The sequence below is a fragment of the Pristiophorus japonicus genome, chromosome 2, assembly GCF_044704955.1.
Source record: "Pristiophorus japonicus isolate sPriJap1 chromosome 2, sPriJap1.hap1, whole genome shotgun sequence".
Classification (NCBI taxonomy): Eukaryota; Metazoa; Chordata; class Chondrichthyes; family Pristiophoridae; genus Pristiophorus; species Pristiophorus japonicus.
Window position 1 is genome coordinate 125,474,858 of NC_091978.1, and position 72,089 is coordinate 125,546,946.

Sequence of the window (72,089 nt, forward strand, 5' to 3'; positions counted from 1 at the left end):
GGGGCCAAAAAGTGTTAAAAGTAAATAATAAATACAATCTTATCATTGGTTCTGGTTTTCTAGCGCTGAATTAGTTCCCTGCAAAATTTAATTTTAACTGCAAAGATAAAATCAGGAACGCATAGTTAGATAAGAACAAAGCACTATAGTGATTTTTTTTAAGGCTTTTTAATTCCAGTGGCATTGGCATTTCATGTACCTTGCTTACACTGAAATGGTGCATTAAAGGAAACAAGTGTTGAGATATGGCAAACATCTCTGAACATTAGGTAAGCAGTAAGCAAATCTGCAATATAAAAGCATTAGTCTGAAAATTATTACTCAACATCACAACCAGCTTGACAAAGTTGTGTTTGGTTTAATGAAAGTATAAAGTTCATCAGTGTTGCATTTTATTAAGAATACATTTTCATATACTTCTAAGTCATGCAAAAATATTTTTTAATATATTAAAAACATGCGTAATTCATGACCACTCATAGGGAAAACTCCTTTACCCAGAATGAAATGGATCACATGCTGAAACTTATCAAAATCATTATGCTGTCAAACTAATTTTGATCTCTTAACCACAGTTGCAGTATTACTCTTTTGTTGCATCGAATCTCAAGTAGAAATACATTTCGTACGCCTTCAGTCAATTCCTACAGTTCATGGAACCCTGAGCAATTTAAACATAGGACTTCTGGGCCTCTTCTGGCAATGCTGCTGCCTCCCGCCAGGTTTGACTGGTGGGTTTAGCATGATGCTGGCCACATGAATTTGAAGTAGAAATCGTCATCGCTGCATTGATGATATCATTGGGCCACGACCTTTGCATGTAAAGTAGGCCCCTGTCTGCTGGGGCAGGCTGCCCTCCCAGGCAAGTTTTATGCTGAGTTAAAATGGCATTGGGCAGGAAAACCAGCCCAAATCCCTCCCTTCCAACCACCATTTTAACTACCTGTCCGCACATGGTGGGCTACGTTAAAATTGGGGCTGTAGAGTGGGTACCTACGCTCATTTTAAACCTCATTAGTGCAGGATACTGATGCATTTTGCAGCATCTCTAACACCCTCTCAGTTGAGATCAACTAACTCAACACAAACCAAGGGACTGAATCTGGGGTCTTCCTGCTGTTTGTGTGTGTTTATGCCTCACTTTATCCACCAACTGAACCATCAAGAGGGTAGAACAGTAATATTTCTTTTAATCGGTGTGCTAACATTACAGGAGTGAGATGAGTGTGTTTTAATTTTATGTAACTAATTTATTTTTAAATAATATAATGCATCCTCATTCCACACAAGAGAACCTCACTTAAAATCAACCACGCACTGACCACTAAACCGCATCTCTCTGGATATGGAAGGGTGTCGATAGCTGCTGCCTCTGTACTTCAGTCATCAGGAGCAGATGGAATCCCCGCCGAAGCACTAAAACATGGCAGAGAAGAACTACTGGCGTGGATCCATGACCTCATCTTACTTATCTGGAAGGACGAAATCATGCCAGGAGATCTCAGACGCTGTAATTATGACCATCTTCAAGAAAGGTGACGTCCGACTGCAGTAACTACAGATGAATCTCCCTGCTGTCGACTACTGGGAAAGTCATCACAAGAATCCTCCTGAATCGCCGCCTTCCTGTGGCTGAAGAACTCCTCCCAGAGTCGCATTGCGGATTCCACCACTAAGGGGCACAATGCACAGGATCTTCACCGCGCGGCAGTTACAAGAGAAATGCAGGGAACAGCACCAACCCCTGTACATGGCCTTCTTCGACCTCACAAAACCCTTCGACACTTGTCAACCATGAGGGATTACGGAGCGTCCTCCTCAGATTCGGCTGCCCTCAAAAGTTTGTCCCCATTCTTTGCCTGCTCCATGATGACATGCAAGCCGTGATCCTGACCAACGGATTCACCACAGACCCATTCCATGTTCGGACTGGGGTCAATCAAAGCTGTATCATCGCACCAACGTTCTTCTCGATCTTCCTTGCTGCATTGCTCCATCTCACCCTCAGCAAGCTCCCCACTGGAGTGGAGCTAAATTACAGGACAAACGGGAATCTGTTCAACCTCCGCCGCCTCCAGGCCAGATCCAAGGTCGTCCCATCCTCTGTCATTGAATTACAGTATGCAGATGGCGCCTGCATTTCCGCATACTCGGAGACCGAACTCCAAGCCATCGTCAACACCTTCACTGAGCATACGAGAGCATGGTCCTTACACTAAACATCTATAAAACAAAGGTCCTCTACCAACCTGCCCCCACCACACAGCACTGTCTCCATCCCGGTTATCAAAACTCACAACAAGGCCTTGGACAACATGGACCATTTTCCATACCTCAAGAGCCTACAGTCATCAAGGGCAGATATTGACGACGATGTCGAACACTGCCTTCAGTGTGCCAGTGCAGCCTTCGGTCGCCTGAGGAAGCGTGTGTTTGAAGACCAGGACATCAAACCCGGTACCAAGCTCATGGTCGACAGAGCAGTGGTGATATCTGCCCTCCTATATGACTCAGAGACATGGACTATGTACAGCAGGCACCTCAAAACACTGGAGAAGTACCACCAATGCTGCCTCCACAAGATCCTGCAAATCCACTGGCAGGATAGGTGCACTAATGTCAGTATCTCGGTCAGGCCAATATCCCCAGTATCGAAGCATTGATCATGCTCGATCAGCTCTGCTGGACGGGCCACATCATCCGCATGCCTGACATGAGACTCCCAAAACAAGCGCTCTACTCTGAGCTCCGACACGGCAAGCGAGCCCCAGGTGGGCAGAGGAAACGCTTCAAGGACACCCTCAAAGCCTCCTTGAAAAAAATGTAACATCCCCACTGACACCTGGAAATCTCTGGCGCAAGACCGCCCAAAGTAGAGGAACAGCATCCGGGAAGGCGCTGAACACCTCGAGTCTCTTTGTCGAGAGCAAGCTGAAGCCAAGCATCGACAGCAGAAGGAGCGCGCGGCAACCCAGGCAACCCGTCCACCTGTTCCTTCAACCACTGTTTGCCCCACCTGTGACAGAGACTGTAGGTCCCGTATTGGGCTCTTCAGGCACCTGAGAACTCCGTTCCAGTGTGGAAGCAAGTCATCCTCGACTCGAAGGGACTGCGTATGATGATGATGACTTGCTGCCGCCTGTGGAATTCATTCAGATTATAGGTGGGGTGAGGGGGGGGGGTGATTGGAGGAAGCAAGGCTGTCAACATGGAGGAAATGGTAGATGTGAGATTTGTGATCACAAGGAGTGACAAAGTTTGCAAGGCCATTTAAACAAGTAAAGATGTGATTGTTTTAACATAAATAAAAATGGTTTACACTTAGAACAAAATATTTCAATCGCTTCTGGTATTTGAAACTGATAGTTGAGACCAAGTGTCATCATCATAGGCAGTCCCTTGAAGCGATGATGACTTGCTTCCATGCCAAAAAGGGATGAGTTCACCGGTGTTTCAATGTTCCAGATCCCGAATTAATATTCCAGATCCCGAACTACATCCTCAAGATTGTAATATGCCTGTCCGTGGATTTTTTAATGTGTGGTGGCCGTTGCACACCAGCCACCACACGGGCTTGACAGTGCTAGGTCTTGGTTCAGTGGCAAGGATTACCCAGGATGACTGGAGACTAGCTCTGCTGCATGGACCTAGCATGCGCGCACACATCGCACTGTGGGCTGGCCCATGCTGCCCCTGGGCCCTCGCTTCGTCAGGGCCCCAGACTCACTCCTCTCCTGGACCCCAGTCACTTCTATCTACAAACTCTTGCTGTTTCTTCACCCTACTGCTGTGCCTGCCTGCACTGCAATCAGCGACCTGGCTTCGCAGCCGTTGCCTTCCTGCAGCAGCACGCGCTGCTCCCTGCAGTGGTATGCCGTCACACACTGCTCCCTGTAATGGTCCCGGCCTGCTGATGGTCTTGCAGGATGGGACCACACCGATTTCCAGGCTGGGCCGCCGACCGCTGCTCCCTCCAATGGCCCCAGCCTGCTGATGGTTTTGCAGGCTGGGACTGCCAAGTGTAATCTTCAGGCGAAGCACGTTTAGTGGTCGGAAATGATTGGACCATACGTCCATATGATGGATGGGTGGGAGTGGGGATAGCAATAGGGATGTCTTGAAACCAAGAGCTTGAAACAGGAAACAATTTAGTAAAGTAGGAATTTTCTCACCAGAACAGAGTGGCTGAGAAACTGGCCATCTTGGAACTGCTGACAGTTGAGCCAAAGGGAAACCACTTACCTGCGGCCATCAACAGCGGAATGCAAAGCTGCTGGTAATGGGATGGGATGTGGGGTAATGGTGGAGGAGATTGGCAGTAAAGCTTTTCTGTGAAAGGAAGTTTGGAGATTAGAGGTGGAGTGAGGGCTAAAGAGTCCAGCCATACAATATTGATGGTTGTAGATGTGCCATTAAGTGTATCTCCGAGCTAACCAGAAGAGGAAAGTGAGATGAATTTAGGGAGCTAGGAGTTAAATTAAAAAGTAGGATCTCAGGATTGCTACCAGTGCCATGTGCTAGTCAGAGTAGGAATCGCAGAATAGCTCAGATGAATACGTGGCTCGAGGAGTGGTGCAGAAGGGAGGGATTCAAATTCCTGGGACATTGGAACCGGTTCTGGGGGAGGTGGGACCAGTACAAACCGGACGGTCTGCACCTGGGCAGGAGCGGAACCAATGTCCTGGGAGGAGTGTTTGTTAGTGCTGTTGGGGAGGAGTTAAACTAATATGGCAGGGGGATGGGAACCTATGCAGGGAGACAGAGGGAAATAAAATGGAGTCAGAAGCAAAATATAGAAAGGAGAATAGTAAAAGTTGAGGGCAGAGAAACCGAAGGCAAAAATCAAAAAGGGCCACATTACAGCAAAATTCTAAAGGGACAAAGTGTGTTTAAAAAAAAAAGACAAGCCTGAAGGCTCTGTGCCTCAATGCAAGGAGTATTTGGAATAAGGTGGATGAATTAACTGCGCAGGTAGCAGTTAATGGATACGATGTGATTGGCATCATGGAGACATGGCTCCAGGGTGAGCAAGGCTGGGAACTCAACATCCAAAGGTATTCAGCATTTAGGAAGGATAGACAGAAAGGAAAAGGAGGCGGGGTGGCGATGCTGGTTAAAGAAGAAATCAATGCAATTGTAAGGAAGAACATTACCCTCGATGATGTGGAATCGGTATGGGTGGAGCTGTGGAATTCCAAAGGGCAGAAAACGCTAGTGGGAGCTGTGTATAGACCACCAAATAGTAGTAGTGAGGTTGGAGACAGCATCAAACAAGAAATAAGGGATGTGTGCAATAAAGGTACAGCAGTAATCATGGGCGACTTTAATCTACATATTGATTGGGCTAACCTAACTGGTAGCAATGCGGTGGAGGAGGATTTCCTGGAGTGTATTATGGATGGTTTTCAAGACCAATATGTCGAGGAACCAACCAGGGAGCTGGCCATCCTCGACTGGGTGATGTGTAATGAGAAGGGACTAATTAGCAATCTTGTGCAAGGCCTCTTGGGGAAAAGTGACCATAATATGGTAGAATTCCTTATTAAGATGGAGTGATAAAGTTAATTCGGAAACTAGGGTCCTGAACTTAAGGAAAGGTAACTTCGACGGTATGAGGCGTGAATTGGCTAGAATCGACTGGCAAAGGATACTCAAAGGATTGATGGTGGATAGGCAGTGGCAAACATTTAAAGATCACATGGATGAACTTCTGCAATTGTTCATCCCTGTCTGGAGTAAAAATAAAACGGGGAAGGTGGCTCAACCATGGCTAACAAAGGAAATTAAGGATAGTGTTAAAGCCAAGGAAGAGGCATATAAATTGGCTAGAAAAAGCAACAAACCTGAGGACTGGGAGAAATTTAGAATTCAACAGAGGAGGACAAAGGGTTTAATTAGGAGGTGGAAAATAGAGTATGAGAGGAAGCTTGCAGGGAATATAAAAACTGACTGCAAAAGCTTCTATAAATATGTGAAGAGAAAAAGAATAGTAAAGACAAACGTAGGTCCCTTGCAGTCGGATTCAGGTGAATTTATAATGGGGAACAAAGAAATGGCAGACCAATTGAACCAATACTTCGGTACTGTCTTCGTGAAGGAAGATACAAATAACCTTCCGAAGGTACTAGGACAGTGGGTCTAGTGAGCAGGAGGAACTGAAGGATATCCTTATTAGATGGGAAATTGTGTTAGGGAAATTGATGGGATTAAAGGCTGATAGTCTGCATCCCAGAGTACTCAAGGAAGTGGCCCTAGAAATAGTGGATGCATTGGTGATCATTTTCCAACAGTCTATCGACTCTGGATCAGTTCCTATGGACTGGAGGGTAGCTAATGTAACACCACTTTTTTAAAAAGGAGGGAGAGAGAAAACGAGTAATTATAGACCGGTTAGCCTGACATCAGTAGTGGGGAAAATGTTGGAATCAGTCATTAAGGATGAAATAGCAGCGCATTTGGAAAACGGATCGGACCAAGTCCGCATGGATTTATGAAAGGGAAATCATGCTTGACGAGTCTTCTGGAATTTTTTGAGCATGTAACAAGCAGAGTGGACAAGGGAGAACCAGTGGATGTGGTGTATTTGGACTTTCAAAAGGCTTTTGACAAGGTCCCGCATAAGAGATTGGTGTGCAAAATTAAAGCACATGGTATTGGGGGTAATATACTGACGTGGATAGGGAACTGGTTGGCAGACAGGAAGCAGAGAGCCGGGATAAACGGGTCCTTTTCAGAATGGCAGGCAGTGACTAGTGAAGTGCCGCAGGGCTCAGTGCTGGGACCCCAGTTCTTTACAATGTACATTAATGTTAATGATTTAGATAAAAGAATAGAGTGTAATATCTCCAAGTTTGCGGATGACACTAAACTGGGTGGCGGTGAGAGCTGTGAGGAGGATGCTAAGAGGCTGTAGGGTGACTTGGACAGGTTAGGTGAGTGGGCAAATACATGGCAGATGCAGTACAATGTGGATAAATGTGAGATTATCCATTTTGGGGGCAAAAACACGAAGGCAGAATATTATCTGAATGGCGGCAGACTAGGAAAAGAGGAGGTGCAACGAGACCTGGGTGTCATTGTCCATCAGTCACTGAAAGTGGGCACGCAGGTGCAGCAGGCAGTAAAGAAGGCAAATGATATGTTGGCCTTCATAGCTAGGGGATTTGAATATAGAAGCAGGGAGATCTTAATGCAGCTGTACAGGGCCTTGGTGAGGCCTCACCTGGAATAGTGTGTTCAGTTTTGGTCTCCTAGTCTGAGGAAGGACGTTCTTGCTATTGAGGGAGTGCAGTGAAGGTTCACCAGAATGATTCCAGGGATGGCTGGGCTGTCATATGAGGAGAGACTGGATCAACTGGGTCTTTACTCACTGGAGTTTAGAAGAATGAGAGGGGATCTCATAGAAACATATAAGATTCTGACGGGACTGGACAGGATAGATGCGGGAAGAATGTTCCCGATGTTGGGAAAGTCCAGAACCAGGGGACATAGTCTTAGGATAATGTGTAGGCCATTTAGGACCGAGAGGAGGAGAAACTTCTTCACTCAGAGTTGTTAACCTGTGGAATTCCCTGCCACAGAGAATTGTTGATGCCAGTTCACTAGATATATTCAAGAAGGAGTTAGATATGGCCCTTACGGTTAAGGGGATCAAGGGGTATGGAGGGAAAGCAGGAAAGGGGTACTGAAGGAACGATCAGCCATGATCTTATTGAATGGCGGTGCAGGCTCAAAGGGCCGAATGGCCTACTCCTGCACCTATTTTCTATGTTTCTATCCTTACCAACAGGTCCATTACTCAGTAGTTACAATGCTACCACTGGCGGGAGGATTACAGCATGGCTTTTTTTTTTACAACGGTATTTTCCATTATAAATATTGAGTGATTTTAAATTGGAAAAAGTAAAAAAAAAATTAAAAATATGACAAGTAGTACATGTAAATGTAAGAATTAAGATAAAGATAAAGAGCTTTGAAAAACACCCAGCCTACAATTATAGATTTTATCCAACGAAATTTGGGTTGTAGCAAAGCAAACAAAATGCTGAAGCATATTTCTGCATCAGTAACATCAGCAGAAATGATAAATCATTGCGACCCTGAGCTTCTGGTCGCTTGTCACTTTAATTCTCCACTCCACTCCAATATCTCCGTCCTCGGACTCCTCCACTGTTCCAATGAAGCCCAACGCAAGCTCGAGGAACAGCAACTCAACATTGAATTCAACAATTTCAGAGCATAACATCTGGCCATCTTTGGCTCCCATTTGCCCCCACCCCCCCACCAAATTATGTTTTTTTGCTTCTTTCTTTTTTTCCCCCCTCTCTGTTTCTAATGTTAGCTGGTCATTATTCCACCATTCACACCCTATCCAGATTAACCTTTTTCTAACTTCTGTCATTATCATTGCAATTCGACCCATCATCCCTTTTGTCTCTTTAATCTCTCCTGCCTTCCACCTTATCAGAGCTTCCCGTTTGTTCTTTCTTCCCCTCCCCTTTCAGTGCTTAAGAATGTGCTCTTTTTGAACTTTCAGCAATTCTGACGAAGGGTCATTGACCCGAAATGTTAACTTTGTTTTTCTCTCCACAGAAGCTGCCTGACCTGCTGAGATTTCCAGCACTCAGTTTTTATTTCAGATTCCAGCATCCACAATATTTTGTTTTTGTATATATAAAAAATCATCTGTTGTCCAGTTCAGTAGGTGTGCCCTTGCATGGTCCCATTCTTCACTATCCAATCGTAGTCAGAGCACCTTAAGCAATAGCTTCTATCCCCACCCCATTGCCTCTGGAGTAACCCAAGGATCTATCATTGGACTCCTCTCCTACATGCTGCCACTCGGCGACATTATCCAAAGACATTAGGTTCCACATGTAGGCAGATCTACCTCTCCATCTCTTTTGACCCCTGCACTGTCCCTGTTGTCAGACTGCTCGTCTGATATCCAGCTAACTATTGGGAAGATTGAAGCCATGATCTTTGGTCCCCCACCATAAACACCGTGCCCAGAGCACCGATTCCATCCCTCTCTCCAGCTGCCTCAGCTAAGCTTCCAACCCAATATAATACTTCATCACAAAGACAGCCCACTTTTACCTCAATCATCCACCCCAGCCTCAACCCAACTGCTGCTGAAACCCTCAACCATTTATTGCCTCTGGCCTCAATTATTCCAAGAGTCTTCTAGCCAGCCTCCCATCTTCTAAAACAATAGCTCCTCCAAAATTCTGTTGCCCATATGCTAGCCCACACCAAGTCTCACTCAGCTGTCACATCCCTCCTAACCATTTGTCAACCGGCACATTGGGGTACTGGGAGCCAATACCCCAGTCAATGCTTCCTGTAAACTGTGAGGCGCTCCAGGAAGCCCGCCCGCATAGCCAGCTTGATGGATTTTCAATTCAAAAACTGTGCATGTGTGGTATTTTGAATAGTCTGCACAGCCCCTTAAAGGGGCCATGCAAGGCCAAACAAAATTAGATGGAACATTGACCTCAACCCCTCAAGTTTAAAATTGCCATCCTTAAATCCTTTCATAGCCTTGTCGTTCCTATTTCTGTAAGCCCCCCTCCCCCAATTGGAGACACAACAAAAATTTGCCTAAATCCTACTATTCAATTCCCTCGCTAAACCTCTCCTTTAAAAATGTTCCTAACATTCATCTTTTCAACCAGTATCATCCTTCTGGCTTAGCACTCATTTTCCTGGGATTTGGGGTTTAAAAAAATATTAAAGACACTGGGGCAGAAATTCCAAGGAGGGCTTTCCACGGGCAAATCAATAAAGACTAAAAATAAAATGTGCACTTACCTGAAGCTGCTGCGTCGCTTGAACTCGCGATCCACAGGCTTCCTCTCCCTGCGACGCGCAGCGCATGCTCTTAGGGATGTCCGCAGGAGTCAAGTGTGCCTGGACACCCAATCACAGGTAAGTATTTTCTCATTCATTATAATAGGAGTTTTGTAAGTTACAAAACTCCTATTACAATGAATGAGAAAAACCCCAAAACTCAAAAAAAATACGTAACATTTAAAAAACACCTCACACAATAAACTAATAGAAATTAAAAATGTTACATGTTTTTTTAAAGAAAAAAAAATTGCCGATTTAAAAAAAAAGGTTAGGGTTTAAAATAACATTATCTGAGTGGGCAAGGTTTTGACATAAGTATGTTTTTAAAATGTTTAATTTAATCATGTTTTTTCTATGTTTTTAAACTCTGTAAAAGTAGGCTATGTGCCTGCTTTTTCAGGTGCAAGAGTTTTGAGGACATTGGCTGGGCACATAAGAACATAAGAATTAGGAACAGGAGTAGGCCATCTAGCCCCTCGAGCCTGCTCTGCCATTCAATAAAATCATGGCTGATCTGGCCGTGGACTCAGCTCCACTTACCCGCCCGCTCCCCGTAACCCTTAATTCCCTTATTGGTTAAAAATCTATCTATCTGTGATTTGAATACATTCAATGAGCTAGCCTCAACTGCTTCCTTGGGCAGAGAATTCCACAGATTCACACCCCTCTGGGAGAAGAAATTCCCTCTCAACTCGGTTTTAAATTGGCTCCCCCGTATTTTGAGGCTGTGCCCCCTAGTTCTAGTCTCCCCGACCAGTGGAAACAACCTCTCTGCCTCTATCTTTTCTATCCCTTTCATTATCTTAAATGTTTCTATAAGATCACCCCTCATCCTTCTGAACTCCAACGAGTAAAGACCCAGTCTACTCAATCTATCATCATAAGGTAACCCCCTCATCTCCGGAATCAGCCTAGTGAATCGTCTCTGTACCCCCTCCAAAGCTAGTATATCCTTCCTTAAGTAAGGTGACCAAAACTGCACGCAGTACTCCAGGTGCGGCCTCACCATTACCCTATACAGTTGCAGCAGGACCTCCCTGCTTTTGTACTCCATCCCTCTTACAATGAAGGCCAACATTCCATTCGCCTTCCTGATTACCTGCTGCACCTGCAAACTAACTTTTTGGGATTCATGCACAAGGACCCCCAGGTCCCTCTGCACCTCAGCATGTTGTAATTTCTCGCCATATGGGTAAATAGCCCAAACTTCCATGGACAACTGTCCTCGCTCCCTATCTGGCTACGATCTGTCAAGCTCCAGCTTTCAGTTTTCAGTACATATGCATTGCGCGCTGAAAACTGGCTTTTCCGATGCCTTCCCGGGTCCGTAGAAACTTTGTACGGGCCCGCGGACGTCGGAATTTCTACCCCATTAAATGAATGCAAGTTGCTGCTTCTGGATGAGCACTTCACTGGTCATAAGACAAAATATACAATCTGGATTTAATGGTAAGTATTTATTAAGGATGCACATATAAAGGATTTGAAGACATCATTGCAAGTATTACCATTTACAACAGAAATTAATTCATTTGGAAACACTTGCTAAAATTGGAATAAAACACGGTTATTTTCTGCTGTGACACAGCAAAACCAACATTTGAGAAACTTCAAGGTACAACTTTCTGTACCCAAATTTTCTGTACCCAAAATATTTCACTTCATGTACTTGTGGTAATCTCAAACAAGCACCTGCATTAATCGTTTTCCACCATCTATGGTTTCATATACAATTTTGCAAGAAAAAATGCATTCCATCAAGTTGTAATGTCTTTAGAGCAGTACATCAGTTTTAACATGGTAAAGCAAAAATTCAACCCTCTTTAGAAAGATAAACATTTCCAATTTACTGAAGGTCACATTATTTGGTACATCATTACACCACAGTGTTTGTATTGTGAATATCCAGTTCATGATCAAATATTCCTTATTAAAAATACAAAACAAATGGCCTTCAGCTCCTTCCTTGCAATATCTGGGTTAGATAATTGTGCAGTTATCCCCTCTGAAAATGAATAACATTCTACATAATGGGCTCACAAAAAGTCAAAGTTAATTTTGAAATACTGTAGTCTGTTGAGAATAAAGTTTTTTGCGGCATTTCTTCCCTTTTGGCACCTTAAGCATTTTAAAAAAAAAGACACAAGGGAAGCCTGGTGCTGGATATATACATTTTTCCAGCATAGGCACTGAAGTTTCTTCAAATGCATCTCCACATATGTTTTTATCCAAATCTCAAAAAACACTCCATTATTAGAACCCTGACATTTCTATTTCCTGTACCAGCCACCCTAATGTCCTCTTTGAATGCCATCGTCAATTCAGTACTAGTCTGTGAAATTCTCAGTTTTGTGGCCCTGCCAACCAGACAAAGACTTCCCAAACATATATATTTCAGTTGTAACCATTACATGCAGGCAAGGTGTTTTTGATCTTGGTTTGGACTCAAAACAGCTCCAGGAGGTAAAAGGAATTTGCTGTGCATTTCAAAAAAGTGTTTTAGAAAATTTTGTTCAGTTTAGTTAAGAATTTTAAAGTATAGGTGAGAGACCTGTCCATTGTCTGTGAATAGGGCTTGCATCTTATCTAGAATATAAAAATAACTACCAACTATTCAGTGACCAAACATTTTCCCCTAATAACCATACAAAGAACATTTGACCAGGGAAGGGATACAAAAATAAAATTAAATTGCAATAATAGGAACTGACCTCACATAGAAAGACAAGTCGCCAAAAACATCATAGAATTTGGGGAAAAAACTGCAGCATTCAACTATGAACATGAAGCTGGAACATCCAAACATTCCTTTAATCATATTTTTTCTTGAAGATTACCAAACATTTGAAAGTTTACTATTTCTAAACCTAAAGCACCTCAAAAATAATCATTCACATTTTAAAACTGTTGCAGCATGAAATTTCAGAAGAAAGCGAAAACCTAAGTTACCACAACTTCCTACTATTATCCCCAAACACCATCTCCTGTTCTTCACAAAACATTCTATAATAGAACATTTACAAGCATCGAGGGGGAGAGAAAGAGAAAGGGGGAACTTGTATAAAAAATACTTCTTGCAAGTTTAAAAACACACAAAGGCAGAATTACATTCAATAATGAAGACAGTTGCATAAATATAGACAGAGATTAGAGCCCTGCATTCTTACAATGAAATACTTTGCATGCAAGGCTCTCCAGCTGTTTACTGTAAGTTCTTTAAATTAAAAAGCCATCAGAACAAAATCAAAATATTTTAAACTTATTTATATTACGAGTTTTTTTTCCTTTCTAAAAATAAGTGATTTACAGAAATGTGCACCAAGAATGTGGAAAGTTCATACTATTTCCCTCAAAAAAGGCCAGCATCATGATCCAAGAGAAATAATTATGTATTTTCCTAAACAGGGAAAGACAGAGCCTCATTGTGTGCTGAAACAGAGTGAGATTTAACCATCTTACGACTGTTTTTCAATTTTAATTAAAAAGGACACAAGCTGGCCTGCCAGTTTCCACCCTGTACCTTTAAGTATTTATAAAACAAGAGGCTTCGTACCAACCTCAATTACATTGTGGCCATGCAAAGCAAAACCGATGAGGGATCAGAGTTGCCCAACTGCATCACTGCAGCAATACTATATTGCACGTCTGCTACTGACAGGAAAAATAACTTGGCACCGCAACAAAGTCAAACATGCAGTGCAACAGCACACATGGCTCATTTTATACAGAATTAGCAAAGCAGGAAGAAGGAAGGGATGGAAGCACGAATATTATAGGCTGGACTAATACACAATACAGCAGATGTGTTAACACAGGGCAAAGGATCAAGTCAGTGAGGGAGACAACAGAATCTAAAGAGGTTGGATTTATTTTACAAATTTAGCAGCTACATGGTAGCATGCTTTTATAAATCAACTTTAGAGACATTAATTACAAAGTGTACTTTAAAAAAAAACTGTATGTGGGTCTATGCATTATATTATGTAATACAGGTTCTTCATTATTGTCTAAAGCGTGAAGTCATTTGTATTCCAGTTTGCATAATTTTTACTGCTCTTTCTTAGATTTGTTCATAGTGCTCTTTGGCAATCTTTGACCCTTTGTGTATGCGTAGTACCAGAAGTTAAGAAATAAAATCATAAAGCTAACTCCATAAAGCCATATTACGTAAAGGAAGACTGGATACTGGTACTGGCAGTTTTTCATGAAGAAGAACTGCCCAATATGGACAGTAATCACCACAAACTGGATCTGAAAATCGAGGGGAAAAACAAGCCAGTTAATTAGTTGTAACTCCATCTCCGTGCATTTTTAGTTAACTTGTCCCAAAGTAGATCTTTTAAAATAGATATAGCAATACAATTTCAGCAACGCTTGGTCTGCCCTCCAGGCCTCCAAACCAGTGCCTGCGAAGAGACACTCGGTCACTCAACCAGGAAACACCAGGACTGGTTTGATGAGAATGATCAGGAGATCCAAGAGTTAATAGATCGCAAGCGCAGGGCATTTCTGAACCTTAAACAACAACCCAATTTGGGAGCAGCAAGGCAGCATTACAGACAGCTGAGGTCCAACAAAAAACCCAGGACTTAAAGAACAGGTGGTGGATGGAGAAAGCACAGGAGATACAACAGCTGGCTGACAGTCATGATGTGCGAGGATTCTTCATTGCAGTCAAGGCCACTACGGTCCAAACTCCCAAAGCCCCACCCCACTGCTGGCCAAGGACGGGGAAACACTCATTAAGGACACCAGGCAGTCAGGGCCCGCTGGAAGGAGCATTTCGAAGATCTCAATCGAGATTCTGTCTTTGACTCGAGTGTTCTTGACTCCATCCCGTAGCATGCTACCCACCACCATGTCAGTAAAACCCCAGCACTGCACGAGGTAGAAAAAGCCATTAAGCCAGCTTAAGAACAACAAGGCTACAGGAGCGGATGGAATGAGAGTAGTGCCAAGGAAACACTCAGCTACAGAGAACTAAACTAAATTTGAAAGAGCAACTTGTAATGAGCAAACACTGAGATATGGTTTGGAGAGGGGAATGAAAACAGACAGTATCTTCATTCATTTCTACATCAGCAACATCTTCAACCTGTTACAAATTACAGGAGCAGGGATTCCCCTCAAATGTCTGACTTCTGGGAAATATGTTGAAAAAAATGCACATCTTGTAATATACTCTGCTGAAGCATCATTGTCCCTTTACACAATTGAAAGAGTTAGGCTGCTTTGAGATCAGTGAAGCCGCTGTAACATAAACCAGTCCAACTGCCCGTGTATTGTTTTTGCTCCCTTTATAAAATGCTACCTTTAAGTTAATTCCTTGATTGTAAAATGTTCCAACATATGTGTTAAGGGAAGTATCATATCTTGTCATGGTGTCAAGTAATTGCACTAGCACAATAAACCAAATCACAAAGGTCTCCTTAAGTGGAGGCAGAGGTTTGTTGTAGGTCATAGTCCCATGATATATACTATTAGTACAGTCTACTTCTGTTAATTCCAAGTTGTTTTTTGTTCAAAACATTGAATTTTGCAATAAAAATTAAGCTCACACCACAATGCCGATTCATATTAAACAAATTTAATTCAGAGTAGACTGTACTTAAGTCTAAGAAAACCACTGAATTGGTTTTGTTCTATCCAGGAAACAGTCCCACAATTTCTCATTACAAACATTACAACAAAAAGCACTAGCTATTATATAAAAAAAAGTCACAAACTTTCATCAGATATGGTGCATATTGCAGGTTTGCACCTCATCTTGTAAAAGAGGAAAACCAGGACACCAAACACTAGGTTACAGTAGTCTTACTGTAAGAAGGATGGGATAGTTCAAATCCCACCATGGCATGTTCTGAAATTAAACTTTTTTTAATCTGTTAATTTGTGGGCTAGCTATTGGACAGTTATTGGACTGCTGCAAAAACCCAACTGGATTACTAATGTCATTCAGGGAAGCGAACCGGCCACCCCTATCTGGACTTGTCTACACCACTCCAGTCCATAATATGGCTGACTCTAAATGCCCTTGGGACAACTATAGATGGCCAATAAATGCAATCTTTCCAGTGTCATCCACAACCAAAAACAGAAGAAAACTTACCAATTGAATTGTGGTCATGTACTTTTTCCACCATAAATACTTCTGGTATGTTTGTCCCAATGCAGATAAACCATAGTATGTGTACATGATAACATGTATAACACAGTTCACAAGAGCATGAAATGTTCCTAGACCACCTGTATGGGGGTGTGGCGGAGAAGAAAGAGAGAAAGGAAAAATCCGTTAGAAAAATCTTGCAATTAGCTACAATAGTTCAACTGTTCCCAGTCTGAGATGATCAAGTTATAAAAAATGTTTTCCAACAATAATTAAAATCTAAATGAGTTTCAAAGTTAATTTTCATAGCTAGAGAAGTAATTTGGTAGTAATTAAGACACATCACACTGTTAAGTGTACTTACACTGGAATGGACAAGCCCTAACGTTTTCTGCCACGGTTAGTGGGTATCTATCACTCAATTACAGCAACTTCACGTCATTCCATATATTTCAGTGGCAAGTCTCTCCACAAGGTACTGTTATTGCAGAGCTTCTGGAGGAGCAGAACATCTTGGACAGCAACTTCACGATTTCCATGTTTAATCGCGCATGTGCGGGTGCTGGAAGTTGCTACCCAATTTATACTTTAATAATGGGGAGTGTCATTAGCTTCACTGTTATTTCTACTGCAAAATCCAGCCCTGTGCTTCTTCAACTATACAGTATTTAATTTTTATCAAATCATTTTTTTTTAAAGACAATATACTGGAAGATGGTAGATAATGTAGCAGAATGGAGGTAGGTATAACCAGTTTAGCAGCAGTGGGGAGGGAAGCTTGTGGGATTTAATAGCAGTTACAAGGTTGCTCTGGTTTGATAGTGGGGAGTGTTCTGCAAGATGTTATTACTGCAGATGGAATGGGGAGGGGTGCTTTACAGCAGTGGGTGGGGCAGTGATCTCAGAATAGCACTGTGCAGGAGGGAGAAGTGTTAGCAGGGTGTGTTAGCACTTGTTGGGAGAAGGTGTTAGGATACACCATATCTGGGGAGGGACTCCCAGGAGGTTATAGAATCATAGAAATTTACAGCGTGGAAGGAGGCCATTTCGGCCCATCGTGTCCGCGTCGGCTGACCAAGAGCTATCCAGCCTAATCCCAATTTCCAGCTCTTGGTCTGTCGCCCTGTAGGTTATGGCACTTTAAGTTCACATCCAAGTATTTTTTTAAAATGTGGTGAGGGTTTCTGCCTCTACCACCCTTTCAGGCAGTGAGTTCCAGACTCCCACCACCCTCTGGATGAAGAAATTTGCCCTCATATCTCCTCTAAACCTCCCCCCAATTACTTTAAATCTATGCCCCCTGGTTGTTGGCCCCTCTGCCAAGGGAAACAGGTCCTCCCTATCGACTCTATCCAGGCCCCTCATAATTTTATACACTTCAATCAGGTCTCCCCTCAGCCTCCTCTGTTCCAAAGAAAACAAAGACCCAGTATCTCCAATCTTTCCTCATAGCCACAATTCTCCAGTCCAGGCAACATTTTTGTAAATCTCCTCTGCACCCTTTCCAATGCAATCACATCTTTCCTGTAATGTGGTGACCAAAACTGCACACAGTACTCCAGCTGCGGCCTAACCAGTGTTTTATACAGTTCGAGCATAATGTTCTTTGCTCTTATATTCCATGTCTCAACTAATAAAGGCAAGTATTCTTAACCACCTTATCTACCTGTCCCATTACCTTTAGGGATCTGTGGACTGCACTTCAAGGTCCCTTTGTTCCTCTAGGGGGATAGATAAGGTTCACTGCAGCTGAGAGTGTGAGTCCCAAAGGCTGTATTGCCTTTAACCTTCGTATTGATTGGATAAAGCAAATTGGCCAGGGTAGCCTTGAGGAAGAGATCATAGAGTGTATCCGGTGTTTCCTTGAACATTATGTTGCGGAACCAACCAGGGAGTAGGCTATCTTAGATCTGTACTGTGTAATGAGACAGTATTAATAAATGATCTCGTAGTAAAGGATGCTCCAGGAATGGGTGACCATAGCATGGTTGAATTTCAAATTCAGTTGGAGGGAGAGAAAGTTGGTTCTCAAACCAGTGTCCTAATTTTAAATAAAGGAGACTACCAAGGTATGAGGGCAGAGTTGGCTAAATTGGACTGGGAAAATAGATTAAAGTATGGGATGGTTGATGAGCAGTGGCAGACATTTAAGAAGACATTTCATAACTCGCAACAAAAATATATCCCAATGAGAAGGAAAGACTAAGAGAAGGGATAACGATCTATGGCTAACTGAGGAAATAAGGGATGTTATCAAATTGAAAACAAGGGCATACAATGTGCCTAAGACAATGTGGGAGACCAAAGGATTGGAAAACTTTTAAAAGCCAGCAAAGAACGACCCAAAAAATTATAGAGGGGGAAGATAGATTATGAAAGTAAACTGGCACGAAATATTTTAAAAAAGATAGTAAGTGTTTCTACTGGTACATAAAAAGGAAAAGAATGATTAAAATAAATGTTGGGTCCCCTAGAGGATGAGACTGGGGAATTAATAATGGAGAACAGGAAAATGGCAGAGACATTGAACAAATATTTTGTATCGGTCTTCACGGTACAAGACACTAAAAACATCTCAATAGTGGATAATCAAGGGGCTATAGGGAGGGAGGAACTTAATACAATCACTAATGAAGTAGTACTCAGTAAAATAATGGGACTAAAGGCAGACAAGTCCCTTGGATCTGATGGCTTACATCCTAGGGTCTTAAAAGTGGCTGCAGAGATAGTTGTAATCTATCAAATGCATTGGTTGTAATCTACCAAAATTCCCTAAATTCTGGGGTAGTCCAAGTGAATTGGAAGACTGCAAATGTAACGGCCCTATTTAAAAAAAGGAGTCAGACAAAAAGCAGGAAACTATAGACCAGTCAACCTAACATCTGTCGTTGGGAAAATACTGGAGTCCATTATTAAGGAGCAGTAGCGGGAAAATTGGAAAAGCATAATTCAATCAAGCAGAATCAGCATGGTTTTATGAAAGGGACATCATGTTTAACAAATTTGCTGGAGTTCTTTAAGGATGTAACAAGCAGGGGGAACCAGTGAATGTGGTGTATTTGGATTTCCAAAAGGCATTCGATAGGATGTCACATAAAAGATTACTGCACAAGATAAAAGTTCATGGGGTTGGGGTAATATATTAGCATGGATAGAGGATTGGCTAACAGAAAACAGAGAATTTGAATAAATGGGTCATTTTCCGGTTGGCAAACAGTGACTTGTGGGGTGCCGCAGGGATCGGTGCTGGGCCCTCAACTATTCACAATCTATATTAATGACTTGTACGTGGTGCATATAGATACCAACGATATAGGTAAAAACAGGATGAGGTCCTACGAGACGAATTTAGGGAGCTAGGAGCTCAATTAAAAAGTAGGACCTCAAAAGTAGTAATCTCAGGATTGCTACCAGTGCCATGTGCTAGTCAGAGTAGGAATTGCAGGATAGCTCAGATGAATACGTGGCTTGAGGAGTGGTGCAGAAGGGAGGGATTCAAATTCCTGGGACATTGGAACCGGTTCTGGGGGAAGTGGGACCAGTACAAAACGGACGGTCTGCACCTGGGCAGGACCAGAACCAATATCCTAGGGGGAGTGTTTGCTAGTGCTGTTGGGGAGGAGTTAAACTAACATGGCAGGGGGATGGGAACCTATGCAGGGAGACAGAGGGAAATAAAATGGAGGCAGAAGCAAAAGATAGAAAGGAGAATAGTAAAAGTGGAGGGCAGAGAAACCCAAGGCAAAAAACAAAAAGGGCCACATTACAGCAACATTCTAAAGGGGCAAAGTGTGTTAAAAAGACAAGCCTGAAGGCTCTGTGCCTCAATGCATGGAGTATTCGGAATAAGGTGGACGAATTAACTGCGCAGATAGCAGTTAACGGATATGATGCAATTGGCATCACGGAGACATGACTCCAGGGTGACCCTGGGAACTCAACATCCAGGGGTATTCAACATTTAGGAAGGACAGAGAAGAAAAGGAGATGGGGTGGCGTTGCTGGTTAAAGAGGAAATTAATGCAACAATAAGGAGGGACATTAGTCTGGATGATGTGGAATCGATATGGGAGGAGCTGCGGAATACCAAAGGGCAAAAAACGCTAGTGCGAGTTGTGTACAGAACACCAAACATTAGGAGTGAGGTTGGGACAGCATCAAACAAGAAATTAGGGATGTGTGCAATAAAGGTACAGCAGTTATCATGGGCAACTTTAATCTACATATTGATTGGGCTAACCAAACTGGTAGCAATGCGGTGGAGGAGGATTTCCTGGAGTGCATTAGGGATGGTTTTCTAGACCAATATGTCGAGGAACCAACTCGAGAGCTGGCCATTCTAGACTGGGTGATGTGTAATGAGAAAGGACTAATTAGCAATCTTGTTGTGCGGGGCCCTTGGGGAAGAGTGACCATAATATGGTAGAATTCTTTATTAACATGGAGAGTGACAGTTAATTCGGAAATTGGGTCCTGAACTTAAGGAAAGGTAACTTCGACGGTATGAGGCGTGAATTGGCTAGAATACACCGGCAAAGGATACTTAAAGGGTTGACGGTGGATAAGCAATGGCAAACATTTAAGGATCACATGGATGAACTTCAGCAATTGTACATCCCTGCCTGGAGTAAAAATAAAACGGGGAAGGTGGCTCAACCGTGGCTAACAACGAAAATTAAGGATAGTCTTAAAACCAAGGAAGAGACATATAAATTGGCAATAAAAAGCAACAAACCTGAGGACTGGGAGAAATTTAGAATTCAACAGATGAGGAGTAAGGGTTTAATTAAGAGGGGGAAAATAGAGTATGAGAGGAAGCTTGCAGGGAACATAAAAACTGACTGCAAAAGCTTCTATAAATATGTGAAGAGAAAAAGATTAGTGGACAAACGTAGGTCCCTTGCATTCGGATTCAGGTGAATTTATAATGGGATCAAAGAAATGGCAGAACAATTGAACAAATACTTCGGTTCTGTCTTCACGAAAAAAGACACAAATAACCTTCCGGATGTACTAGGGGACAGTGGGTCTAGTGAGAAGGAGGAACTGAAGGATATCCTTGTTAGACGGGAAATTGTGTTCGGGAGATTGAAGGCCGATAAATCCCCGGGGCCTGATAGTCTGCATCCCAGAGTACTTAAGGAAGTGGCCCTAGAAATAGTCGAAGCATTGGTGATCATTTTCCAACAGTCTATCGACTCTGGATCAGTTCCTATGGACTGGAGGGTAGCTAATGTAACACCACTTTTTAAAAAAGGAGGGCGAGAGAAAATGGGTAATTATAGATCGGTTAGCCTGACATCAGTAGTGGAGAAAATGTTGGAATCAATCATTAAGGATGAAATAGCAGCACATTTGGAAAGCAATGACAGGATCGGTTTAAGTCAGCATGGATTTATGAAGGGGAAATCATGCCTGACGAATCTTCTGGAATTTTTTGAGGATGTAACTAGCAGAGTGGACAAGGGAGAACCAGTGGATGTGGTGTATTTGGACTTTCAAAAGGCTTTTGACAAGGTCCCGCACAAGAGATTGGTGTGCAAAATCAAAGCACATGGTATTGGGGGTAATGTACTGACATGGATAGAGAACTGGTTGACAGACAGGAAGCAGAGAGTCGGGATAAACGGGTCCTTTTCAGAATGGCAGGCAGTGACTAGTGGAGTGCCGCAAGGCTCAGTGCTGGGATCCCAGCTCTTTACAATATACATTAACGATTTAGATGAAGGAATTGAGTGTAATAACTCCACGTTTGCAGATGACACTAAACTGGGTGGCGGTGTGAGCTGTGAGGAGGATGCTAAGAGGCTGCAGGGTGACTTGGACAGGTTAGGTGAGTGGGCAAATACATGCAGATGCAGTATAATGTGGATAAATGTGAGGGTATCCATTTTGGGGGCAAAAACACGAAGGCAAAATATTATCTGAATGGCGGCAGATTAGGAAAAGGGGAGGTGCAAAGAGATCTGGGTGTCATGGTTCATCAGTCATTGAAAGTTGGCATGCAGGTACAGCAGGCGGTGAAGAAGGCAAATGGTATGTTGGGCTTCATAGCTAGGGGATTTGAGTATAGGAGCAGGGAGGTCTTACTGCAGTTGTACAGGGCCTTGGTGAGGCCTCACCTGGAATATTGTGTTCAGTTTTGGTCTCCTAATCTGAGGAAGGACGTTCTTGCTATAGAGGGAGTGCAGCGAAGGTTCACCAGACTGATTCCAGGGATGGCTGGACTAACATATGAGGAAAGACTGATCAACTGGGCCTTTATTCACTAGAGCTTAGAAGGATAAGAGGGGATCTCATAGAAACGTATAAGATTCTGACAGGACTGGACAGGTTAGATGCGGGAAGAATGTTCCCGATGTTGGGGAAGTCCAGAACCAAGGGACATAGTCTTAGGATAAGGGGTCGGCCATTTAGGACTGAGATGAGGAGAAACTTCTTCCCTCAGAGAGTTGTTAACCTGTGGAATTCCCTGCCGCAGAGAGTTGTTGATGCCAGTTCATTGGATATATTCAAGAGGGAGTTAGATATGGCCCTTATGGCTAAAGAGATCAAGGGGTATGGAGAGAAAGCAGGAAAGGGGTACTGAGGGAATGATCAGCCACGATCTCATTGAATGGTGGTGCAGGCTCGAAGGGCCGAATGGTCTACTCCTGCACCTATTTTCTATGTTTCTATGAAGGGACCGAGTGTAATGTAGCCAAGTTTGCTGATGATACAAAGATGGGTGGGGAAGCAAATTGTGAGGAGGACACAAAAAATCTGCAAAGGGATATAGACAGGCTAAGTGAGTGGGCAAAAATTTGGCAGATTGAGTATAATGTGGGAAAATGTCGAGGTTATCCACTTTGGCAGAAAAAAATAGAAAAGCCAATTATAATTTAAATGTAGAAAATTGCATAGTGCTGCAGTACAGAGAGACCTGGGAGTCCTTGTGCATGAAACAAAAAGTTAGTATGCAGGTACAGCAAGTAATCAGGAAGACAAATGGAAAGTGGGGATAAGAGTATAAAAGCAGAGAAGTCCTGCTACAATTGTACAGGGTATTGGTGAGGCCACACCTAGAGTACTGCGTAGTTTTGGTCTCCGTATTTAAGGAAGGATATATTTGCATTGGAGGCTGTTCAGAGAAGGTTCACTGTTGATTCCGGTGATGAGGGGGTTTGATTTATGAAGATAGGTTGGGTCTATACGCATTGGAGTTCAGAAGAATGAGAGGTGATCTTATCGAAACACAAGATAATGAGGGGGCTTGACAAGATGGATGCAGAGAGGATATTTCTACTCGTAGGGGAAACTAAAACTAGGGGACATAGTCTCAGTATAAGGGGCCGCCCATTTAAAACAGAGATGAGGAGAAATTTCTTCTCTCAGAGGTTTGTGAATCTATGGAATTATCTGCCCCAGAGAGTTGTGGAGGCTGAGTCATTGAATATATTTGGCGGAGATAGGCAAATTTTTGTGATAAGGGAGTAAAGGGTTATGGGGAGTGGGCAGGGAAGTGGAGCTGAGTCCAACGGTGGAGCAGGCTCAAGGGGTCAGGTGGCCTACTCCTGCTCTTATTTCTTATGTTCTGATGTGGGTCAGTTTGCAGTATTTTCCATGTTTTGGACGAACAGGAGATGCAGTGAGACAACAATTAAAATCCCCAGCATGCACTGTTTCATTGTTAGACAGCTTCACAAACCAAGACATACTTTCACAGATTACCAGAGGTAGAGTGACCCACTTGCTGAAAATTCTATCTTAAGAATAAAAGCTGTCATAGTTGATGTGAGTTGAACATCCTACTGGTCAATAACTTTACCTGGAGCAAATTTGACTCCAAACCACCATGTGAAAGACATGATGCTATGGTGATAGACATGAAGGAATGTCACTTGGCTGTTCTTCTTTCGAAGTACAAAGAAGATCTATGTGGGAAAACAAGAAATATCATAATTTATTAGTGTCTTTAATCATCTGAAAATTGTATTACCAAGTTAGAAGGCATTCTTATTAAAAAAACTAAAGTTTTGCTCATCAATCGGAGGTCAAGATCAAGATAATTTCAGTTCAAAAAATTGTTCAATACATTTACAGGTTTGGCGGGGGGGACAGTGGTAAAGAGTTTCCAATTATATACACAACAGTGACTGAATATATTTTAATGATAAAAATGTATTATTTGTCACATGGTTAACTGCTTCCACTAACTATGCATTTCTTTTTATTTTATTAATTCTTGGGTTACGTCGCTTTTGCTTACCTTTGAGAAGGTGGCAGTGAGCCATTCTTAAAGAAGTGATTTTGGGCTCAAAAAAAAATTCAAATATCATGACCTTTGCAGTTAAAGCTATGTATTTTTGCTACATTTTATTTTGTTTTTATTTATATTCCTGCCCGTGCTTCTCTCTGCTATATATATATATATATAAAAAAACAACCTCAAAACTCACTTTCCCCTCGCGATCCGGACTCTCACAGTTAGCCGGGCCTTGCCAGAATGGAGAGTTAGCCGGCTTCAAGAGTGTAGGGCAAAGAGTAGCTATTCACAGTTGCAGAAGGTCGGTAGTGGTGTTCCACAAGGATCAATGCTGGGATTACTGTGGTTCACAATTTACATTAACAATTTCGACTTTGGAATCAAAAACAATTTCTAAATTTGCAGATGACACCAAATTGGTGGTGGTGCGGGGGGGAGGGGGGAAGGGATAGTCAATACTGAGGAGGACTGCAACAAATTACAGGAGGACATTAATAAACCTGTAGAATGGGCATATAATTGGCAAATGAAGTTCAACACAGATAAATGTGAGGGATTACATTTTGGTAGGAAGAATAGGGGGTCACCTATTACTTGGAGGGTGTGAGTCTAGGTGGGGTAGAGTAACAAAGGGATCTCAGAGTACAAATACACAAATCACTAAAGGTTGGGACACAGGTTAGCAAGGCCATAAAAAAAGGACGCGTTTATTTGCACTGCCAAAATGCTCCACCCTTTGTTTCTGATTGGTCACCTTGGAGGATAAGCCACACCCTGAAGTTTGACAGGAATGAGTCACTGGAACCATCCATCCCAAGGTCTCACTCGCTCGCTCTCTTGGCGGGGGGTGGGGGTGGAAGAGTCGGAGCCTCAGGTCCTGCTTCTTGGCACCATGTGCATGGAACGATCTGGCTTGGAGGGGGGGCTGAGCTTGTCACCTGTCGGTCAAATAAATGCAGTACGGGCAGTGGGGGGGGGCGGGGCTGGATGGACAGCTGTGTCAAAGCAAAGTGCAGTACAAATCGCTTAAAAAAAAGTAAACCAAGCACTAGGGTTTATTCCTAGAGGGTAGAGAATTGTAAAGTCGGGAAGTTATGCTAAACCTTTATCGAACCTTGGTTAGACCACACATTGAGTACTATATACAGTTCTAATTACCATTATAAAATTTATAAAAAGGATACTGCGGCACTGGAGAGGGCGCAGCAAAGATTTGCAAGGATGATACCAAAAATTTGGCAGATGGAGTATAATGTTGGAAAGTGTGAGGTTATGCACTTTGGCAGAAAAAAATCAAAGAGCAAGTTATTATTTAAATGGAGAAAAATTGCAAAGTGCTGCCATACACCAGGACCTGGAGGTACTTGTGCATGAAACACAAGAAGATTAGTATGTAGGTACAGCAAGTGATCAGGAAGGCCAATGGAATCTTGGCCCTTATTGCAAAGGGGATGGAGTATAAAAGCAGGGAAGTCTTGCTACAGCTATACAGGGTATTGGTGAGGCCACACCTGGAATACTGCGTGCAGTTTTGGTTTCCATATTTAAGAAAGGATATACTTGGTTTGGAGGCAGTTCAGAGAAGGTTCACGAGGTTGATTCCGGAGCTGAGGGGGTTGACTTATGAGGAAAGGTTGAGTAGGTTGGGTCTCTACTCATTGGAATTCAGAAGAATGAGAGGTGATCTTATCGAAACGTATAAGATTATGAGGGGGCTTGACAAGATGGCTTGAGAGGATATTTCCACTGATAGGGGAGACTAGAACTAGGGGGCATAATCTTAGAATAAGGGGCCACCCATTTAAAACTGAGATGAGGAGAAATTTCTTCTGAGGGTTGTAAATCTCTGGAATTTGCTGCCTCAGAGAGCTGTGGAAGCTGGGTCATTTAAAAAATTTAAGACAGAGATAGACAGTTTCTTAACCGATAAAGGAATAAAGGGTTATGGAGAGCAGGCAGGGAAGTGGACCCGAGTCCATGATCGGATCACCATGATCGTATTAAATGGTTGAGCAGGCTCGAGGGGCCGGATGGCCTACTCCTGCTCCTATTTCTTATGTACTTATGTAAATGCGAAGGTATATACATCAGGAAAGGGTGAACAGGCTGTGTCTCTTTTCTCTTGAAAAAAGGCTGAGTGGTGACCTAATAGAGGTCTTTGTAAAATTATGAACAATGGATACAGTGAGAATGTTTCCATTTGTGGGGAAGAGCATAACTAGAGGCCACCAATATAAGATAGTCACCAAGAAATCCAATAAGGAATTCAGAAGAAACTTCTTTACACAAAGAGTGGTGAGAATGTGGAACCCACTGCGCAGGGAGCGGTTGAAGTGAATAGTAAGGATGCATACAAGCATATGAGGGAGAAGAGAATAGCCAGTTATGCTGCTAGAGTTAGATGAGGTAAGACGGGAGGAGGCTCAAGTGGAGCATAAACGCCGGTATGGACTGGTTGGCCGAATGACCTGTTTCTGTGCCGTGTGTCTTATGCAACAATAGGATTAATTAGAAGAGTGCTATTGTTATGCAGGAAGAAGCCTAAATTGCCTGAAAGGGATATGTGACGAGAAACAGATTAGTGAAGACGAATGTAGGTCCCTTACAGTCAGAATCAGGTGAATTTATAATGGGGAACAAGGAAATGGCAGACCAATTGAATAAATACTTTGACTCTGTCTTCACTAAGGAAGACACAAATAACCTCCCGAAAATACTAGGCGACCGAGGGTCTGGCGAGAAGGAGGAACTGAGGGAACTCCTTATTAGTTAGGAAATGGTGTTAGGGAAATTGATGGGATTGAAGGCCAATAAATCCCCAGGGCCTGACTGTCTGCATCCCAGTGTACTTAGGGAAGTGGCCCTAGAAATAGTAGATGCATTTTTGGTCATTTTCCAACATTCCATAGACTCTGGATCAGTTCCTGTGGATTGGAGGGTAGCTAATGTAACCCCACTTTTTAAAAAAGGAGGGAGAGAGAAAACAGGGAATTATAGACCGGTTAGCCTGACACCAGTGGTGGGGAAAATGATGGAATCAATGATTAAAGATGTAATAGCAGCGCATTTGGAAAGCAGTGACAGGATCGGTCCAGGTCAGCATGGATTTATGAAAGGGAAATCATGCTTGACAAATCTTCTAGAATTTTTTGAGGATGTAACGAGTCGAGTGGATAAGGGAGAACCAGTGGATGTGGTGTATTTGGACTTTCAGAGGCTTTTGACAAGGTCCCACACAAGAGATTAGTGTGCAAAATTAAGGCACATGGGATTGGGGGTAATGTATTGAGGTGGATAGAGAACTAGTTGGCAGACAGGAAGCAAAGAGTGGGAATAAACGGGTCCTTTTCAGAATGGCAGGCAGTGACGAGTGGGGTACCACAAGGTTCAGTGCTGGGACCCCAGCTATTTACAATATATAGTAATGATTTAGACGAAGGAATTGAATGTAATATCTCCAAGTTTGCAGATGACACTAAGCTGGGTGGCAGTGAGAGCTGTGAGGAGGATGCTAAGAGGCTGCAGGGTGACTTGGACAGGTTAGGCGAGTGGGCAAATGCATGGCAGATGCAGTATAATGTGGATAAATGTGACGTTATCCACTTTGGTGGCAAAACAGGGAGGCAGAATATTATCTGAATGGTGACAGATTAGGAAAAGGGGAGGTGCAACGAGACCTGGGTGTCATGGTACATCAGTCATTGAAAGTTGGCGTACAGGTACAGCAGGCAGTTAAGAAAGCAAATAGCATGTTCGTTTTTATAGCGAGAAGATTTGAATATAGGAGTAGGGAGGTCTTACTGCAGTTGTACAGGGCCTTGGTGAGTCCACACTTTGAGCATTGCATGCAGTTTTGGTCTCCTAATCCGAGGAAGGACATTCTTGCTATTGAGAGAGTGCAGCGAAGGTTCACCAGATTGATTCCTGGGATGGCAGGACTGACATATGAAGAAAAACTGGATCGACTAGGCTTATATTCACTGGAATTTAGAAGAATGAGAGGGGATCTCATCGAAGCATATACAATTCTGATGGGATTGGACAGGTTAGATGCAGGAAGAATGTTCCCGATGTTGGGGAAGTCCAGAACCAGGGGTCACAGTCTAAGGACAAGGGGTAAGCCATGTAGGACCGAGATGAGGAGAAACTTTTTCACCCAGAGAATTGTGAACCTATGGAATTCTCTACCACAGAAAGTTGTTGAGTCCAGTTTGTTGGATATATTCAAAAGGGAGTTAGATGTGACCCTTACGGCTAAAGGGATCGGGGGGTATGGAGAGAAGGCAGGAGGTACTGAAGTTGCATGATCAGCCATGATTATATTGAATGGTAGTGCAGGCTCGAATTGAGCTGCCAAACTGCCCCTCTTTCAGCCATGTCTCTGTAATGGCTATAATGTCATACTCCCAAGTGTCGACCTGTGCTCTTAACTCATCCGCCTTATTCGCTATACTTCTTCCATTAAAGTATATACCATTTAGCACAGGAATACCTCCTTGATTATTACTTCCTAACCCTTGTTTCCTCTGTCTTACAGATTCACTTTCTAAATTCTCGCTATCCAATTTCAGCTTTACTTCCTTCCCTATTGAATTTGTTCAGATTCCCATCCCTCTGCCAAGCTAGTTTAAACTCTCCGCAACAGCACTGGCAAAACTCCCCGCGAGGATATTGGTCCTGGCGCTGTTGAGGTGCAACCCGTCCGGTTTGTACAGGTCCCATCACCCCCAGAAGCAGTCCCAATACCTCAGGAATTTAAAGCCCTCCCTCCTACAACAACTCTCCAGCCACGCGTTCATCCTCTCTATCCTTATTATTAGTACGTGGCACCTGGAGTAATCCGGAGATTACTACCTTTGAGGTCCTTCCCTTTAATTTTTCTCTGAGCTCCCCAAGTTCTGCCTGCAGGGCCTCATCTCTCTTTCTACTTAAGTCGTTGGTCCCGATATGGACAACGACCTCTCGCTGTTTACCTTCTACCCCCAGAATGCCCTGCGTCCGCTCTGTGACATCCTTGACCTTGGCATCAGGGAGACACCATACCATCCTGGAGTCACGTCTACAGCCGCAGAAACTGATGATCAGCTTTCATTTAGTTTCTAGATTGGCATGTATGAACATACAAACACAAAAATACCTGTTCGGTCTCCCCATGCCATGCATCAATTCCATCTAGATAGTGAAAGAGCGTGTTGTTCCTCAGTCTCCACAAATGCTACTACAAAGCAAATACTGGCTGGTGTTTGAAACAGAATTGATCACTCCCTAGCACTTTGCCACAGCTGCACAGGGGAGACTAGAAACTCAGTGATAGATCATTTGTTTGACTTCTCATCATACTGGGGTTACAATGCACTTTGCTTAGAACATCATATCTGTGATTCATATACCATAAAACTAAGGTTAAATGTTTATGCAAAATTAATCTGCTTCAGGACTGAACTCAACCTCATCAATGTCACTCTATATAGGGGAAGACTGACACCAATACAACACAGCATTAATTGTTGCATACTTTTCTACAATATGTTGTGGCATTTCCAGAGTCTATGCAATGTCAACATTCATTTTAGGGTTCTTTACGTTTGGGGGACAGGGAAGGGAACAGGGCATCTCACAAAATTGACACTTGTCGTACTTGCAAAAGCCAGAGACACGGAATTGTGTAGCACAAAATATAACCAGGTGTCATGTAACTGAATTACAGCTTTAAACAGCTGCAAAAAATTTTTTCAATACAACCTTTATTACTGCAACCTTTTTAAGAGACATTTTTTTTCTTAAACACTTCATGCTGCAATTAATATTGTCAATTATGTAACTGGATATACATTTCTACAAGATTAATACTTTTTTTTAAAGGAAAGACCCACACTGCCAGTGCCAAGATATAAATAACATTTCTAATTTGCTCCCATGATACTTACAGTGTCCAATAACTCAATAAACTTGGATATGTAAAAAAGCCAGCACGTCCAGGCCATCTAAGATAAAGATATATTAGTACATGAAAATGCAGCCCAATTATTTTTCCCCCAGAAAGGACAAATTTGAATTTATATAGCATCTTTCACATCCTTAGGCTGTCAAAATAGGGCTTCACAACCAATACATCATCACATGAGTCATTTATTTTGAAGGTAATTTGTGTACAACAAGGTCCCCAAAACAGCAAGACTAATAACTGGAATCTGTTTTGATGCTCATGGTTAAAGAGTGGATTTTGCTTAGGACAGCAAGACACCCCTTTAATAGTGCCATGGGATAGTTTACATCCACCTAAAGGGTAGATGGGGCCTCTATTCAACATCTCAAAACAAATGACACACACAAAAATAAGAGGTAAAAAACGATTACAACTTGCACCATCTAATGCATGGCGATGCAGAAACTGACATATGAGATGTAGCAGCAACAGGCCTCAACTGAGTTTTAGTGCTCCAGAGAGGTAACAACTGCAGGAATCCCTTAATAGGTATTTCAAATTCACTATTTATCTTCAGTTTATTAGTTTATTTCCATAAAATGAGTTTGCATGACAGATTCAAATGTTTGTCCTTGTCTCTGCCCTATACATGATACTTCTAACTACATGCAAGGAAGGAAGAGAAGGCAATGTGATAATGATCAGATAATGTTTTTATTATGTTGATTGAGGGATAACTCCCTGCTCTTCTTTGAAAGTGTTAAAAGTGTTAAGTCTGTACTTCTACACTTTGCTCAGACTAAACAATTTGTAATTGTTACTGTACCAGGCTGTTTTTCTAGGATAACCAATTGTGAATCAACATGCATTTTCTCTCAACCCCCAACATTGAAAAATGACTTACAGAAATTAAATCAGAAACCCTTTCATGTCTCTTACATGTACACAAATTTAAAGCATGATTGTAAAAAAGAGCAGTTGAATAATTACTTACCCTGAGGGCTTGCGGACTCCTGGAGTAATCCACAATGTCACAGCGGAATGAGTAACCCGTGGCCCAGCCAGACATAAGAAACTGTTAATTAGAAAAGCCATCAAAGTTAATTACTGTGCATTAAAAAATCCATGAAGGTCAAAGAGGTATGTTAATACTTGCTTACACACCAAGAATCCTTGCCAGCTCAATGTGGTCACAAGTGTGCTTTTAAATCATGCACAACAAACGTGTCCTTGTTATACAACAGTGTAAAGTTCCTCTTGCACCAGTGCCTAGTTTGTATTTTGAGAGACTAGCACCCGAGCCATTCACACAGCTAAACCCACATACGGATCAAAACATCAGGTACAGATCAAAAACCCTTACACAAGAAAAAAAAGGACTAAAGTCAAATTTAAGAGGATGCTGGCTTCCTAGAATCAAAACTAAACAAGCACCAGTATAAAGCAGCTTCAAACTTTCTTCAAGATTCAATGGATATACAAAAATGTTATATTTTTAATACTGTACCATCTTCAGATTAAATCTCTTGTTGATCTTTGCACCTCCAAAAAGCTACTTTCCTCACAAATAGATTGCAATAAGTTTATAAGAGAGCCACAAATGATTTGTTCCCCTTGTGATTATGTAGCACACGTTAATTAAAATTACAAGTCAGCAGATCTCCGGTGACATAACTCACAATAAATTGAATATATGGTTTACCAAGGGCAGGAGTGTTATAACACGCAATGCATTATTCTGTTGCTAAAGTAATGGTGACCCATTCAGGCTCAAATCAGAGTTTAATTATTTGGTGGGGGAACAGGTCAAGATCAGCTTCATTGTTTTTCATGCTGTAGGTTAGAACCCAGGATAGACAGGCTGGCTTGGATTCTTCAAAAATGTTATAGGCTACATGTATTCTGATTAGTGTGTCAATAAGACATTTTCTATTGGTGAGAAAGTTTCTCTGTACGACCCTTCATTAGAAATTTGCATAGGAGCTACTGATCTGCAAGCAATTTATCTGGAATTTATTTGTTTAGAAGTGTGACTTGAGAATAAGGAAATGCATATGATGATGTATTGCTTTTATATTAAATTTGGCCCTGTTTCGTTGGAAGACATGCTGTTTTATGCCAATGCTTATCACAGCCATTCATTTACTGTGACTGAATGTGAAACTGAATTATATGGTATACATTCTTGGAATTTTACTGACGTTTTGGGGGCCAAATTGTGTCGTTTTAATCAGGATAAAGAATCCACAGCTCTGATTTTGCTGAATTCGTTCACTTACTCAATTTTTTTCTCACCATTTTTAAAAACCAGCAGACAACTATATTTCCCATGTTGGAGAAAGGTATTGGGGAGGTAATGGAAGACAAAAGCAAACACCATCAGAGCGAAGAGATAAAGGAGAGTCGACTGGGTGTCTTATTTATATGGTTTCTACTTGTGCCATCAGTTGTAAAAGCTACGCTAGTAGAATTTTGTTGTATTTTCCTCCTCAATACATGCACTTTGTAAAAGCCAAGGCTTAGGGTTTCTGGCATTGCATAGGGAGCTCTGCTGGAGTTAAAACCATGCAACTTACAATCATGGAGTATTGGCAAGTGAGGGCTATTGCACATATTGGCTTGCAGAGTTATCTGGAGCCAAATGAGAAGAATCTTTCCTCCTACCAATGAACTAACCAGGCTCAGTGTTCAATCAAAAACATCACCATGGATAACCAGGCACAAAACTGTTCATTTTTTTTAGCCCAATTTTCTTCCTTTTGAGGTTCCCTCCCCTGCCGATTGCACGTCTGAGTTTCTTCTTGAAAAGGAAGAGTGGAGACGTAAACCTGACATCTTTGAAAGAGAGCCAACTCCAAGATTATATGCCTAGCAATGGGAGAGTGCCAATAGAGGTACTTCAGCCAGTAGACCAGAGTCATCCACTGTGATTCAAATGAGACACACAGTCGACTCTTCATCCTTTCTTCCTCCCCGACCTTCCCCCAAAAAAACAGTATTCTTCGCCATGCCCTCTTGCTGGGTGCCACCTAAAAGGTCACCTCCAGTTACGAAATTTGCACGCATTTGCTTTAATACATTAAAAGCCAGCAGGGCAAATTCTTTCTTCCTACTTCAAAAGTGTCCCAAAAACTCCATCCTGAATTAGCATGAGAAAAAGTTGTAATCAGTTTAAGCCAATGATTTGCTTATCGAAAGTTTTAAAATTTATTGAAACAGAAACATTGTACGTGTATTAATACTGGTACAAAAGTGGCAATGTAAATAGAATTTCTCAAAAAAAATAACTCCATTACCTTAGACAGACATTTGGGATGCACTGAACTCTAAGCAGCTTACATATTACCAGAATCATCAGGGAGAATACCATCTCTTATGTATTGCAAAACTGTCACTAGATAGTGGTTTTAATATGTTTCTGTGGGCTGGATTTTCCACTGCATATCCGCCCAGTTTCTCGGCGGTATTGGTCGGAAAGCTACCCGGTGGAATTTTCCAGAAAGAGTTCTGCCGGCGGTTTTGAAATACCGATGAGCGGACCACCGGCGTGCACCGTCCAAAAACCGCCACCGCCCAAGTTTTGACCTGTAGGTAAGATTGAAAAAAAACCACCCACGAGAAGCAGCAGGAGCTGGATGGGAGGTAAGTAGCCCTGCAAAAAAAAGTTAAAGGGTTTTTAATTATTATTTCAGTGATTAAGTTGAAAAGGGTCCTGAGAATGTTCTGATTTTTTATTTTATTTTTGGAAAAAATTTGTATTTTCCCCCATCCTTAGCACGTCTAAATTTTAATAATTACCGCCCATTTTGTTTAAGAACCGCCCAATCAGCCTAAGATCGTGTTTTCCGCCAAGAATCAGGGTGCAAGGTCAATTTTTTCTGCCGGTTGAAATGTTTTCCTTTTTATGTGGAATTTTTTGCACGCGGTAATTTTAAAATTTTAGCAGTATTTTGGGCGGCAATCCGCCTGGCGGATGTTTTGGAAATTCTAGCCCTGTGAATCATCTAATTGTACACAATACCGACCAGTAGCTTTAACCTGCCTGAAGTCCTATTTTTCCACCTTCTGCACTTTTCCACATTCTGTACTGAGCACCTTCCATGATGTAATTCACTACAATCAAATTATATTTTAAAACTAGGCTATACTATCTCAGAACAGTAGAAAGTTAAAAAAGGTAACAGGTTGCAATTCATGAGATGCAGTCTGCTTATAGAAAGAGCTCACTGGCACTAGAAACTCTTAAAAAAAAACATGTGTTACCTGAATACTTTTGACATTCTTCAATCAATCAACGTGACTGATTGGACCCTTGTAGTTTTTTTCTAACACTTATGGCCTATTATTGTGTTAATTTTCAGTCTTCAGTCAGAACAATGCTGGATGGATTTATTAACCCCCCCAAAAATATTTTGAAATCTGCCCAAAGTTGTTTTCGCAGCCAACGCAAGAAAAATATTTTAGCACCTTTAACGGAGTAAAACGACTCAAGGCACTTCACAGGAGTGTTACAAGACAAAAATGTGACACCGAGCCACACAAGGACAAATTAAGGTAGATAACAAAGTTTGGTCAAAGAGGTAGGTTTTAAGGAGCATCTTAAAAGGAGGAGGAGAAAGGGGTGGAGAGGTTGAAAGGAGGGACTTCCTAAGCTTAGGGCCTAGGCAGTTGAGGGCATGGCCGCCAATCGTTGAGCAATTAAAATCATGGAGGGATGCTAAAGAGGGCAGAATTAGAGGAGCGCAGACATCTCCGGGGCGGGGGGGGGGGGGGGAGGGGGGGGGGGGTTGTGGGGCTGGAGGACATCAGGGGCGAGGTGAGGCCATGGAGGGATTTGAAAACAAGGATGAGAATTTTGAAATCGAGGTGTTGCTTAACCAAGAGCCAATGTAGGTCAGTGAGCACAGGGGTGATGGGTGAACAGGACTTGGTGCGAGTTAGGACATGGGCAGCCGAGTTTTGGGTGACCTCAAAGTTTATGTAGGGTAGAATGTGGGAGACCAGCCAGGAGTATGTTGGAATAGTCAAATCTAACGGTAACAAAGGCATGGCCGAGGGTTTCAGCAGAAGATGACCTGAGGCAGGGGTAGAGACGGGTGATGTAAAGGAGGTGGAAATAGGCAGTTTTAGTTATACCACAGATATGTGGTCAGAAGCTCATTTCAGGGTCAAATATGACAGCTAGATTGCGAACAATGCGTTTCAGCCTCAGACAGATTGCTAGAGAGAGGGATGGAGTCAGTGGCTTGGGAACAGTTTGTGGCAGGGACTGAAAACAATGACTTCGGTCTCCCAATATTTAATCGGTGAAAATTTCTGCTCATCCAGAACTGGGTGTCACGCAAGCAGTCTGACAATTTAGAGACCATTGAGGGGTCGAGAGAAGTGATAGTGAGGTAGAGCTGGGTGTTGTCAGCGTTCATGTGGAAACTGGCACTGCTTTCGGATGATGTCGCCAAGGGGCAACATGTAGATGAGAAATAGCAGGATCTATCCTTGGGGTATAACAGAGATAACGATGCAGGAGCAGGAAGAGAAGCCATTACAGGTGATTCTATGGCTACGATTGGATAGATAAGAATGAAACCAGGCGAGTGCAGTCCCACATAGTTGGACGACAGTGGAGAGATGTTGGAGGAGGATGGAGTGGTCAACCGTGTCAAAGGCTGTGGACAAGTCAAGAAGGAAGAGGAGGCTTAGTTTTCCTTTGTCACAGTTACAATGGATGTCATTTATGACTTTGATGAGAGCCGTTTCGGTACCGTGACAGGGGATGGAAACCGGATTGGAGGGATTCAAACATGGAGTTCCGGTAAGATGGACACACAGTTGGTAGATGACAACACGTTCAAGGACTTGAGAGGAAAGGGAGGTTGTAGATGGGGCTGTACTTTGCAAGGACGGAGGGGTCAAGGGGTGATGACGGCAGATTTGAAGGAGAGATGGACAGTACCTGAGGAGAGAGAACAGTCAACAATGCCAGCTAACATGGGAAACAGAAAAGGGAGTTGGGTGGGAAGAGGTGAGGGAGCAGGAAGTGGGTCTCATGGACAAGATGAGGGTGGAGGATGTTGTGTATGGAGAAAGAGTCAGACTGAACACTGTGAGCTCAAAGTAAAGTGTGACCGTAGTCTTTTATTGCAGGTCTCCAGAGTGCCTCCTTAAATACCTGTGCTCCCAAGGGATTATGGGATCCCTTGGGACTCCAGGGGATGAGCCCTCTGGTGGCTGTAAAGAGTAAATACAAGTCCACATATATAACAGAGAGGTCATAAGGGAAGATCAGAGAGAAAGTTGAAAGTTCAGGGCTAGGGCCGGCGGTGGGGGGGGTGCGCGGGAAGCTTAGGATAAGTTTGGCCCGGTGGGCTAGGGAAAGAAGGGAAGTGTCAGATTCAGCTGATCGGATGGTTTCAATCTTAGAGACAAAAGTCCATGAGCTCTTCACACTTCTTATTAGAAACATAGAAATTTACAGCGCAGAAGGAGGCCATTTCGGCCCATCGTGTCCGCGCCGGCCGACAAAGGGCCATATGGCCCTTGGTCAGCAGCCCTAAAGGTTACATATAAACCTATGAACAATGACAGAAAGGCAAACAGCACCCAACTCAACCAGTCTACCTCACACAACTGTGACACCCTTTATACTGAAACATTCTACACTCCACCCCAACTGGAGCCATGTGATCTCCTGGGAGAGGCAAAAACTAGATAAAAACCCAGGCCAATTTAGGGAGAAAAAAACTGGGAAAATTCCTCTCCAACCCATCCAGGCGACCGAAACTAGTCCAGGAGATCACCCTGGCCGTATTCTATTCCCTGCAGTACTTACCATTATATCTGCACCGTCCAACAGAAGGTCATCCAGGCTAACCCCAATTACTAGCTCTAGGTCCGTAACCCTGCAGATTACTACACTTTAAGTGCCCATCCAACCATCTTCTTAAAAGTGGTGAGGGTTTCTGCATCCACCTCTCTTCCAGGCAGCGAGTTCCAGATCCCCACACCCTCTGTGTAAAGAAGCCTCCCGTCAAATCCCCTCTAAACCTTCCACCAACCACCTTAAAATACTGCCCCCTCGTAATAGACCCCTCCACCAATGGAAATAGACCCTTACTATCCACTATGTCCAAGCCTCTCAATATTTTGTACACCTCAATGACGTCTCCTCTCGACCTCCTCTGTTCCAATGAGAACAAACCCAGCCTATCCAATCTGTCCTCATAACTAAGATTCTCCATTCCAGGCAACATCCTAGTAAATCTCCTCTGCACGCTTTCTAGTGCAATCACGTCCTTTCTATAATACGGCGACCAGAACTGCACGCAGTACTCCAGCTGTGGCCTGACCAAAGTATTATACAATTTAAGCATAATCTCCCTGCTCTTATATTCTATGCCTTGGCCAATAAAGGCAAGCATTCAGTATGCCTTCTTAACCACCTTATCCACCTGGCCTGCTACTTTCAGGGATCTGTGGACAAGCACTCCAAGGTCCCTTTGTTCATCTACACTATTAAGTGGCCTACCGCTTAATGTGTATACCCTTTCCTTATTAGCCCTCACACTTCTCTGAATTAAATTCCATTTGCTACTGCTCTGCCCACCTGACCAGTAGATTGATATCCTCCTGCAGCCCATGACTTCCCTCTTCATTATCAACCACACAGTCTGCAAACTTCTTAATCATACTCCCTATATTCAAATCTAAATTGTTGATAATATACCACAAAAAGCAAGGGACCCAGTACTGAGCCCTGCGGAACCCCACTGGAAACATCCTTCCAGTCACAAAAACATCTATCAATCATTACCCTTTGCTTCCTACCTCCAAGCCAATTTTGGATCCAACTTGTCACTTTGCCCTGTATCCCATGGGCTTTAACCTTCATGACCAGTCTACCACGTGGGACCTTATCAAAAGCCTTGCTAAAGTCCATATATACTACATCGTACGCGCTACCCTCATCGACTCTTTTGGTTACCTCGTCAAAAAATTCAATCAGGTTAGTCAAACATGATCTCTTAACAAATCCGTGCTGACTGTCTCTAATTAATCCTTGCCTTTCCAAATGTAGATTTATCCTATGTTTCAGGATTTTTTCCAATAATTTTCCCACCGACAAGCCTATAATTACTCGGCCTATCCCTTTCTCCCTTCTTAAACAAGGGTACTACATTAGCAGTCCTCCAATCCTCTGGCACCATGCCCAGATCCAAAGAGGACTGGAAAATGGGTCAGGGCCTCTGCTATTTCCTCTTTTACTTCGCTCAAAAGCCTGGGATGCATTTCACCCGGGCCTGGGGACTTATCTACTTTCAAAGCTGCTAAACGCCTTCATATTTCCTCTCTCTCTATATTTATTTCATCCAGAATATCACACTCCTCCTTGATAGCAGTATCTGCATTGCCGCTTTCATTTGTGAAAACAGATGCAAAGTATTCGTTAAGAACCCTACCAACACCTTCCGCCTCCACATAAAGGCGGAGGTGAAGGTGGAGGAGATAGGGGGGAGAGGAGTTTAAGAAGACTGCTAGCAGTGGAGAATAGAAGCTGGGGGTTATCTTTGCATTCCATAATGATTCTGGAATCATGAGTTGGCAGACAAGAGCAGGAGCCGATAATACTTTATGTGGTCCAGCCAGATCTGGCAATGAATGGCTAAATCAGTTGTCCACCACATCCATTCAACTCTGCATCCCTTGTACTTAAGGGATCGAAGAGGAGGGTCATACTGGGGGAATGGCCAGGGTGAGAGTAATTGTTTTACTAGGTACTAGGGCATCAAAAGGTGAGGGTGCAGTATTCAAACAATGTCTACATCATAATTTGACTCGGGATGAATTTTCATGTCAACAAGGTTGAGGCATGCCAATGTTGGAAAATGGAACCACCAACAATCTACATTGAACACTTCTAGCTTACAAACAGCACAACTTGAAGGTCAGCAAACACATCGTTACTTTAATCCCCAGCTTCAAGAGATCACACTCTGCAGACCAATGAGAATTTCTCCACTTTCCACATCAATTAAAAAAAAAAATTACAATTCGTTCTGGGGTGTGGACGTCGCTGGCAAAACCAGCATTTATTGCCCATCCCCAATTACCATGGAGGTGGTGGTGGTGAGCCACCTTCTTCAACCGCTGCAGTCCTCGTGATGAAGGTACTCCCACATTGCTGTTAGGGAGGGAGTTTCAGGATTGTGACCCAGCGACGAAGAAGGAACGCTGGTATGTTTCCAAGTCAGGATGGTGTGTGCAGCAGGGAGGGATTCAAATTCTTGGGGCATTGGAACCGGTTCTGGGGGAGGTGGGACCAGTACAAACCGGACGGTCTGCACCTGGGCAGGTCCGGAACCAATGTCCTAGGGGGAGTGTTTGCTAGTGCTGTTGGGGAGGAGTTAAACTAATATTGCAGGGGGATGGGAACCTATACAGGGAGACAGAGGGAGACAAAAAGGAGGCAAAAGCAAAAGACAGAAAGGAGATGAGGAAAAGTGGAGGGCAGAGAAACCCAAGGCAAAGAACAAAAAGGGCCACTGTACAGCAAAATTCTAAAAGGACAAAGGGTGTTAAAAAAGCAAGCCTGAAGGCTTTGTGTCTTAATGCAAGGAGTATCCGCAATAAGGTGGATGAATTAATTGTGCAAATAGATGTTAACAAATATGATGTGATTGGGATTACGGAGACGTGGCTCCAGGATGATCAGGGCTGGGAACTCAACATCCAGGGGTATTCAACATTCAGGAAGGATAGAATAAAAGGAAAAGGAGGTGGGGTAGCATTGCTGGTTAAAGAGGAGATTAATGCAATAGTTAGGAAAGACATTAGCTTGGATGATGTGGAATCTATATGGGTAGAGCTGCAGAACACTAAAGGGCAAAAATCGTTAGTGGGAGTTGTGTACAGACCTCCAAACAGTAGTAGTGATGTTGGGGAGGGCATCAAACAGGAAATTAGGAGTGCATGCAATAAAGGTGCAGCAGTTATAATGGGTGACTTTAATATGCACATAGATTGGGCTAGCCAAACTGGAAGCAATACGGTGGAGGAGGATTTCCTGGAATGCATAAGGGATGGTTTTCTAGACCAATATGTCGAGGAACCAACTAGGGGGGAGGCCATCTTAGACTGGGTGTTGTGTAATGAGAGAGGATTAATTAGCAATCTCATTGTGCGAGGCCCCTTGGGGAAGAGTGACCATAATATGGTGGAATTCTGCATTAGGATGGAGAATGAAACAGTTAATTCAGAGACCATGGTCCAGAACTTAAAGAAGGGTAACTTTGAAGGTATGAGGCATGAATTGGCTAAGATAGATTGGCTAATGATACTTAAGGGGTTGACTGTGGATGGGCAATGGCAGACATTTAGAGAACGCATGGATGAATTACAACAATTGTACATTCCTGTCTGGCGTAAAAATAAAAAAGGGAAGGTGGCTCAACCGTGGCTATCTAGGGAAATCAGGGATAGTATTAAAGCCAAGGAAGTGGCATACAAATTGGCCAGAAATAGCAGCGAACCTGGGGACTGGGAGAAATTTAGAACTCAGCAGAGGAGGACAAAGGGTTTGATTAGGGTAGGGAAAATGGAGTACGAGAAGAAGCTTGCAGGGAACATTAAGGCGGATTGCAAAAGTTTCTATAGGTATGTAAAGAGAAAGAGGTTAGTAAAGACAAACGTAGGTCCCCTGCAGTCAGAATCAGGGGAAGTCATAACGGGGAACAAAGAAATGGCAGACCAATTGAACAAGTACTTTGGTTCAGTATTCACTAAGGAGGACACAAACAACCTTCCGGATATAAAAGTGGTCAGAGGGTCTATTAAGGAGGAGGAACTGAGGGAAATCTTTATTAGTCGGGAAATTGTGTTGGGGAAATTGATGGGATTTAAGGCCGATAAATCCCCAGGGCCTGATGGACTGCATCCCAGAGTACTTAAGGAGGTGGCCTTGGAAATAGCGGATGCATTGACAGTCATTTTCCAACATTCCATTGACTCTGGATCAGTTCCTATCGAGTGGAGGGTAGCCAATGTAACCCCACTTTTTAAAAAAGGAGGGAGAGAGAAAGCAGGGAATTATAGACCGGTCAGCCTGACCTCAGTAGTGGGTAAAATGATGGAATCAATTATTAAGGATGTCATAGCAGCGCATTTGGAAAATGGTGACATGATAGGTCCAAGTCAGCATGGATTTGTAAAAGGGAGATCATGCTTGACAAATCTTCTGGAATTTTTTGAGGATGTTTCCAATAAAGTGGACAAAGGAGTACCAGTTGATGTGGTATATTTGGACTTTCAGAAGGCTTTCGACAAGGTCCCACACAGGAGATTAATGTGCAAAGTTAAAGCACATGGGATTGGGGGTAGTGTGCTGACGTGGATTGAGAACTGGTTGTCAGACAGGAAGCAAAGAGTAGGAGTAAATGGGTACTTTTCGGAATGGCAGGCAGTGACTAGTGGGGTACCGCAGGGTTCTGTGCTGGGGCCCCAGCTGTTTACATTGTACATTAATGATTTAGACGAGGGGATTAAATGTAGTATCTCCAAATTTGCGGATGACACTAAGTTGGGTGGCAGTGTGAGCTGCGAGGAAGATGCTATGAGGCTACAGAGTGACTTGGATAGGTTAGGTGAGTGGGCAAATGCGTGGCAGATGAAGTATAATGTGGATAAATGTGAGGTTATCCACTTTGGTGGTAAAAACAGAGAGACAGACTATTATCTGAATGGTGACAGATTAGGAAAAGGGAAGGTGCAACGAGACCTGGGTGTCATGGTACATCAGTCATTGAAGGTTGGCATGCAGGTACAGCAGGCGGTTAAGAAAGCAAATGGCATGTTGGCCTTCATAGCGAGGGGATTTGAGTACAGGGGCAGGGAGGTGTTGCTACAGTTGTACAGGGCCTTGGTGAGGCCACACCTGGAGTATTGTGTACAGTTTTGGTCTCCTAACTTGAGGAAGGACATACTTGCTGTTGAGGGAGTGCAGCGAAGATTCACCAGACTGATTCCCGGGATGGTGGGACTGACCTATCAAGAAAGACTGAATCAACTGGGCTTGTATTCACTGGAGTTCAGAAGAGTGAGAGGGGACCTCATAGAAACGTTTAAAATTCTGACGGGTTTGGACAGGTTGGATGCAGGAAGAATGTTCCCAATGTTGGGGAAGTCCAGAACCAGGGGTCACAGTCTAAGGATAAGGGGTAAGCCATTTAGGACCGAGATAAGGAGAAACTTCTTCACCCAGAGAGTGGTGAACCTGTGGAATTCTCTACCACAGGAAGTAGTTGAGGCCAATTCACTAAATATATTCAAAAGGGAGTTAGATGAAGTCCTTACTACTCGGGGGATCAAGGGGTATGGCGTGAAAGCAGGAAGTGGGTACTGAAGTTGAATGTTCAGCCATGAACTCGTTGAATGGCGGTGCAGGCTAGAAGGGCTGAATGGCCTGCTCCTGCACCTATTTTCTATGTTTCTATGTAACTTGGGAGGGGAACATGCAGGTGATTGTGCTCTCATGCGCCCGCTGCCCTTGTGCTTCTAGGTCGCAGGCTTGGGAGGTGCTGCCGAAGAAGCCATGGTGAGTTGCTGCAGCTTATCTTATAGATGGTACATACTGCAGCCACGGTGCGCCAGTAGTAGAGGGGTGAATGTTGAAGGTGATGGATGGGGTGCCAATCAAGTGGGCTGCTTTGTCCTGGATGGAGCTGCAAGTGGAGAGAATTCCATCCCACTCCTGACTTGTGCCTTGTAGATGGTGGAAAGGCTTTGGCAGAATCAGGTGGTGAGACACTCGCTACAGATTACCAAGCCTCTGACCTGCTCTTGTTGCCAGAGTATTTATGTGGATGGTCCAGTTAAGTTTCTGGCCAATGATTATCCCTAGGATGTTGATGGTGGGGGATTTGGTGATGGTAATGCTGTTGAATATCAAGGGAAGGGAATACCAACTTCCTTTTCTGGCTCCCATGTTAGCTGAACATTGTTAACGGTTCTCTCTCCTCAGATAGTGCCCCCCTCTCCCTCAAAAAACCAACTCTCGACCCCTCCCAGTTCATGCAAACTACTGCCCTATCTCCAAGCACCCTTTCCTCTCCAAACATGTTGTCGCCTTCCAAATTCAGGCCCACCTTTCCCGCAATTCCATGTTTGAATACCTCCAATCCGGTTTCCGCGCCTGCCACAGTCATCATCATCATAGGCAGTCCCTCGAGGAAGACTTGCTTCCACTCCCAAAGTGAATTCGTTGATGGCTGAACAGTCCGATACGAGAGCCACAGACCCTGTTACAGGTGGGGCAGACATTCGTCGAGGGAAGGGGTCAGTGGGGCTGGTTTGCCACGTGCTCCTTCCGCTGCCTGCGCTTGGCCTCTTCATGCTCTGTGTTGAGATTCGAAGAGCTCAACGTCTTCCCGGATGTACTTTCTCCACCTCGGGCGGTCTTCGGTCAGGGTCTCCCAGGTGTCAGTGGTGATGTCGCACTTTACCAGAGAGACTTTGAGGGTGTCCTGATAATGTTTCCGCTGTCCTCCTTTGGCTCGTTTACAATGAAGGAGCTCCGCATAATGCATTTGCTTAGGGAGTCTCGTATCTGGCATGTGAACTCTGTGGCCTGCCCAGCGAAGCTGATCGAGTGTGGTCAGTGCTTCAATACTGGGGATGTTAGCCTGGACGAGGACGCCTGTCCTCCCAGGGGATTTGCGGAGGTATCGTTGGTGATATATCTCCAGCGACTTGAGGTGACTTCTATACATCATCCATGCCTCAGATCCATATAGGAGGGCGGGTATTACTACAGCCCTGTAGACCATGAGCTTGGTGGTAGATTTGAGGGCCTGGTCTTCAAATACTCTTTTTCTCAGATGGCTGAAGGCTGCACTGGCGCACTGGAGGTGATGTTGAATCTCCACATCAATATCTGCCTTTGTTGATAAGAGGCTCCCGAAATATGGGAAATGGTCCATGTTGCCCAGGGCCGCACCGTGGATCTTGATGATTGGAGGGCAATGCTGTGCAGTGGTGACAGGCTGGTGGAGGACCTTTGTCTTACGGATGTTAAGCGTAAGGCCCATGCTTTCATATGCCTCAGTGAATACATTGACTATATCCTGGAGTTCAGCCTCTCGGTGTGAGCTGTGAGGAGGATATAGTCACTGTTCTTTTCTTCTTTCTGTCTTTTGCTTCTGCCCCCATTCTACTTCCCTCTGTCTCCCTGCATAGGTTCCCATCCCCCTGCCATATTAGTTTAACCCTTCCCCAACAGCACGAGCAAACACTCCACCTAGGACATTGGTTCCGGTCCTGCCCAGGTGCAGACCATCCGGTTTAGCTCCTAGCTCCCTAAATTCATGCTGGGTCCTCAACTATTTACAATCTGTATTAATAACTTGGATGAAGGGACCGAGTGTAATGTAGCCAAGTTTGCTGATGATACAAAGATGGTGGGAAAGCAAATTGTGAAGAAGACACAAAAAAATCTGCAAAGGGATATAGACAGGCTAAGCGAATGGGCAAAAAGTTGGCAGATAGAGTATAATGTGGGAAAATGTGAGGATATTCAATTTGGCACTATTAATAGAAAAGCAAATTATAATTTAAATGGAGAAAAATTGCAACGTGCTGCAGTACAGAGAGACTTGGGGGTCCTTGTGCACGAAACACAAAAAGTTAGTATGCAGGTACAGCAAGTAATCAGGAAGGCAAATGGAATGTTGGCCTTTATTGCAAGGGGGATAGAGTATAAAAGCAGAAAAGTTCTGCTACAACTGTACAGAGTATTGGTGAGGCCACACCTGGAGTACTGCATACAGTTTTGGTCTCCACCTTTAAGGAAGGATATACTTGCATTGAAGGTTTAGAGAAGGTTCACCAGGTTGATTCCAGAGATGATGGTGTTGACTTATGAAGATCGGTTGAGTAGGTTGGGCCTATACTTATTGGAGTTCAGAAGAATGAGAGGTGATCTTATCGAAACATATAAGATAATGAGGGGGCTTGACAAGGTGGTTGCAGAGAGGATATTTCCACTCATAAGGGAAACTAAAACTAGGGGACATAGTCTCAGAATAAGGGGCCGCCCATTTAAAACTGAGATGAGGAGGAATTTCTTCTCTGAGGGTTGTAAATTTATGGAATTCTCTGCCCCAGAGAGCTGTGGAAGCTGGGTCATTGAATATATTTAAAGCAGCGATAGACAGATTTTTGAGCGATAAGAGAGAAAAGGTTTATGGGGAGCGGGCAAGGAAGTGGAGCTGAATCCATGATCTTATTGAATGGCAGAGCAGGCTCGAGGGGCCAAATGGCTTACTCCTATTTCTTATGTTTTTATCTTTACCCTTGTGCTCACTGACCTACTTTGACTTCCGGTTTCGCAATGCCTCGATTTCAGATCCTCCGTGGCTTTGCCCCTCCCTTCTAATCTCCTCCAGCCCCACAACCCTGCCTCCCTCACCCTCAGGTTGTATGCGCTCCTCTAATTCTTCCCTCGAGCATCCCCGATTATAATTGCTCAACTATTGGCGGCCGTGCCTTCCATTGCCTAGGCCCCAAGCTCTGGAACTCCCTGCCTAAACCTCTCTGCCTGTCTACCTCCTTCAAGACGCTCCTTATACCCTACCTCTTTGACCAAGATTTTGATCGCATGCACTAACTTCTACTTATGTGGCTTGGCATCAAATTTTTAGCTCAATACTTTCGTGAAGCACCTTGGGGCGTTTCACTCCGTTAAGGCGCTATATAAATAAAAGTTGTTGTTGGAGGTGGTTATTGCCTGCCACTTGTGTGGCATGAATGTTATCAGCCCAAGCCTGAATGTCATCCAGGTCTTGCTGCATGTGGGCATGGACTGTTTCATTTTCTGAGGAGTTGGGAATGGAACTGAACACAGCGAACGTCCCCACTTCTGCCCTTATGATGGAGGGAAGGTCACTGATGAAGCAGCTGAAGATGGTTGGGCCTAGGACACTGCTCTGAGGAACTCCTGCAGCGATGTTCTGGGGCTGGGACAATTGACCTCCAACAACCACAACCATCTTCCCCTGTGCTAGGTATGAATCCAGCCAGTGCAGAGTTTTCCCCCTGATTCCTATTGACTTTAATTTTACTCGGGCTCCTTGATGCCACACTCAGTCAAATGCTGCCTTGATATCAAGGATAGTCATTGAGCAAATCCCAAGCTATGGGATGATTAAAATCACTTTTATATCGCGCCTTGAATATGTAACACTCTGCATTTGTTACTTTCACCAATAGGCAAAAGGAAAACTGATGCTGAGCCAGAAAGGGCGAGGTTATGATGGGTGAACAGGTTCAGTTGAAGTGATGTATTTTGACAACAAAAAGACGAAGAGAAAGGAGTTAAAGGGAATTCCAGAGAGTTGGGCTGACGCAGCTGAAAGCTTTGCTGCCAATGGTGAAGTGAAGGGAAGGAGAAAAGATACAAAACAGGAGGAGTTTGTAGAGAGGGTGGGAGACAAGGCCATTGATAGATTTTTTAAAAACGAGATTAAACTTAGGTACAGGGTGTGGGGAAAGAGATAGAGAGTCAATGTAGGTCTGCGAGGACAGGGTTGCGGGAAGTGTTTCAGGAGATAAGCGGCAAAGTCTTCCACAAATTGGAGGAAGAGAAATCGATATGGCGAGGATTGGAGTGAAGTCTGGAGGTGACAAAGGCAAAAATAAGGGATTTAGTGGTAATGGAGCTGGGATGGGCAATGTTGTTGTTAAGTATCGAATAACTCCACAAGGCCAAGTACGGTGAGCTAGTTCAGGCATGACCTTACTCCAGTTTATTTATTCTCAAAGTGAGGATTCAACATGGCTGCCAACATTATACACACAGCTTGCACGTGTCTGCCAGTGACCATTAGGATCCAGACAGTCACGCCCGCCGGTGGAAGTAAAACCCAGTTAACATACATAACAGTTGTGAAGGTGAAAATAGGCAGACAGAGAGAATATGGGATCTGAAACACAGTTCAAAATTAAACAGGATGCCCCATGGTTGGAAACATATTGGTTCAGCTGGAGACCAAATGTCAGGGAGAGGACTCAAGATGGCAGTTTCAGGCTTCCTGTTCAGTTGGAGGAAGTTGTGACTCAAGAGTGGATGTTGAACAAGCAGTGTGACCACAAAGAAGCAGTTGAGCAATCAAAAGGTGGCGGATAGATAGAGGTGCATGTCATCAAAGCTGACCCCATGCTTGCGTATTATGACAACATGTATATATGAAAGAGGTGGCGCACAAGGGCAGATCTGTGGGTGATTCAAGCTTATGATGTAGGAGAGGGAAGAGAAGCTATTGGTGGAGATACGATGGTTATGTTTGGATAAGTAGGAATGGAACTATGAGGGCAGCCGAACGAAGTTAGACAACAGACATTGAACATAAGAACATAAGAAATAGGAACAGGAGTAGGCTATATGGCCCCTCGAGCCTGCTCCGCCATTCAATACGATCATGGCTAATCTGATCATGGACTCAGCTCCACTTCCCCGCCCGTTCCCCATCACCCCTTATTGTCTAATTCTGTCTTAAATTTATTCAATGTCCCAGCTTCCACAGCTCTCTGAGGCTGCGAATTTCACAGATTTACAACGCTCAGAGAAGAAATTTCTCCTCATCTCTGTTTTAAATGGGCGGCCCCTTATTCTAAGATCATGCCCTCTAGTTCCAGTCTCCCCCATCAGTGGAAACATCCTCTCTGCATCCACCTTGTCAAGCCCCCTCATAATCTTATACGTTTCGATAAGATCACCTCTCATTCTTCTGAATTCCAATGAGTAGAGGCCCAACTTACTCAACCTTTCCTCCTAAGTCAATCCCCTCATCCCCGGAATCAACCTAGTGAACCTTCTCTGAACTGCCTTCAAAGCAAGTGTATCCTTTCGTAAATATGGAAACCAAAACTGCATACAGTATTCCAGGTGTGGCCTCACCAATACCTTATATAGCTGCAGTAAGACTTCCCAGCTTTTATACTCCATCCCCTTTGCAGTAAAGGCAAAGATACCATTGGCCTTCCTGATCACTTGCTGTACCTGCATACTATCCTTTTGTGTTTCATGCACAAGTACCCCCAGGTCCCACTGTACTGCAGCACTTTGCAATCTTTCTCCATTTAAATAATAACTTGATCTTTGAATTTTTTCTGCCAAAGTGCATGACCACACATTTTCCAACATTATACTCCATCTGCCAAATTTTTGCCCACTCACTTGCTCAATGGCACTTGACTATTAATTCAAAAGATAGAGAAGTGATAAAGCAGGACAGTCAGAGAATGCGGTTTGTGAGTTTGGTGCTCAAGTAGTTTGAATTTGGACTAGAGGGAGTCAAACAGAGTTACAGGAGCAATGGACACAGAACTGGGACTAGGAGATGATGAAACATTTGAGGAATTTGGGAATGTGCATGAGGAAAAAGAAAAAATGCCTGTTGATTATAGCAAACTAGCAATACAGCTAGAAAGGGGAGTCTGCTTGGCCAGTTGAACGGGAAGAAGATTGAAGGAGCAGGAAGCTGCAAAGACAGGGATCAGGGCGAGTGTAAAAGCGAGAGGCTAGTATTTTGGAAGGCAGCTGCACAGAAAGTCATGATCCCGAGGATTAATCCATGAGCTTCCGGCATTTCGTGTCTGAGAAGAGGGATGGAACTATGAGAGAAGCCCAACAAAAGAAGCCCAGGAGAGGAGTTAATGGAGGCAATTGGTTAGAGAAAAAGAGCACCTGGGTGTTAGACTTGCCTTTCAGCATGATCCTGGAATAATAGGTGGCTTTGGCAGATAGTGCTCAACTTGGTTAAACAAGGTGCGCCAACCGATGACTAGGCCAAATGTGCACCAAGGAGACTGAAACTTTGCAGTCCTCAGATTTGAGGGAAGTGAAAATGTATGTTGTACTGGGGTGGGGAGAATGGAGAGCAAGGGTGGGAGAGGGTTTCGCTGGGAACAAGGGAATCATAAATTAAACTGTTAATCATATTTCCTAGTGTGTGAGAGCATACTGCATATTCCTCTCATACACTGGGAAGTATGATGATGAACAGTTTAATTCTTTCATATAGAGCCCTCACAGCTATAAAGTGCAAATTCAACACATTGAATCCGATAATCCCAGATGCAAGTTTTACAAAAGTAGTCAAATTAGTCAGAGAATACTTACTTCGTAACACATATACAGTGAAAAGATCACCATGGAAAAATTGTACACAATCATTATTTGCTTCAAGTTCAATGGTTTCCTGTTCTCCATTAGTTTTGGTCCAAATGACGTAACAAAGTAGATGTAGGCTCCAAGGATAATTATTTGCGGAAGTGGAGAAGACATTAATGGCCAGTATTCAACTCTGGGATCTGCAAATAAGAACCCCTTTTAGCACAGAAATAGTTGTTCATTTTAACTTCGCTCTAACTTCATAACTTACACTGCTCCTAAATGAATGACGAAGACTTTAGTTCGACTAAAGGCTGAGTGCACAATACATTTAACAAACATTGAAACTCGCTCTTAGCATAGAGCCTCAATTCCAGGATCACGTGCTGATGGAATGCTTCCTCATCCCAAATAATGAAAAAGGAGTGGGGTGGGGGTGGCAGGGGAGGAGAAACAGGAAAACCTAAATTAAGTCTGTGACAATGCCAGGATGACGTACTGATGGAATGCTTCCCTTCCTCAAATAATGAAGGTCTACTGACTCACACCTGATTCATATAAAAATTGGCAAGTTGGTGCAGTGCCAAAGGGCTGTTGACACCCACGTAAACTGTACTTCAGCATGAAGTCACCACCTTCTACGAAAAGAATTGTGCAACTTTGCCTTTACTGACCCCACCCAGCTCACATGGAATTTCATACTATGTTGTTTTGCAATAACATGCAATGCAAAACTCAATATCAGCTTTGAATTAATATTGGCCAAGATACTGCCAGAGATTATAAAAAACTCTTATTGCAGGAAGTTTGCTTTCACCCCACCTACAAGTTGAAGATAATAAAAAGGACTTTCAGGACCATATACACAATAAGATAGGACACGTTCAAAGACACTCCAATATCTAAACAATATCATGTCAATCTTTTCCCATTTCTCATTTGCACTAAAAAGACACTTACCTGCATCTTTAAGCCACTCATCATATAGTAGCACCGCTCTAGATGTCAGTTCTTTGAAAGACATTTCCAGCACAAAATTCTACGAGCGTACTTAAACCCTGCAGATAAAAAACAGGTTTAGTTCGAATAAAATGTCCCATTACTGGGGATGGAAGAGAGAGTAATGAAATACCAACTTTATTTCAAGAGCACCACAAAAGTATATCATAGAATCAGAATAGTACAGCACAGAAGGAAGCCATTTGGTCCATCGAGGCTACACCAGCTCTTTCCATGAGTAACCCAATTATTCTCACTCACTCATGCCCCATATCACAGCAATTCTTTCTCCATCAAGTATTATCCAATTTCCTTTTGAAGGCTACTATTGAATCTGTACCCACCACCTTAAGGGCAGTGCATTCCAAATCCTAACCACTCACTGCGTAAACAAGTTTTTCCTCTGGTTCTTTTGCCAATCACCTTAAATCTGTGCCCTGTGGTTATTGACCCTTTAGCCATTGTAAACATTTATCTTCATTTACTCCAAAACCTTCATGATTTTTGAACACCATCAAATCTCCTCTTAGCTTTCTCTGCTCTAAAGGAGAACAATCCCAGCTTCTCCAGTCTATCCATAACTGAAGTCCCTCACACTATTGGTAAATTTCTTCTGTACACTCTCCAAAGCCTTCATAGTCCTTCCTAAAGTATGGTGCCCAGAATTGGACTACAGGATACTTCATGAACCAGGTGTAGGTTAGCTTTATACTTTGTAAGAAATAATTATATTCCATTCGATAGAATCATAGGGCCCAAGTTTCCACATGATTCGCGTCTGATTTTTAGGAGCAACTGGTGGAGAACGGACTATTTTAGAAATCGTAATTCTCCACATTTGTTTTTCTGCAGTTCTAGTCAGGTAGAACAGTTCTAGTTTAGAACAGAATTTTTTCTTCAAAAGGGGGCGTGTCCGGCCACTGACGCCTGATTTGAAAGTTTCCACAGTGAAAATGTACTCCAAACTAAAGTAGAATGGCGCCAGTGAAGATTTTTGTAGAACTGAAAAAACCTGTTCTACACATTAAAAAATCAGGCGCAGGTTACAAATTAGGCGTCCAGAACGAGGTGGGGGGGAAGGGAACTCATTAAATTTGACAATAAATCCTTATTTATACTTCTACAAATATTATACAAATAAATCCAACCTGAATAAACATTTATAAGCCAAGAAAAGATTAAGTAAACCATCTTCCTACCTGTGTGATAGTGCTTCAGCCAGGAAGAATTCTGCAGCGTTCGTGCCGCTGAGCGAGAGGGAGGGAGAGAGGGAGGGAGAGAGAGAAGGGGAGAGGGAGAGAGGGAGAGGGAGAGGGAGGGAGGGAGAGGGAGAGAGGGAGAGGGAGAGGGAGAGGGAGGGGGGGAGGAGGGGGGGGTCGGGGAAGAGGGGGGAGGGAAGAGAGGGGGGGTCGGGGAAGAGAGGGGGGGTCGGGGAACAGGAGCGGGTGTCGGGTCGGGGGGGGGGGGAGAGCGGGTGTCGGGTCGGGGGGGGGGGGGAGAGCGGGTGTCGGGTCGGGGCGGGGGAGCGGGTCTCGGGTCGGAGCGGGTGTCGGGTCTCGGTCGGGGCGGGGGAGCGGGTCTCGGGTCGGAGCGGGTGTCGGGTCTCGGTCGGGGCGGGGGGGGGGAGTGGGTCTCGGGTCGGGTCTGGTCGGGGGGGTGGAGCGAGTGTCGGGTCTGGTCGGGCGGGGAGCAGGAGCTGGCCGTGGGAGGAGCCTCATTCACGCAGCCCCAGTGAGGCCATTGGGCCAGGGCTAGGGGCTGCGTGCTTCGGGCCCCTCCCACACAGTTCGGCGCCTGGAGCTACTGCACTTGCGTGCCGACTATAGCGCGCATGTGCAGAGATCCCGGCACTGTTTTCAGCGCAGGGACCTGACTCTGCCCCCCCCCACAGCTCGTGCCAAGTGCCACAGGACCTGTAAGTCGGTGGAGAATACCGAGGATTTTTTTAGGCGCCGTTTTATGCACGAAAAACAGGCGCCCAGCTCGGAGGGGCGCCCGTTTTTTTTCTTGTGGAAACTTGGGCCCATTGAAACTTACAACACAGAAGGAGGCCATTTCAGCCTATTGTGTCCACGTCGGCTGACAAAGAACTATCCAGCCTAATCTCACTTTTCAGCTCTTGGTCCATAGCCCTGTAGATTACGGCACTTCAAGTGCACATCCAAGTACTTTTTAAAATGTGGTGAGAGTTTCTGCCTCTACCACTCTTTCAGGCAGAGAGTTCCAGACTCCCACAACCTTCTGGGTGAAAACATTCCCCCTCAAATCCCCTCTAAACTTTCCACCAATTATTTCTAGTCAGTACCATTTTCATTAAACTACTGTATCTCCTTCCTGCACAGCTATTTCCTCTAATTGGGGAGTCAATAATGAAATCAATTTAAAATAGGAGTGAGGGATTATTTATGCAAAGAAGGTGAATGCTTTGTCAGAGAGTGGCTGAGGGACAGACCATGGCATCTTTTGAAATAAAGAGGTGGTGACTATTTAATGCAAATATACAGGTCAATGGGGAGAAAGCAGGGAAGTGGGAATAGTTTTGGACTGCTTTAGAAAAAAAAAAGCCAGCAGATCCAATGGTCCCCTCTTCACCTGCAAACGTCTATGTTTCCAACTAAAAAAGGAAAATCCTTCTAAATCTTTAAAATTGAGCTGAAAACATGGCAGACATACTAATCAGTTTACTTAAGAAAACAGGTTTTTCAACATACTCAAGTCCTGAAGCAGCCTACATTAAAATACTTCACATTCTACATACCCCACTTTTTCACACTGATAAGTGGGTATTCTGTGAGCACCATTTAAACTCTGAGGCAGTCACGACTATTTGATTGAAGGATAATGTAAAAACTACAATTCACCCCACATACATCCTGGAAATAAATTGAGAGGGAACAAATATGTTTAGTTGCCACAGGAAACTGCTCAGCACATTTTTGCCAGAGCACTCCCTTAAAAATAAGCTTCTTCCACAATGCACTATTCATTCCCAGCTGAGGGAACAGTAAGGCAGCCTGAAACCAACAACTAGGAGACGCAATAAGAACAGAAAATGCTGGAAATCTCAGCGGGTCAGGCAGCAGCTGTGGAGAGAAAAACAGAGTTGACATTTCAGGTTGATGGGCTCTATTTTCCTCTTTGCCGATTTTTGGCACCCAGGAAGATGTGCGGACGATTTTTGTGCCCGACTATGCTGAAAAAAATACAACTTTCGTCAAAGTAAAATTTAATTTTCGTGCTGTGGTACCCAAAGTTAAATCTGGGGATGGAGCTTCAAGTAAAGTCAGTGAGCATGCGCTGGAAAAAAAAACCTTTTTCCACGTGATGGGTGTTGTCTGCGCATCCACGGTGAACTTCCTGGTCTGGATCAAGGGCTTAAGAGAACACGTTGGGATTGGAGCTGGATCTGGACATTTAAATTTTAGCTGCAAAAGATGGATCCAAGATCCAAGGGAAGGGAAAGGAGAAGGACAAGGAGAAGGGGGAAGGGCCAAAAGATTTTAAGCAGAAGAAATTGAGCCCCTGGCAGACATCATTGAGAGGAGGAGATGGGATGTGCTTGAGAACAAAGGAAGAATGGGACAAAAAAAACAGAAACCCTCTCTACTAGCAAAACTTTGGGACCAAGTTGCAGAAGAGTTTAATGCAGTGGCCATGACCCCGAGAAGTGGCATGCAGATCAAAAAGTAGTCAGGACCTTGGCCAAGCAGTTACTGTAAGTAATGGTGCTGAAATTTCAGTAGAGCTCTTCCCGCGGGCAAACGAAAGAGAAAAAAGATGCGCTCTTACCTGTTGCTGCTGCGACCGTTGGAACTTCCGAGCCGGAGGCCTCTCGTGACTGCGCGTCGCAGCGCGTGCATGTGGGGACGTGTGCAGGCCGGGATCTGGTGACAGCAGCCAATCAGGTGTAGTATAGATTCTCATTCATAGTAATAGGAGTTCCGTAAGTCTGGAACTCCTATTACTATGAATGAGAAAACCCCCCCAAACACAATAAAAAATAGAAAATAAAGTACATATTTAACATTCATTTAAATTAAAGTTGTTATAAAAAAAATATTTTGCCGACATGTTTACAAGTTTTTTTTAATTAAGCCTTAAAATAAACTTAACGTAGTGGGGAGGGTTTTTAATAATAAAATATGTTTTTATAACTTTATTTTAAAATGTTTGTGTATTTTTAAACACTTGCGCCAGTAAAAGTAAGCTATACGCCTGCTTTTCCAGGCGCAAGATTTTAAAAGGACATTTGCAGGGCAAGATATTCGTAAATATTGGAAATCTTGCCCTGCAAGTGCCCTCGCTCCCAATTATCATCAGAGGCAGTCCCTCTGATGTCAGAAACTTGACCGATCGGAAAAGCCGGTTTTCAGCGCATGCACATTGCGTGCTGAAAACCGGCTTTTTTGATGCCTTCCCGGGTCCGTAGAAACTTCACACAGACCCGGAAGATCGAAATGTCGGGGCCAATATTTGTATTTATGCACTCACTGCGAGTGAGTACCACAGCAGAAGGACCCTCTTTTAAAAAGTTCTATTTTCGTCTTTGTAGAGGAAGGTGTCACAGATCAACCGAGAAAAGTCAAAAACTGGAGAAGGTGCGCCAAGTAAGCTGCAATTAACAGCCATGGAACAGAGGGTCGCCGATATGATTAAATCTCGCAAGAGAAGATCAACCAATGTGGATGCTGGGCCCAGGTTACCGAGGGAGGGTAAGCCCTGTAAATTGCACAGTCTGGGTTGGCATCGTGGTCTTTGAAAAGAGCCTGAGCTGTGTGACCCGCGTACTCATGTCACCCTGCCCCCTCGGCCCCCTCCCCTGCTGCTAACCAAACATCTGCTCTGTTATGTTTTGCAGATGTTGCGCATCAGGAAGAGACAGAAGCTGAAGCAGAAGATCGGGAAGCCGTCAGTCCAGATATTCTTCAACTTCAGGACGAGGATGAGCTGGACGACCCCAATGAGATGGTTACATTGGAATTGGAGTCTTGTGAACCCCGAGGATGACATGCCCTTTGCTGAGCGATACAACCAATGTGACATTTTATGGGGTACAGTCTGAGGCTGCGGGTCCCAATGAGTTGCAGCAAGCCACACTTGGGAGATGGCCAAGGAGGGTGGGAAGGAGAGCTTAACCTGAAATGCAGAAGGCATAGGACAGATCATGGGAATGATTTGAGAGAGCATTGAGCTAACTAGATCGCTCCTGGACACCATGGGTGGGTGAGGGTGGAATTAGCGGGACTGTCAGTAGAAGCAGCAACACTGTCTGGAGGAATGGGAGCAGTGTCGGGACAGATGAGGGAGGGGATGTCGGAGATTAGGGAGGGAATGTCGGAGGCAGCTGCTGCAATAAGTGGACACACCCAGGCTGTCATTGCCCAACAGCAATTGGCAGCATCAACTGCTGACACTCACGTTCCAATCCCCAGACCAACCTCAGGTAGTGTGCCACGGGTTGATCCACAGGCTGAAGAAGAGTCTGAAGAGGAACCCGGGCCTTCCACAATGCTGTCTGCTAGGTCTGTCCCTGTCCAATCCCACCAACAACAAATGCGCCTTTGCGCAGAAAACAGAAAAAACCTTGGGGTCAGGGTGAGGAAGCAGAAGTCTGAGACAACGGGCACGGGTAGGGGTAGAGGCAACAACAGGGGCAAGGGGCACACAGCGCTAAAGGTCTTTGAATAAGGGGGAGGAGAGATGGCTGCAGCTAGAGTTTGTTTGTTGCGGCTACTTGTTTTCGTCATTGAAAAGTTTAGTTTGATACAATTTTTTAAATTAAAGTTAAGTAAAAATGTACAAATGTTTAATAAACCTAATTACTTTTAAAATTTAAGCAGAATCCTGCAACTTATTTTTTGAATTAAAGCAATATAAACTAATACAACAACATTACGTACATTATTTTTTCACACTAACAGATGCAAAGAGTCAACACTGTCGGGCCGTTTAGCCTTCAGGCAGCAAAGCAATCATGGATCGCTGACGCTGACGCAAATCTCCAGCTAAGACTATAGGTGCACAAGGCTGCCTCCTCCGCCGTCGTCCTGCGGGTTGGTGGCGGCGGGTTCATCATCCTCCTCCTGCTGCTGGTCCTCCTCCTCCTCCTCATTGTCAGCTCTTCTCCCCCCCCTCCCTTCCCCCCCTCCTCCCTCCCCTCCCCTCTGGAGGATCTTCAATGTCCAGTGCCTGGCCCCTCATGATGGCCAAGTTGTGCAGCATGCAGCACACGGCAGTGAACTGACTGATGTGGTGCGGGGCGTAGAGCAGGTAGCCTCCAGAGTTGTCCAGGCATCGGAAACACTACTTCAGTATGCCAATTATCTGCTCTATGATGCTCCGTGTTGTTATATGTGACATGGTGCAGCAACGCCCTGGCTCAGTGCGAGGATTGCGTAGGGGGGCGGGGGTGTCATAAGCCAAGTGGCGAGCCCGTACCCTTTGCCCCGAGCAATCAACTGTGCCCTTCTGGCAGCTTCTGAAACATCATAGATTATAACGCTCTCATAGGATGAAAGCATCATGGATGCTACCTGGGTATTTGGCATGCACGACCATAATCCAATGCAGATCGTCGCAGACGAGCTGCACATTTAGGGAATGGAACCAATAAACCTCGGAGTCATTCAAAGATGCTGTCAAGATGGTGTGGGTACAGTCGATCGCACCATGTACCTTTGGGAAGCCAGCAAATCTGGAGAACCCCACAGCCCTGTCTCACATTGCCTGCGTGGTCATATGGAAATTGATGAACTAGTCCCTTTTGGCATACAGTGCAGCTGTCACCTGTCGAATATAGCAACGTGTGGCGTGCTGTGAGATGCAGCACATGTCCCCAGTTGCTGCTTGAAATGAACCAGAAGCATAGAAGGCAAGTGCTGCAGTGACCTTCACTTCCACAGGTAGGGCAGTTCTCCTGCCAAGGCTTGTTCAATAGCACCTCGCAAACCCACAACTTTTATCACCTTTAAGGACATAGGCATAAGAACATAAGAAATAGGAGCAGGAGTAGGCCATATGGCCCCTCGAGCCTGCTCCGCCATTTAATACGATCATGGCTGATCCGATCCTGGACTCAGGTCCACTTCCCTGCCTGCTCACCATAACCCCTTATTCCCCGCCCGTTTAAGAAAGTCTATTTCTGTCTTAAATTTATTCAATGTCCTAGCTTCCACAGCTCTCTGAGGCAGCGAATTCTACAGATTTACAAGCTCAAGAGAAGAAATTTCTCCTCATCTCAGTTTTAAATGAGCGGCCCATTATTCTAAGATTATGCCCCCTAGTTCTAGTCTCCCCCATCAGTGGAAACATCCTCTCTGCATCCACCTTGTCAAGCCCCCTCATAATCTTATACATTTCAATAAGATCACCTCTCATTCTTCTGAATTCCAATGAGTAGAGGCCCAACATACTCAACCTTTCCTCATAAGTCAACTCCCTCATCTCCGGAATCAACCTAGTGAACCTTCTCTGAACTGCCTGCAAAGCAAGTATATCCTTTCGTAAATATGGAAACCAAAACTGCACGCAGTATTTCAGGTGTGGCCTCACCAATACCCTGTACAGCTGTAGCAAGACCTCCCTGCTTTTACACTCCATCCCCTTTGCAATAAAAGCCAAGATTCTATTGGCCTACCTGATGTGAAAATATCAGAAAGAAGTCACGATTAATAAGAATTTAGTTCATGCTTGAGGTTTAAACCAGTAGACTCAGCATCTCTTGAACTGAAAACAGCAGGCACTGACCTCAGGGTGAAGGAGATAAGGATAAATGCTGCAGAATAGTAAAGCCAAATTCAAAGGAGTCACCATGTGTAAGACATAGTGTGTGAATAATGGATGTCAGTTAACATGGTCCCTACAAATGATAGTGAACGAACAAAAGATCAGTTGCAGGAATAACAGATGTGGTCAAATGGGAGGGGAGAAACATGCTGCAGGAAATAGCAGGGGTGGGATGGAATGAAAAGACCCAACTGATAAAGATATGGGACACACACAGTAACGGAGACACCGACATTAGTAATAACTCATGGAAGCAAAACAGGTAATGATAACAGAAGGATGTATGTGTACAAAGTTGAAATGTCAGCAGAATCTGTCAAAAACCGACACGGGTTTAACTGAGAGAAGAAAGTGTATAACTAGACACAAGTTTTTAAGAGGAAGTTAGCGAAAACCTAGGAGCAACACTCGACAGCAGGTGCAGGAACCTGGGGTAGAATCCCTCAGCTGAAGTCAGACGGAGCTTGATCACCTCGGACCAAATCGGGTAATATCTATATAGGTTGTGAGTCCTATAATTCTGTAATCCATATAGGTTGTGAGTCCCATATTCTGTGGTAACTAATGAGCAGTGTTTGTTAATGCATTTATTAAAGAGAAGTTGGCTTGTGAATCTAGTGTCATAGTCTTTTGTTCAGGTTAAACTTCTGTGGGAATCCTAAAAGGAAAATTGCGAACCTATTTGTTCTATCTTTCGAACATCTAGCGAATTCGGCGCAACATTGATTACTTGCTGCACCTGCATACTAACCTTTTGTGTTTCATGCACAAGTACCCCCAGGTCACGCTGTACTGCAGCACTTTCCAACTTTCTCCATTTAAATAATAACTTGCTCTTTGATTCTTTCTGCCAAGTGCATGACCTCACACTTTCCAACATTATACTCCATCTGCCAAATTTTTGCCCACTCACTTAGCCTGTCTATGTCCTTTTGCAGATTTTTTGTGTCGTCCTCACATGTTGATTTTCCTCCCATCTTTGGATCGTCAGCAAACTTAGCTACGTTACACTCAGTCCCTTCTTCCAAGTTGTTAATATAGATTGTAAATAGTTGGGGTCCCAGCACTGATCCCTGCGGCACCCCACTAGTTACTGATTGCCAAGCAGAGAATGAACCATTTATCTCGACTCTCTGTTTTCTGTTTGTTAGCCAATCCTCTATCTATGCTAATATATTACCCCCAACCCGTGAACTTTTATCTTGTGCAGTAACCTTTTATGTGGCACGTTGTCAAATGCCTTCTGGAAATCCAAATACACCACATCCACTGGTTCAACTTTATCCACCCTGTTCGTTACATCCTCAAAGAATTCCAGCAAATTTGTCAAACATGACTGCCCCTTCATAAATCCAAGCTGACTCTACCTGACCGAATTTTGTTTTTCCAAATGTCCTGCTACTGCTTCTGTAATAATGGACTCCAACATTTTCCCAACCACAGATGTTAGGCTAACTGATCTAGTTTCCTGCTTTTTGTCTTCCTCCTTTTTTAAATAAGGGCGTTAACATTTGCAGTTTTCCAATCTGCTGGGACTGCCCCAGAATCCTGGGAATTTTGGTAAATTACAATCAATGCATCCAAAATCCCTGCCGCTACTTCTCTTAAGACCCTAGGATGCAAGGCATCAGGTCCAGGGGATTTATCTGCCTTTAGTCCCATTATCTTACTCAGTACCACCTCCTTAGTGATTGTGTCAAGTTCCTCCCCCCCATAACCCCTTGACTATCCACTGTTGGAATACTGCTAGTGTCCTCTACCATAAAGACTGGTACAAAATATTTGTTCAGAGTTTCTGCCATCTCCATGTTCCCCATTACTAATTCCTCGGTCTCGTCCTCTAAGAAACGAACATTTACTTTAGCCACTCTTACTTTTTATATACCTATAGAAACTCTTACTATCTGTTTTTATATTTTGTGCTAGTTTACTTTCATAGTCTATCTTCCCTTTCTTAATAATTTTTTTAGTCATTCTTTGTTGGCTTTTAAAAGCTTCCCAATCTTCTGCCCTCCCAATAGTTTTGGCCACTTTGTATGCCCTTGTTTTTAATTGGATACCGTCCTTTATTTTTTTTAGTTAGCCACGGATGGCTATCTTTTCTTTTACACCCTTTCCTCCTCACTGGAATATATTTTCCTTAAATGTACGCCACTGTTCATCAACCGTCCTACACTTTAATCTATTTTCCCAGTCCACTTTAGCCAACTCTACACTCATACCTTCATAGTCTCCTTTAAAGCTTAGTACGCTGGTGTGAGATCCAACTTTCTCACCCTTCATCTGAATTTGAAATTCAACCATGCTATGATCATTCATTCCAAAGGGGATCCTTTACTAGGAGATTGTTTATTAATCCTGTCTCATTACACAGGACCAGATCCAAGATAGCCTGCCCCCTGGTTGGTTCCGTTACATACTGCTCAAGGAACCCGTCCCTTATGCACTCTATGAACTCTTCCTCAAGGCTACCCTGACCAATTTGATTTGTCCAATCAACATGGAGGTTAAAATCACCCATGATTATTGCTGTTCCCTTTTTACTCGCCCCCACTATTTCCTGCTTTATACTCCGACCAACAGAGTTGCTACTGTTCGGGGGCCTATAGACTACGCCCACCAGTGACTTTTTCCCCTTATTATTCCTAATCTCCACCCAAACTGTTTCAACATCCTGATCATTTGAGCCAATATCATTTCTCACTATTGCAGTGATTCCATCTTTTATCAATAGAGCTATCCAACTTCCTTTTCCTTTATCTGTCTGTCCTTCCGGATTGTCAAATACCCCTGAATATTTAATTCCCAGCAGGCGCAGATGAACACCATCACCTCCAAGTCACAAATCATTGTGACTTGAAAACATATCGGCGTTCCTTCATAGTCACTGGGTCAAAATCCTGGAACTCCCTCCCCAACAGCGCTATGGGAGTACCTTCACCATGTTGACTGCAGCGATTCAAGGCAGCGGCTCACCGCCACCTTTAAGGACAATTAGGGATCGGCATTAAATGCACCCTTACTTGTGATGCCTACAACCCAGGAACGAGTTTTTTTTTGTATCACCCTTGCATAACTACTACTGTTTGGGTAAAAAATGAGACAAATCAATACATTATGATCATCGGCTCTCTACAAATGAATTCCCTTAATTTAAAATAAAACTATGTTAATCCAAAATCAACTCAGGAAAACATTTCTCAAACTGGCATGTCTAGTCATGTGTCCTATTTTGATCTATAGTGTTGACAAACATCCTTTATTCATTCCCTCCATTCTTGAGGTGCCAATACATTTTATTTCTTCAAGCCAGTGAATACTTAAAAAATGACTGATGCATTGATTTCCCACAAGTAATATAGCAAGTATACACAATTACATGAGAAAACTACTGCAGCTCCATTCATAATCAGAATCCTCCAAGCTGGTTTGGAGGCAAGAGGGTGCCATGCAGTTTTAGCTATTTTTCCAATACTCCTAGAAATCAGTTCAATAATTCAGTAATAAAAACAGGAAATGCTGGAAATACTCAACATGTCAGTGTGGAGAAAGAAAGAGTTAACGTTTCACGTTGATACCCTTTCATCAGAACTGGGAAAAGTTAGGAAATCAGGTTAAGCAAGTACAGAGGCAAGGAAAAGGGGGAGGGGAAGAACGAACAAAAGATCTGTGATGGGGTGGAAGACAGGAGTGATTAAATGACAAAAGGGACGATGGTGCAAGGCCAAAGTGCTCTTGCAGAGAACTGGCATGGGCTCAACGGGCCGAATGGCCTTCTTCCATGCTGTAACCATTCTATGAAAAGGGGGTGGTAATGGGACAATAAAACAAAAGATGGGTCTAAAGGATCTGAAAACAACCAAAACAGAATTACTACCAATTGCTGTCTGAAAAAAATGGGAGCAGTGGTTATGATCTGAATCAATGAACAGAAGGCAGCAAAGTGCCTAATCAAAAGATGCGGTGCTGTTCCTTGAGTTTCATTATAACAGTGTAGGAGGCAGAGATCAGAGTGGGGTGGAGAATTAAAATGACAAGCGCGTGGAAACTCGGTCACGCTGGCACCCAATCAGACTTCCCTTTGTTCTTTCCTCCCCTTTCCCTACTTAAAACCGGTTACACCTCTAACTTTTTCCAGTCCTGATGAAAGGTCATTGACATGAAATGCTAACATTGGGGCGGAATTTGCGGTGAGTAATAACAGCAAACTAACAGAGTTTGCTGTTGCTACTCCTTTGAAACAAGCCGCAACTTCAGGGTATAGCGCATGCACATCGCAACTTCAGGATCGCCACGTTTAGGTCAATCATTCACTGCTCCAATACTTGCTGTGCTGTTACCAACCCCACATAACTGACAGTGAAATTGATGAAAAATTGGGCTTTTCTGCAGAGAATCACTCCAAAATGTATGTACAGGTACTTCATTGGTGGTCATGAAAGACACTATATAAATGCAAGTCTTTCTTTTAAATATTAGAACTTGTTGGATTAGGTGTAACTGGGGTTTCAACAGCGCATTGACTGATAAACAAACATATGGCCCTGAAAAACTAATTTAAATTTTGTGGAGTGACAAATGGTTCCATTATGATAAAAATTACAAAATAAGAAACTTAAAAAAAAATAAAGTTTATTCATATTTACTTCAACAGCTTCTTGTTGTATTTACTTCAGGTTTACCTGATTACCATGAGAGCTTCAATCTGTTTTGCTCTAGCATTTGTTTTTTAAATGCAATGCAATAGCAAGTTCTCATTTCCTGGTTCCATGTCTGAGAATTCTGCAATGTGATTGGCTGCTTAGACAGTTTGTTGATGTCACAGCAGATTGCGTTAGGGATCTGCCATTATATTGCACTGAAATCACTTGCGCGCTGAAAAAGGCAAACTTCTCGGCACAAATGTTACAAGATCTTTCTTGGGGCCAGCACCGACAGCCTTTGCTTTGCTGCTGATTGCAAATTCTGGACCTTTGATTCTCTCCACAGACGCTGCCTGACTGCTGAGTAGTTCCAGCATTTTCTATTTTTATTTCAGGTATCTAGCATCTGATGTATTTTGCTTTTGTTTAGAATTCCATATCTAGAATGACCATTGCTTGAGTGTGACATCTTTCAAATGAGAAGTATGCTTTTTAAGTTCCATTCTTGTAGGTGCTACCTTGCCTGGGTTCAACAATTAAGTGAACTGCAGTAAAAAAAAATGTTTTATACGTAGCATCCCCACCAAGTCCTCAATCTATTTATAAAAATACTGCACAGGGCCCCGACAGCTACCGGCTTTCATACAATTTTTAAAAAATTCTATACAGAAACAAGCTATGCATACACGAAGAATATATTTGACAATGTCTACTAAACCCTGTTAAGCTGCTTCTGCTCTCCTGTACTTAGCAAGAGGAAAGTCTTCAAATAAGTTGTTCTCCAGCTATGTCTTCCAGGTTTCTTGAAGTAGACCCTTCCTGGTGTAAACTCCATAAGGATGTTGTACTTCTCTCAGGCTTAGTTTGAGAATGAACAGCACATTGAATCCTGATTTACAGCAATCAAGCATCAAATCTTAAAATAATATTTTGACACACGAGAATATTGCAGATTCTCAAATTTCCCCAAGATTAAAATACAATGGTTGAACTAATCCAAATAGCAAGACATTCAGAGTTATGGCTCACATTGCCACACTTGGGCAGCACATGAAATGAAAAGTCAGAAAGGTATCAAACCCCTCAGAAGAGAGACTGGTGCAAAGTTTAAAATACTCTCAAACAGACCAAAGTTGGGCAGATAAAACCTATATCTCAACTATTCACAGTATTTATTAAAGACTGAGATGACGGCATAGAAAGCCATATATCCAAATTTGCCGATGACAAAGATAAGTGGCATTGCAGGCAGTGTAGATGAAAGCATAAAATTACTATAGGATATTGACAGATTAAGTAAATGGGCAAAACTGAGACAAATGGATTTCAAATTAAGCAAATGTGACATCATGCACATTGGACCTAAAAAGGATAAACACGGTACTTTCTAAATGCTGAAAAGCTAAAAACAGTGGCTGGCCAAAGAGACTTGGGGTTTTACGTACATAGATCATTAAATTGTCATGCACAGGTACAGAAAATAATCAAAAAGGCTAATGGAATGGTAGCCTTTATATCTAGAGGACTCAAGTACAAGGGGGTAGAGTTAATGCTGCAGCTGTACAAAAGCCTGATTAGACATGGATCAGCACTGGGACCACTGTTGTTCACAATTTATATTAACGATTTAGACAATGGAATAAAAAACACAATTTCTAAATTTGCAGATGACACCAAATGGGGGGAGGGGAGAAAAATAGTCAACACATAGGAGGTCTGCAACAAATTGCAGGAGGACATTAATAAACTCGCAAAATGGGCATATAATTGGCAAATGAAGTTCAATATAGATAAATCGGAGGCATTACATTTTGGTAGGAAGAACAAGGTGGTCACTTATTACTTGGGAGGGTGCAAATCTCGGTGGGATAGAGGAATAAAGGGATCTCGGAGTACAAATACACAAATCACTATGCTAAACTTGCAGAGGGTTATAAATCTTTGGAATTCTCTGCCCCAGAGATCTATGGAGACTGGGTTATTGAATATATTTAAGACGGAGATAGACAGATTTTTGAGCGATAAGGGAATAAAGGGTCATGGGGAGCGGGCAGGGAAGTGGAGCTAAGTCCATGACCAGATCAGCCATGATCTTATTAAATGGTGGAGCAGGCTCGAGGAGCCAAATGGCCTACTCCTGCTCCTATTTCTTATGTTCTTATAAACGACTGGTTGGGCCGAAGCATCTGTTTCTGTGCCGTATATCCCACGTAATCCTATGTAGACCACACCTGGAGTACTGTGAGCAATTCTGGGCACCACACCATAGGAAGGATATACTGGCTATGGAGGGAGTGCAGCTTAGGTTTGCCAGAATGATATCCGGACTTCAAGGTTTAAATTACGAGGAGATATTGCACAAATTAGGGTTGTATTCCCTAGAATTTAAACGGTTAAGGGGTGATCTGATCGAAGTTTTCAAGGTATGAAAGGGAAGAGATAGAGAGAAACTATTTCCGCTGGTTGTGGAGTCTAGGATTAGGGAGCATAGTCTAAAAATTAGAGACAGACCTTTCAGGAGTGAAATTAGGAAACACTTCTACACAGCGTTTGGAACTTTCTTTCGCAAACAACAACTGATGCTAGATTAATTATGAATTTTAAATCTGGGATTGAGAGATTTTTATTAACCAAAGATATTAAGAGATATGGGCGTTAGATCGCCTATCAGCTATGATCTCATTGAATGGCAGAACAGGATCAAGAGGCTCAATGATCTGCTCCTGTTCCTATGTTCCCATCTTTGTATTACTAATCATGTAAAGCATGAAAATTCCACAGGCCACTCAGGTCCTCCCCATTACACTTTACTGAAATCCTAGGTGACAAGATTGCAAGTAAAAATTCAGCATTTACACACTGAAACATTAGCTGTGAAACATCTCTCCTTCCCATCAACAAATTCAAAATATATACTCAATATCAGCAGCAAACTTGATATTCTGTCAGTACAACAAAGTCAGCTTCAGAATTCTGGTCAAATCACTGTTGCTACTTTAGTTCAGAATGAGAGTGCCTGGTGTGTGTATATACAGGATTTTATCAAATTATCTACAAAAACAAAAGGAATGATACACATTAATAGTTTACCTCTGCTTTTGATCAGGAGGAAAGAAAGTTTACAACACTCCCTTCAGTATTCAGGTTGGTAACTGTCAAACATTGTGTACTGTATTAATGTTGCCAGGAAACATTAGAAAATCGTTTGTATACACACACCTGCCTTCTTTACAAGAGCTTGACTGCATGCAACCAAATCTACAAACATACTTGTAAAACAGTTCATTTTCCTGCTCCATCTGTTGTGAATTAACTTCTCAACCAGTGAAATAGTAGGGGTGCTGCAATTGAGCTCAGCATCAAAGGTTAGAAAACAAACAAACAGCACAAGCAACATCAGGCTCAATGATATACTGCCCCCAACTGTTTATAGTCTCTCACACGAAGAACAAACAACTGCCCAGAAAGCAAGTGGCACCCATGGAACTGTACTCCAATATGAAGTCAATGCCTTCCAAGGAGTGGAGGAGGAAAAATTCTTAGAAGTACCCCTCAAAGCCAGGCTACAAGATTCTATTACAAAAACAAAATACTGCTTCTATACAAGATTCTATTGTCCAATATAAAAATCACATTATCCAAATAATTAAACAGAATTGCTAGTCGAGAAATCAGTCCAGCTGATCAGCAAATCTCAAAAAAGAACAATTGTTCAGATACCAGTTTAATCTGGTTTGCTTACTATTACTAGCATGATTTGGATAAGGAGAATATTTTACTCTCCACAGGAGTGTTCTCATTTGAGTGGTTTGGGCTCTACTCTGTTGTTACGTAATGGTGCAATGCTTCAGCATCAGCAATCTCTCACGAATTACACCATTAAAGTTGTAATACTTCAATTCTTAACAGTATCAGCTAGCATTATGGAAACAATTCAGTGCCCAATCAAAAATATAACGAAATCAAAAGGAAATGCATTTGTGGAGGATGAAAGTATGGCAAAATATTTATTTTACTATCGTTTTTATGGAATGATGGCATATGAGGAGGATACAGAATTAGAGGTAACTGCAGAAAGTAACTGTTTCTAAAAAGATAAAAGTAGAGCGAGTGGACAGTGATGGCATACACGCTAGGCTACTTGAACAAAGTCAGAAGAGGTAGCAAGATTCTGCTCAATGTTTCAATCCTTCTCTAGCCAATGTAACAAGAAGCCAACTAAGAGGATAAACTGGTAACTATGCAATAATAATAACTTTTATTTATATAGCGCCTTTAATGTAGTAAAACATCCCAAGGCTCTTCACAGGAGTATCAGACAAAAAAAATTGACACCAAGCCACATGAGGAGAAATTAGGGCAGATGACCAAAAGCTTGGTCAAACAGGTAGGTTTTAAGGAGTGTCTGAAAGGGAGGAAAGAGAGGCGGAGAGGTTTAGGCAGGGAATTCCAGAGCTTCAGGCCTAGGCAACAGGAGGCACGGTCACCAATGGTTGAGCGATTAAAATCACGGATGCTCAAGAGGAGCGCAGATATCTCAGGGAGGGGGGCGGTTATGGGCTGGAGGAGGGGTTATGGGCTGGAGGAGGTTACAGAGATAGGGAGGGGCGAGGCCATGAAGGGATTTGAAATTAAACTAATGTCAGTTGTGGCCAAACTCAATCAATAATTCAAGATAAAACTGACAAGCATTTACAATGTATGGATTAATTGAGAACAGCCAGCATAGATTTGTTAATGGCAAATTGTGTTCAACAAATTTAAGTGTTTTGAAAGTGTGGCTAATTGGATAAAGGGAACGCAGAAGACGTAGTATTTATGGATTTTCAGAAAACATTCAAAGGCATGTCTCATAAGAGGCTTTAGGAAAATTCAAGCATATAGTCAAGAGGAAATGTACCAGCATGCCAAGACAGGATAGAGTTATGGTTAATTGGTATTGTTCAGGCTGGAGAAAGGTTGAAAGTGGGTTACCCCAGGGGTCAGTGCTGGGTTCACTTTGGACTTGACATAGGGATCATACTGAAATTTGCTGATAACACAAAAGATTTGAAAAAAGAGTGAAGAGGACTGTAAAAGACTTCAAGGTGGCACAGAGCATTCGCCACCTGTCAGCCCAATGTGAAGAAATATATTTTAAGAAAATCAAAAGGAATATCCCACTTAATGGAAAGATTCTGAATGTGAACATAGACCTGGGAGCTCAAATAAATATTTATCCGATTGCAGAAATAAACTGCAAAAAGCCCCATAGCATTTTTGAGTTTTATAAATAGGGACAGAATACAATACAAGAAAGGAATGATGAATTTGCACAATGGTTAGGGTACATTTAGAGTACTGTGTGCAATTTTAACTGTCCCATTTTGGAAAGGACATGAAAGCCAGAGAGGAGTATTCAACAGATTCGCTATGCTGCCAGAGAAACTATAATTATGAAGGGAATGCTGGGACCATTTTAGCTGGATGAAAAAAAAAGCAAGAGGAAAATAGAAGACTGAGGGGTGACCTGGTAGAAATCTTTAAGATCATGAAAGGGTAGATGTAGAGACCACCAAAATTAAGGGCAGTAAATAAAAGAGAGTCACTAATAAATCCAATAGGGAATTCAGGAGACGCTTATATACCCAGAAGCTTCTTTCTTTCTTTCTTGTTCCCTCCGCCGCCCACCCCACTCCCCCCCCCCCCTGCACAGGGTGGTACTAATGTGGAACTCGCTACCACAGGGAGGAGTTGAATAGTATAGATGCATTTAAGTGGGAACTAGATAAACACATGAGGGAGAAAGGAATAAAAAAGGATATGCCAATAGGATTAGATGAAGTAGAGTGGGAGGAGTAGAGTGTGGAGCATATACATCAGCACGGACCAGTTGGACCAAATGGCCTGTTAATGTGGTGGACATTCTATGTAATATGAGGTTTTTTAAATTATGAAGAGTTTGACAGAGTGAATAGGGAAAGATAATTTCCTCTGGTTGGAAAGTTAGTAACAAGGAGTCATTTTAAAAATCAAGAAAGGGAGAAGTTAGGGGAAATTTCCTTACACAGCAGGTTGTTCAGCATCGAATGCTTCGCCACAGAAGTGGCTGATGGGAACATTGGATAAATTTGAAGCAGAGAAAGATACAGGACTATGGAGAGAGAGAGAGCATTGGGATTCATTTTGGATTGCTCCAAAAGGACCAGCACATACATATGGTCAAATAATCTTCCATATTATCACTTTGGTTCTATACATGTACCACAATATAGAAGAGATAGAGAACATATATAGAACCAAAGGTTGTAAATCAAGTTGGGACATGGTTAGAAACTCTGCAAACTTCATAATATAAAATCAAGGCCGCTACTTGGGTAATAACCCAACAAATCATAGGAACCAACTTAAAATTTGCAAAATTCTTTGCTGCTCTTATCTGTAATACAGCTAGGATTAGAACTTTCCTTCAGGATTCAATGTTTATTGTTTATTATTTTGGTGTCACTGATTTCAATGTTTGTTCAAATGGTGTAACTTCCATTCAAGTCAAAATTAGTATAAATTTAGGTTTAAGAAAGCGTCAGAGCAATTGGATTAGAAAGATCAGAAAAAGTTAGCTCTTAAAGTTGTTCATGAATTTGTAATAAATCACAGGATGTGTTCAGCTTTCCTTCAACATTCTTACTTTTCCTTTCTGTCCATTGAGGATTTTATACTCTTAAAAACAACCTTGTAGCATCAGCATTTAGACAATGTCAAGGTAACATTGTTGATGCCTTCCTTGGTAGATTTCATCATCTCATTTGCAAATGTTTTCAAAACATTGAGTTAATAAAACAAATTTAAATTTGTAGTCTTCAAAGACAACTCATCCATTCAATATAGGGAAAGGACATGAATACAAAAGTAATGCTTTGCCCACTTCTAAAGAAATAGCAGATTTTCCTGACACAAAGCTTCTACAGATATATGAACAGGGAGAGTAGCAGCTAAAGTAAACCTTGGTCCCTCAAAGGATGAGACTGGGGAATTAATAATGGGGAACAAGGAAATGGCAGAGACTTTGAACAAATATTTTGTACCAGTCTTCACAGTAGAAGACACTAAAAACATCCCAATAGTGGATAATCGAGGGGCTATAGGGAGGGAGGATACAATCACTATCACTAAAGAAGTCTTACTCGGCAAAATAATGGGACTAAAGGTGGACAAGTCCCCTGGACCTGATGCCTTGCATCCTAGGGTCTTAAGAGAAGTGGCTGCAGAGATATTGGATGCATTGGTTGTAATCTATGAAAATTCCCTGGATTCTGGGGAGGTCCGAGCGGATTGGAAAACTGCAAATGTAACACCTCACTTTAAAAAAGGAGGCAGAAAAAAGCAAGAAATTATAGACCAGTTAGCCTAACATCTGTCGTTGGGAAAATGCTGGTGTCCATTATTAAGGAAGCAGTAGCAGGACATTTGGTAAAGCATGATTCAATCATGCAGAGTCAACATGATTTTAAGAAAGGGAAATCATGTTTGACAAATTTGCTGGAGTTCTTTGAGAATGTAACAAGCAGGGTGGATAAGGGGGAACCAGTGGATGTGGTGTATTTTGATTTCCAGTAGGCATTCGATAAGGTGCCACATAAAAGGTTACTGCACAAGATAAAAGTTCATGGGGTTGGGGGTAATATATTAGCATGAATAGAGGATTGGCTAACTAACAGAAATCAGAGTCAGGATAAATGGGTCATTTTCCGGTTGGCAAGCAGTAACTAGTGGGATGCCGCAATTTTGGGTGCTGGGGCCTCAACTATTTACAATCTATATTAATGACTTGGATGAAGGGATCAAGAATAATGTAGCCAAGTTAGCTGATGGGTGGGAGAGCAAATTGTGAGGAGGACACAAGAAATCTGCAAAGGGATATAGGCAGGCTAAGTGAGTGGGCAAAAATTTGGCAGATGGAGTATAATGTGGGAAAATGTGAGATTGTTCAAAGAAGGTTCATTATGTTGATTCCAGAGATGAGGGGGTTGATTTATGAAGATAGGTTGGGCCTATACCCATTGGAGTTCAGAAGAATGAGGGGTGATCTTAATCGAAACATACAAGGTAATGAGGGGGCTTGACGTAGATGCAGAGAGGATATTTCCACTCATAGGGGAAACTAAAACTAGGGGACATAGGGGCCCATGTTTCCCCAGGAGTTGCTACTTTTTTTTTGGAGCAACTTGATTTTTCTGGACTATCTTTTTAGTTGCAATTCTGCCCATTTAATTTGCGCCAGTGTAAATGAGTTAAGTTTTTTTTAAGTTCCGTTTTTTTTCCAGAAAGGAGGCATTCCAAGCCACTTCCCCCTGTTTTAGGCGTTTGGCCAGCAAATAGTTGCTCCAAACTAATTTAGGCCAGCGTATGTTGCCACTTCTGTCCGCACAGAAAAATCTTACCTAGAGTTAAGGAATCGGCGCAAGTAACTACGTTTAAAGCACCACCAAGCACCAAACAAAGCACAAAAAATAATAAGCAATTAATTAACAAATAAAATAGAAGGAACCCTGCACCTAAAGCACCAAAATCAATCAGTAAATAATAAAAAATAGAAGTCCTACCTTAGGGAACGCAGCGGACCGCCGATGAGGGAGCCCCTTCGGCCAGGGTTAGGGATGGCGTGCTTCGGGCCCCTCCCACACAGCCTGCAGCACGTGTCGGCCTGCCAGGAGTTACTGCACATGCACGCAGATTCTAGCGCACATATGCAGAGGTCCTGGCACTGTTTTCAATGCCAGGACCTGGCTCCGCCCCCAATGCATTGGGCCACGCTGCGCCACCACCAAGGAGTGGCTGGGGACCGGCCAGAATACGGACGTTTTTTTTCGGCGCGCTTGGAGGTGGACAAAAGCAGTGCACCTTGGGCGAGGGCACCAGAAAAACAGGTTAGGAAAACTCTAGCCCATAGTCTCAGAATAAGGGGCCGCCCATTTAAAACAGAGGTGAGGAGGAATTTCTTCTCTGAGGGTTTTAAATCTATGGAATTCTCTGCCCCAGAGAACTGTGGAAGCTGGGTCATTGAATATATGTAAGGTGGAGATAGACAGATTTTTGAGCAAGAAGGGAATAAAAGGTTATGGGAGCGGGCAGGGAAGTGGAGCTGAGCCCAGGATTAGATAAGCCTGATCTTATTAAATGGCCTACTTCTATTTCTTATCTTTGTCGGATGTACCATCTTTCAAGTGAGATGTTCCTCAAGTAGACAGAAAAGATGCATGGTACTGTTTGAAGAAGAGCAGGGGAGTTCTGCTGGCTAACATTAATCCTGAATCAACATCACTGAACCAAAATATTTGCTTGTTTATCTCATTACTGTGGTTCCTATTTTGGAGAATACAAAAACCACTTGG

At 43.2% G+C, this 72,089-nt stretch overlaps 1 protein-coding gene across 1 annotated transcript; it reads right to left on the bottom strand.

Moving 5' to 3' along the window:
* Positions 1-11,308: 11,308 nt before the first annotated feature.
* Positions 11,309-53,160, bottom strand: elovl7a (ELOVL fatty acid elongase 7a). Its single transcript, XM_070862552.1, has 8 exons — positions 53,049-53,160; positions 50,252-50,349; positions 49,301-49,491; positions 31,127-31,207; positions 30,134-30,190; positions 23,769-23,874; positions 15,965-16,101; positions 11,309-14,106 (listed from the first exon to the last, which is right to left on the bottom strand). The coding sequence occupies exons 2-8, from the start codon at positions 50,313-50,315 to the stop codon at positions 13,903-13,905; spliced, it is 840 nt and encodes a 279-aa protein (XP_070718653.1). The 5' UTR covers positions 50,316-50,349; positions 53,049-53,160; the 3' UTR covers positions 11,309-13,902.
* Positions 53,161-72,089: the final 18,929 nt, after the last annotated feature.

Excerpts from the sequence above, each read along its gene's own strand:
- elovl7a (XM_070862552.1), bottom strand. The coding sequence starts at position 50,315 with ATGTCTTTCAAAGAACTGACATCTAGAGCGGTGCTACTATATGATGAG. Across the intron at positions 31,208-49,300 it reads CACTGTATATGTGTTACGAA|TTTCTTATGTCTGGCTGGGC; the intron begins GTAAGTATTCTC and ends TCTAATTAACAG. Across the intron at positions 30,191-31,126 it reads GGAGTCCGCAAGCCCTCAGG|ATGGCCTGGACGTGCTGGCT; the intron begins GTAAGTAATTAT and ends TCTTTATCTTAG.